Below are 72,089 nucleotides of genomic sequence, written 5' to 3'. Positions count from 1 at the left end.
TTACATCAGGATAGTTCCCTGTATGATTTGTACGGACAAGTACACTATGATATTATGCGCGCTCATTTCCCTCCGTGGCTTCTGAAAGCATGAGCGTATGCTAGTCTGTAGGTAGGCTTAGGGGGCACATATACAAGCCCGCCTTGTGAGTCTATATGTGCGTGCATGGGTCGTGGGTAGAAAAATACTACACATCCAACTCTGTCTGGATTGAAAAATAGAGACCAAAACCATGATGTTTTACAAAAAGATAGGTCTCACCATGATTGCATATGATTACATTTTCCAACCCCAATTGTGAGGCTACTTACTGAGTATTTCTTTAAGTACTCAAGCCCCATGTTATTTCTTTTTCAAGTAAAGGTAAAGCACCCTTGTACGTACAATGACATCGTTGTGAATGCCATATAAGGAATGAAGACACAATGACATCCAACATTTACATTTATCGTCGTAGTCCTTACGTTAGATTGTTGTTTTTCACACGTATTAGACATATCATGCATGTGATAGCGACTTTGAGTATTATAACCAAAATAAAGACACAAAGAGGACTGAAATCTTACACGAGGGGTTATTCAAATACACTCTTAGATCGTGAAGTTGAGATATGATAATTGATATCTGTGCACGATGTGAGGGTGTGACCCGAATAAAAACATAGTGTGGAGGTCCTACCATACACACAATGAGTATTTTTATTAGGAAGATGGCCTTGGGGTGGCCTTGCTTTCATAGAACTATTTTAAACAATGACATGAACTTTACATAGAATGTTCTTGGAGAATTCAAGGCAACGCAATTTATATATTGGTTTGATATCACTTCTTCCAATGAAAGATATTCCATTCCTTCCTATGTCTTATTATATGATACTCATCGTTGCACAATTTAGTGGTAATTAATACGTGATCATATGGAGTCGAGGTTAAACACCCGTATTTTATACCTGACTCCATATCAGGTCGTCTATTTGGAGTCGTGCAAACAAAAATCATAACCTTCAAACACTTCATTTACTTATGAATTTGTTAGATTGCATCAAGTTACATTTAAAATTTTTAATTTCATCGTATAAGTTTCATCATCGATTTAATTTCTACTAATTGTGTATAGATATTCATAAACTCCATTAATTTTTATAAAATAAAGTTTTGTATCAAAATAATATGCAAATTAACCATTGAATACGTTTGTATAAATTTCAACAAAATTCTTTTTGAATTAAAACTCATAAGAGAGTTAAAATTGCAACACTTATCTAAGTTTGAGGTATAATTGGATGAAAATATTAGAAAAATTGAAAGTGAATGAGAGATGCATAAATCCTCCGAATGTCGTTCTAACTTCGCCACCAGAGTTTCTCTTTTCGAAAAATCGGAGCCCATTGTCAGAGTTCTGGATAGTTTTCCTTCCTCGCAGGAGTTAGTTCAACGTGCTCGGAGATTTGCTGATTGGAAGGCAGTGTATTTATCTCCAAGGGTGCTATAGTATCAGACCTAGGTCGGGCTCGATGATACCTATTCTAATACTGCTTGGTAGAGTGCACGCTAAGGATGTATCGGAGGACATGTGATGCGGAGACTCTAGTGATACTGTAACACTACTACTGGGTCTATTAAGCTTTTTTAGTCTTCTTTGTCGTGAAAGTCTACTAGGTTCTTAGGGGCGTCCAGGTGGTTTAAGTCTCATCTTGTGTTTCCATGATGCTTGGAACTAGCTCTTCAAGGCTAATCTAATCTCTAGGTGCACTCGGGTCTAGATCTCTTATCGTCGCTCACGATCTATAGGTTATCAGTCTACTAAAAACGCACTAGCCTAGGTCAACGTGTAAACCGCTCTAGCTCTAGCACCATAAGCTTAACTTCATTCTCTGATGCATGCGTTATTAGTGGTCGATTGATCACCTAAAGCACGAAAAACATAATACAAACATCACCTTGGTCATTATTGGGTGCTGAGGAGGTTTACTCTATCCTAGGGCGACCTAGGTGGCTTAACGTAAAATTTTGAAACTAGAGTATTCTATTCTGGCTCCTCGAGTCTTTCTTAGTCCGGAAGCACTAGGGTCTAGACCCCTTCATTACCATTCACAATCTTCAAGGGCTCAGTCTATTAGAATAGTCTTGACCTAGGTCATTGTCTAGTCGGCCTAACCCTAGCACCTTAGTTCTAGCTTTGTGTAGATGAACACGCTCTAAAGGAGAACACATTAACATTCATCTAGAGCTAAGCGTACTATATGAAGCATTCATACAAGTTGAACGGGGAGATAACTTCTATCAATCGTCCGAAGCATAGATCACAATATTTCATCCTCCATCCTGGCATAGCCGAAAACATTAAAATTGGTATGCATCATAAATTCTTATCATAGGGGCATTTCTGTAATTTTTTACAACATGCATACGATTTTCATCTAAATTGCCCTTTTAGAGTCCTAATCATGCATATTCTCGCCACCTAAGGTAAGGTATGCTCATATGCTAGCACAATGGTTACATATATGGATAGAACGCACCTTCCTGAGCTAGCTTTTCTCCATATTAAGGGCTCTAAATTTTCTAAAATTTCTGTGAGAGGTTCTACTTCATGTCAAAATAAGGTCAATATTAAAATTGAGAAGAAATACTAACAAACAAAAGATCAAACGAGCAAAAAAAAAAAAAAAAAAAAAAGATCCCCACGTGCCCTCACTCGCACAAGCATGCACGAGAAGTTTTCATCTTTGAAACCCAATGAGCGAGGAGATTACCTTTCATCTTTCTAGTGACGATACGTGGCAATTTCTGATTGGTGCAATGTATTGGGTTAGAGCAGAGGTAGGCGGTCTAGGTCAAATACGAGCGGATTGGATCAACTAGTTTGAGTTACCAACTAGCGACGCAATGCATCGTGTGCTCCTTGACCTAACCCGTGTTCTCCCCCGATGGCCAACACACGTCCCTCTCTTTGACTAGCACGTATCCCTCGTGGATTTTTTACTCCCTCGCATTCAAATCTTCATATTTATGTAAGAACACCTCTATTTTTCAATGTAACTTGATTCAGTTCCTTTATGAAATCTTTCTAAAAAAATTTAATTTCATCTCATTCCATGTACTACACAGAGAATCAACCGAGTGCAAAATTTTTCGAAAACAAACTTTTTACCATTTCTTGAAGCTCATCAGAACTCCACCTTCACATTCAAATCGACTCGAGGTTTATTCATAGAAGTTGTGTGAAATCTTCCCTAGAATAACATTCTAAAATTAAGAACATAACTCTTTCAAAATGATCTAATTAAGTGTGAGATCTCACATCGGTTAGGGAGGAAAACTAAACATTCTTTACAAGAGTGTGGAAAGGATAATATCTGCTAGCTAACAGTGGACGTGAGTCGTTATAAAGGGTATTAGAGCTAGATACCGGGCGATGTGTCAGCGTGGAGGCTAGCCCCGCTGTATAATTTAGTTGTATAATTTTTTTAAAATAATTGAGATTAAAAAAGACCTTTTAAAATTAATTAGAAAGATAAATAAAATAAACATAAAAATCTAAAAATCTAAAAAGCTAAAATAGAATAAAGTTTTAATTTAAAATAGAAAAATGGTCCTTTTTGAATAAATAAAATATATTTTTTGATTATCTTTGTTATGGATAAAGAGACTGGCGCCGGCGGACAACACTAATGATTGGGACCGCCGGACAATAAAATAATAATTTCGCTTTCCTTCTTTCTTTTTAATCACTACTTTTTCAATGGAATATTTAATTTAATTATAAACATCGTTTTGATTTAGTTGTCGTTTAAAATATCTAAGATTGATAACAAGGCAAGATTATATCAACGACAACGGGTTGATTTAATGTAATATTTGGTTGAGATTATCTTAATTTAGTTATTATTGTCTCCCAACTCCAACCAAATATTTAATTTATTTAAATATAATACAAGTAGACAACGTCTTTGTCTTTATTCGGTGGTCACGTAAGGTATTTAAGATTGCTAACCATTAATTTACTCAAAATAATGAATGTTTACAAAGTAAGTGCTCGAGATTACAATTTACAAAATACATCAAAGTTAGAATAGGCTAAGAAAAATACAACACGATAAAATAAAGACTTCAGTCTAAATGGTTTTCCATAACTGTACGGCTCTAAATATCACCTGGCTGTGAGAGGTTAATCTTCTTGTTAAAAAATTGACCTTGTACTAATGACACTAGGCTATCTGTGGCTGACTCAACTGAACTGACCATCTCATACCTTGGGACAGTGATCGACACGTAGGAAAATAGTCTTGTATCTCTGAAAGTTGAATTGATTCATGCATCTACAAGTTTTGTTTCTTCACGAAACTTGGCAACCTATGAACCACAAAGCTAAAGACTCATATCTCACGAGTTATAATTATTTGTACTACGAGAAACTGATTGGAGAAGAAGGGTCCCTCATCATGACTTTCAAGTTGAAGTTGAATCGAATCGAAAGTTGGAGTTCTAACGAACCTCACGTACAACAAATTTTCAAGTTTTAGACCGACTTTGCAAGCGTTTATTTCTCGCCATAGTTAACAAGTGGAATAAAAATAATCTTTTTTGGTGGAATGGTCATTAGTCACCTTACCCAAATATTTTCGGACCAAATGTCTTGTTGTCCTATGAGATATGATGAAACTGCACCTTAACCCAACCCAGGATATCACACACTCACTACTAGAGCTATGGAAACGTATGATGCATGAACATAGAAAGTTGGTTTGCTCTAAGATATGATTCATCATCTAGGAGGTCTGCAGAGCTAGAACCTAGTGAACATCTTTTAGACTCGATAGGATCTATGGCATGTAAGAGAACCGTTAAAAAATTCAACACATTCCCAGAAGCTCAAATGGTTATATTATTAGTCTCGAACTTTCTAAAGCCTAGAGAAAAGCATATGGTAACTTAATAGAGATTGGATGCAATAAGAACGTACAAGTAGGTTGCTTAACTGAATATTTTTATACTCACTATTCTTTTAATTTTTTTCAAGTGTTCATAAGCAATCGATCAAGATGGAGAGCGTTCGAGAGCTACGTGATCACAAGGGGTTGTCCCACGACATTAATCTGTCTTTATATATTGAGTCTTAGTAATCTTATTCTCAGTATAAGTCTGGATCGGTGTCGTACATTCCTCGAAAATCAGACTCGTCTTTTCAAATTGCTGTCGAGTTTAAAAGGAAGAGCTCACGTAGGCCCCATAAATGCACAAAAATGGAGTGGCTTCTTTGGATGCATGCGTGGAGTTGGGTGGTTTTGATGGGTAGGGCAACCAAATATTCTGGTGAGGGCTCCATTGAAGCACATGCCAAGTCGCTGTTATTGTGTAATTGAAGCCGCCCCAATGCCAGTACCTAGCCCATGACAAGTGAAACCCATACACACCCTAAACCACCAACCTTAGCCCAACGGCCTAATCACATGATCGACATGCTTAGCATCACTAACAAGTTAAAACTTATTTAGGAGCTTCGATAAGCTACTTACCCGTATTACTTAATTCCTTTCTCATGTAAATGTTCTTAAACTAGATATTTCTTCTTAATTTCTTCCAACACATAATTTTCAATGTCATTGTGGACCAATATCGATAGAATAAATCAAAAGGAGTCGGAGTCAAACGGGACGAAATGAAGCTTGCCATACACCCACATCCAACCTCACCTGCCTACACACGCTCACTATGCACCTTACACCTTTGACAACGCATGGACACATGTCACAGTCATGCTTGTCCAAGGCATGTTGCGTATGGACGCATGACCATGTTATGTCAAACCATTTGTCTACTTTCAAGTTGTATTATATTATTATTATTATTTTGTGTATGACCGTATATTCCTGTCAGACATGATTTGCTCCAAAATGTACTGTGGGGACCAAGTAGTCATCAAAACTTCTCCCTACCAAGTGTTGTAATCTCTCCTGCTCACATGTGTAGTTGACATTTAAAATGCTTTCTTTAGAACAGCCATTCATACAATCACGAGAGGAGAGATGACTGAGATAACCACCAGAGTGAGTTTGTTTAGGTGAGCTGTAGAGAATCAAACCTCAAATCAAACTTATGTTAGGCTAAACAAATTGAAGATCTTGGAACCCAAAACCTTCCAAGGGAACCGAGATGCCAAAGGACTTAAAAACTTCATCTTTTGATGTGGAACAATACTTCAAAGCCACATAAACTTGTTTAAAGGACCTAAATGTTACCCTAGCCACAACGCATCTTGTGGATGAGGCAAAACTCTGTTGGCATACAAAGGTGAATGACATCCAAAATCAAGTATGCACCATCCGTTTATGGGAAGACCTCAAGAAAGGGTTTAGGACTTAGTTCTTCCTCGAGAAATTAATAGCGAGAATTAAGACACACTAGGAGGATAAGAGACTATGTCAAGCAGCTCTCTGTGTTGATGTTGGATATGAGAGAAAAACAAAGTATTATGCTTTATCGACACATTGCAACCATGGACGAGAGCAAAACTATACGAACCAAAGATTCAACATCTGCCAGCACTTTGGTGGTGAAACAAACTTTCAAATGAAATAAACACAACCCTAGAACTCCAGCCACTGCCACAGCCACAGACTTTCAAGCCTAAGGGTCAAAGGAATGAGGGCACGAACAAACCAAACGGAAAGGTTGAGAGACCAAACGGGAGAACAAATAGACGACCTCAGAATACGAATGTTGGCCTATTTAGAGGGCTTTATCCCCAAAGGAACTATCAACAAACGTATTCATAATGTCTCCTATGTAAAGGACCCCACAAAGTTTACCATTGCTTTAATCGAGCCACCCTCAGTGTCCTTCAAACCTTAGTACAAGGTGGCAATGACCCGAGAGCCGAACCAGCAGTAGAGAAAGAAGAGAACCATTACACTCCAACAACGGGAGTGTTGAAAGCTTTATCCACCATACAAAAGAAGATTGATCTGAATTAAGTGTTCGAAAAAGGGGTTGATGTTTATTGATACAATAATCAACTTTCACTTAAGTAAGAGCACCTTTATAGATTTGGGTGCGACTCACAACTTCATCTCCGACCAAAAAGCTCGTAGAATGGAACTCAAAGTAGAAAGGGGCTCTAGCAAAATGAAAGCGATCAACTCCGAGACCCTCTCTTTAAAGCTAAGGGCTTAGTTGAGAGAAATGGATCTTGTTGTGGTTTATATGGACGACTTTGAGGTGGTACTTGGGATGGACTTTCTTTTAGAATGCTAAGTCATCTCAATGCCACTAGCGAAGTGCATAGTAATCACCAATCACAATCCCACAGTTATCTCTGTGAGCATCAAGCAATGAGGGGTATAAGAATAATTTCTAGAAAGGACTTGCATGACAAGTGTCCATGTTCATGGCCATACTGTTCGAGGAAGATGTAACCACTGCATAACATATCCTAAGCCAATTCAAAAATATACTGTATAGTTATGCTGATATAATGTCTGATAGCTTATTTAAGACATCTTTCTCGTCATGACATCTGATCATGAGATTAAGCTCCTACCTGGGGTCAAACCCCCAGTGAAAAATGTCTATTGGATGACTCCACTAAAATTAGCCAATTTGAGGAAATAACTAACAAGTTATTAGCCATAAGATTCATCCGTTTGACAAAGACATCGTATGGGGCCCTTCTGTTATTTCAGGAAAAGAAAGATGGAACATTACGTCTGTGCATCGGTTACAGAGCCCTAAACAAGGTGGCAGTTTGTAACAAGTCCACTGTCGATAATATCAGGTCTGTTTAACTAGCTACATGGAGCTAAATACTTCACGAAACTAGATTTATGATTGGGATAATATCAAGTGCATATTACTAAGAGAAATGAACCCAAGAAAACTTATGAGACGAGATATAGGGCTTTTGAATTTTTTGTGACGTCCTTTGGCTTGAAATTACCTTAATGAACCAAATTTTGAATTTTTTGTGACGTTGTGTATAGCACCACATTGGAGGAACACAAGATACACCAGCGCCTAGTCTTTAAAAAGTCGAGGCAAAATTAGTTGTACATTTAAAAAGAGAATTAGCCAACTAATACAGACAGTTTGTCAAAGGAATTTCAAGGCAAGCCGCCCCATTAACGAAACTACTTAAAAAAGACCGAGACCACCCCTGGTCTAGTAAGATGAATGTCATAAGGCCTTTGAAGACCTGAAGGCAACCATGACAAGGGGTCTTGTCCTCAGCTTGATCAACATTTCAAAACCTTTTGAAGTAGAGAAAAATATATCCGACTTTATCACCCATAAAGGCCATCTAATCCATGAAAGTCGAAAACTCAATAGTGCTGGGAGGAGGTATGTTGTCTCTGAAAAAGAAATGTTAGCTGTCATTGGGATCACACTTTGTAGAGGATGGACAATAGTGCCATTTTTCACTTTTGTTGACCAACAAAATTGACGTAAAAGCAACCTCGGTGGCAAGAATCGTTAGCTGAGTTTGACTGCAAATTCAAACATAAAATAGGAAAAGCAATCAAGTTGTCGTCGCCCTTAGTCAGAAGTGTGAACATGCAATCTTGTGCATGTTAGCCCACATTCATTCCAATAAGATCGACAAGTCGATGCGTGACACACGAGATCACTAGCAAAAAATTCCTTCAGCCAAAGTTGTTGTTGATCTAGCTAGAGTTGGGGAGACTAGATAATTTTGGATTGAAGGGAACGTACTTCTGACCCAAAAAAAAAAAAAAAAACGAAAAAACTAAGGAAGAAACTTATCCACGAATGTTATGATACCCTATGGGTCCGTCACCCAGGGTGGCAATAAACGTATGCATAGTGAAGAAAGAATACTTTTGACCTAATATGCGAGACCACGTAATGTAGTATATCAAGATGTGCCTCATTTGCCAACAACATGAAGTTGTAAAGGCCAAGGTCTTGGGGCTCCTTGAACCTTTGTCAGTGTTGACAAGACTTTGAAAAAGTGTATAGCTAGACTTCATCACACACCTCCTGAAGGTAAATGAACATGAAGCCATCTTGGTTATAGTAGATCGATTCTCAAAATATGCCACCTTTGTTTCAACACCCAAAATATTCTTGGTCAAGTTGATAATCCAGTTCTTCTGTAAACATCCTTGTTGGGCATTCTGTCAACTATCATTAGTGACAGAGACGATAGATCCATCAGAACATTGTGGACAAAATTATTCATGTTCTTGGAGACAACCTTGAATATTTCTTCAAGCTAATATTGGATCGGTATGGCAATCCTAGAGAGGTGAATAGAGTTTTAACAATAAAAGTATTTAAGCTATTACTTCTTTTAATTATGATTTTTTTTTCTAAAGGAGTAGAATATGATAATTAATACAATAAAATAGTTTAAAAAATAACAATCAACAATTAAAAAAAAAAAAAAAAAAAACCCAGAACATGCAATAAACGAGAATAACAATTTCGAAATTAAATAGGAAAAAGTTAGAAAATATGACCGTAGTTTTGTAGTGGTTCGATCAAACTCAACCTACTCTACTCTTCAAGTGCCTCTTGCGAATTTGAACAAACCTTTCTCGACTCTTTCCTTGGATCAGAGCTCAATCGCTACACTGCTCTTTACGAGTTCAAGAGCAAACTCAATCTTTTAGTCAAAAGCTTCAGGATGGAATAGAATCACACAAAAAACTCAACTCAAGCTTACGTAGAAAAAGTTTTCAAACACATAAAAAAGTTGGCGGACAAGAAGTGTCGTACCCTCGAGTTTCAAGTAGGAGATTAAGTCCTCATCAAACGAAAGATAGAGCAAATCTAATGTCGCAGCCTAATGGACCAAAGACTTGTCAGAAAGTATAAAGGATCAGTCGAAGTGTATATGTTGGAAAGTTAGAAAAATTGGAAAACATTCCATACTCGCACATGTGGACCGTGTGCAGGAAAATTAAGTACACACCCAATTGCCACTTAAGATAGCCGCCGTAGGAAAATAAACTATTACGATAGGTTACACTCATGAATTGTATATGTTTGCATTTAACTTTGTACGGGGTCACTTACTGAATATTTCTTAAAATACTCAAGACACGTACTACTTCTATTTCAGGTAAAGCAAGACACCTGTGTATGGCTGACGAGCGCATTACAACTCTAGACCATGCCACATACATAGGATAGTTGCAATTATTTTCTTAGACATAAGTTAGAATAGGATGTATTTAATTTAAATGTTTATTTACTTCATTTAATATTTCGTTGTGTCGTTTTAAAGATGTTTTGAACACGTACGTCCATGACAGTGTTTTAACATGAAGTTTATGTCTTATAAATAAGTTTAAACATTTATTTCTGCATAGAAATGATTACGATATGATGATAATAACGACACTAGATAATTTGAAATCTAGGATCGTTCCAATTTAAGTTTGATCAATAATTGAGTAGCCATGAAATAACCTTAATAAGATTCAAAAATTATAAAAAAAAAAAAAAAAAAAAAAACTCAAATCTTTGAGCATAATAGTATGATATTATCCACATAATTTCTAGTGGCTTTGCTTTCGACTTTTCAAAAGACCTCATTCTAATGGAGATAATATTATTTTATTATAAACCCATAATCATTCCATAGCCTATGTGGACAGTAACAGTTTCATATATATATATATGTAAAGATATTTTAATTTTTTTTTTAAAAAAAAGGTTTTAATTTATAAAAGTTTTGAAATATTATAGTATTTTTCTTAATTTAGGGAAGTATGAGACACGAGGGATGAGAAGTTACTTGTTCAATTGGTCCACGAAATTTCTACGATCGGTTGAATGGGTGATCCATACAGCGAAGTTCATGCGGGAGAGGATGAGATGAGAACGACCTGGTGGCGGCCTCCTAGATTCCATGGAAACTCATAAAACTTACCTAAATATTTTGGATATTTTTGGAGGTCAGAATCTTGAAATCATGGCGGTATGATGTCAACATCCTTTCTGTCTCTTTCTCTTTCTCCTTCTGTGGAATCTTCCACCTGCTTTTTTATGCTTCTCTTCTGCCATGCCATACGACACCGCAGACTTCTTCTTCCAAATTCATATGCGCAGAGGAGAGGGGAGGAGAAGAATGGATTCGGCTGCTGTTTGGGCGGTAGGGATGGACTTCGACCCGGAGATTGATCGTTTGCCGATTGACCTACTCGCTCATATTTTTGCCATGATCACGTCCTTCACCGATTTGGCTCAGTAATTCATGTTAATTTTTTGGTTTTCTTTATGAATCTCTTTTCTTCAATTGCTTTTGTTCTTGTTCCTAATTTTGGGGGTTTCTGCGGAAAATTTTCCGGAAAAACGCAGGGCGTGCGGCGTTTGTCGGAAATGGAAGGAAGGAGTTAAACTCTCTCTTGGTAGGAAGGAGAGTTTGAGCTTTGCTGGTTGGAAGATGGATGATGACTCCACTGCTCGCCTTATTCGCCATGCCTACAGTCTTCGAGACCTCGACATGTAATCCCTCTCTCTCTCTCTCTCTAGAATGATCAAAAGAGTTTTTCAAAATCGCAGGATAATCAATTCAATCGGCTTTCTGTTTCCATTGTCTGTTTATCATTAATCAGGCAATTTGATTATGAACCACATAAACAGAGGTTTCTCTTGAGATTGGAGTCTTCGAAAATGAAATGCTGGAGAAAGTTCTCTAAAATTGTTTTTATAAAGCTTTGTTAGATTCTTGATGGTTATGGTTATGGCTATGGCTGCCTTCGTTGTTGTAGTGTCTAGTCAAGCAAAGTTCTAGCCCATGATTCTGTTGTAATTTGTACTTTTTCAGCTCAAGAAGCCGTTGGGGTTGCCAAATAACAGACCATGGATTGCACCAAATCTCTCTTGCAAGCTGCATTCCCAACCTCACGTCCATTTCGCTATGGGGCATGGCAGGGATCACCGACAAGGGGGTTGTGCAGCTGGTATCATATTATCTTATCTTTACTCCAAACATGCCTGCATAAATAGCCCTTCAAATTGGCCTCAATCTGTGAATCAGAGTATGAGTTTAGGTGGAAATTGAGTAGGATATTTGTTGTTTCTATCTTCATTGATCTTTGCACCAATATGTTTTCAGTATTTCTTACTTATTTTGGATCTTCTAGTGTCTATCTTCGAAAAGTAAACAACAATTTAAGGAAATCATCCTGTCCTGAAGTTATTTCATGTTCTTCAGAGGAATTTAGGAGGCAGTTTTAGACAACATTTTGTATTCTCTCCTTCCTGAACCTTTTTGAAGGTCGAGGTTATTCTTAGGAATCATGGATCTCACAATAATATGATATTGTCCACTTTGAACATAAGCTCTTATAGCTTTACCTTGTGTTTCCCCAAAAGGTTTCATATCAATGGAGATGTATTCCTCACTTATAGACGCCATGATCATTCCCTAAATTAGCCAATGTAGGACTCCCTCTCAACCATCCTCAACCATTATTACCGTGCTAATTGCTTGTGTCTATAGGCTACCTCTCTTATCCGCTTCTCTACAAGGTTGACTTTCTTCTTCCTTCAGATTGGACCAAGTCTTTAGGTTGTTTAAGTAGGTTGGGCTAGGTTGTTAGGTTGATCTTTTGGAGTGATCTTCAATCAGGGTCCTCGCATCCACTTTCCACGTTCTGATGTCGTACATGGTTCATTAACATTTGTGCATTCGGTTGTGTTCCCAGATTTCGAGAGCCAACTCCTTGCAAAACCTGAATGTCGGTGGCACCTTTGTCACAGATGTCTCTATACTTGCAATTGCGGATAACTGTCCAAATTTGAAGGTGAACATTCTAAGAAACTCCTCTTCCATTGCAGTGCCTTTCTCGAGGTTTATGAACCATATAACACCATTCATGACATGCACAATCTTTAATCACTGCATTTCTTCCTTCCTTTCTGCAGAGCATTGTCCTGTGGAGCTGTCGCCATGTAACAGAGAGTGGACTTCTTATTCTTGTAAGTAAATGTCGAAAACTCGAGTCGATAAATGTCTGGGGAATGAGGGTACCTGTAGACTGCTTCATTGGTTTGGTGGCCATAAGTCCATCACTTCAAATAAAATCAAGAAGTCTGCTTCTAAATTCTATGTGGCCAGTCGTATGAAATATATGATCTCTAATATTGTATCCTGTAAAGCTTCCATTTTAAGCATGTCTTCATCCTTGTGTTTTTCCTTATTCTTCCACCCCCAATAAGCTGCCTATGGTTCTTCCAGTTCATCTAAAACTGAACTCTTTTCTCCTCAAGTAAATATAATAAGGGTATGTAAAAACTATGCTGTCTTATTTTGGGGCTAAATGTATTTGTATCCCTATGGTCCCATAAATACATTTCTTTGGTTCCTCAATCTTAAGATTTGCCCATAATTTCTTTAGATCCAACTAATTCTTTTAGTTGTTCAAGGTGTTCATATCAACATTTTACGTTTAGTATCGGTCATTTTCATAAAATTTTAGCCTTGTCTAACCTCTAAGTTGGTAATACATATACCTAAATCAGTTGAACTATACTCAAGTTATCAATTTATTGAACAATAACTTCGTTTCTTGTATATATATAGAAAGAACTATGTAAATGAAACTTTTTCCGTTGACATGGTACCTAAAGTCGGGTCGTTAAGTTGGTAACAGAAGAGGAAAAAAAGCAATTGTTGTGTAATAATAGAGAGACAGAGATGAAACTCCATAATAATAGAGATAGTAAAGAGAAGAAAATATGAAGGACAAATGGATTTCTTTTTAAGAGAATATATTTTATAGATAAGATGACATAATTCGGTTATAATTCAACGGATAAAATATTAATGTTTAATTTGAATAAATAAAGCTTTTTCTGTTCTCCAAAATTCTTGTCGAACCATTCTAAAAAATAAAGATACTTATCTTCTTGTCGAATAAAAATGACTAAGAAACAAATTCCATTTAAGGGAACAAACCATAGTAAACGCAAACCTCAATAAAATTGCTGAGTATCATAGACCAGCTTCAAAGCAAATATGATGTGGGGGAGCATTTTGCATACCTGAACTAGATCGTGTCGTATGCGGAGCCTATTTTGGATTTTGAGAATTGAACAGAGGCGGTAAAGTTACCGCTTATTGGGGCAGTGTTAGGTGTTGGAATACTCTTGCAAGGACTAGGAGGAGCTCCTGTTCTCGAAAAATGAGTATTTTAGAAGAATATCGTTAACTAAAATGACATTGATAGAAACTTTCCAGAATCAGAATTCACTGTACCAAACCATCAAACAAACTAAACACCAAACCATCAAACAAACTAAACATCTTAAGATAATGTTGGTAGCAATAGAGAAATTTGATAGGATTTTTTAAGAGAAAAGAACTTTGTATTATTAGAAATGACACCTGATTAAATTCTACCGTGATTTATATATTAACCTGATGCATGTAACTAAAAATGCATGTACTAATTTATTATCAATTAATGAATCTTTATGTACAAGTATCTACTTGCACACTTACAAGTGACTCTTCGACACCTTCTCTTAAATTGAATTCTATAAAAATATTTTAGACTTCACTGTGTCTTCTTAAACTACATCTTGGATACTGCACATCACCATCTTTCTTCTAAGCTTCTCAAACCATAGTTGTTTCAAGAGTTTTGTGAACTGGTTTTTGTTTCAAGAGTTTTGTGAACTAGTTTGCGATCGACTGATCACTTCTGCAAAATTTGAGGTCTTCTTCACACGAACCACATAAGAAATGAAACCGAACATCAATGTGCTTACTACTTCTATACAACATAAAATTTTGAAACAACTTAATAGTTGACATATTATCACAATAGATAAGAGTAGAACCTGATTGTTTTTTTTATCAAGAATTTCAAGCATATTTTTTAACCAAATTCCTTGGCGAGCATATTGTTGTCACCACAAACTCTGCTTAGGTAGTTAAAAGTGTCACAATAGACTGCTTTTATTGAAGACTAGCAAATAACTCCGAAACTCATCATAAAAAAAAAAAAAAAAAAACTTCCCAAAGTGCTTTTATAATCATCTAGATCACCTGTATAGTCGCTATTTGTATAGTCAACCATCTTCGGGTCATCTCATTTCTCGTAGAATACCCCAAAATCCAAAGTTCCTCACATATCGAAGCATTCTTCTTATTGCATTGAGATGCTTTTTCGTTGGATGCTCCATGTAGAGACTTATCATGCTAACAACATATATGATGCTTGGTCTTGTTGAGGTTAAGTACATCAAACTTTCCACAATCGTACTTATTATCAAACTATCGCCCTTCAACGTCCTTATGCAGCTTCAAACCCAATTTTAATGGAGTTTCAAATGCACTCATCCATTTTTAACCCTTCAAATGCCTTTTGTGGATATTTTTTCTAACAGATAAAGTTGCGAGCTACCGTTCGAGTAACTTCTACTCCAAGAAAATATCTCATGAAACCAAGATTTGTCATTTCAAATTTCTTCATCCGGCTCTTTTCTTTAAAACTTTTTTTTTTTATTATTGCAAGTAAATACTAAATCAGCTAACATGTAGACAGAAAATGAGAATGTTACCTCTCTTTTCAGTCTTCACATACTGCTAATGTTCGTGTAGACATTTAATGAATCCCATCTTTTCCAAATGAGAATCAATGTGACTATACCATGACCTCAAAGCTTGCTTCGAAGCATCTAGAGTTTTCTTCAACCTATACACTTTATCCTAGACCTTTCTATACAAAAGCATTTGGTTGCTCCACGTACACCTCTTCTTGAAGCTCAGTTGCTCCACATATACCTCTTCTTGAAGCTTTCCATGTGAGAAAGTCTACTTTTCACATTAAGTTGATAAATAGGCCATGATTTACGTATTGCAAGTGAGATTACGAGTCTTCTACCATACCCTTTGGGAAGATTAATGAACTCCCAATTTTGATTTTTCATTATCAATTGTTTCTCTCCATTTCTTCTTCTTTACCGCTTCTTGGTAGATAATTGAATCAATATCCATAAATAATGCAAAATAACACTATCAAAACTTAGTCACAGTCCATCTCATAATCAATCATCCAAAATGGCCTCTTTCTTGATCTTGGATTTTTCTTATCGTAATTATGATTTTCTTCTCCTATTGATTCTATATGTGATGAGCGCTCTACATGCACAGGGTGAGATTGAACAAAGGCTTCAACTTGTTTTTCTTCAAGATCCGTAGGAATATTTTCATTCATAGTGACTTTTCTTTCCATTTCCATGTCTTCTTTTCATCAAAGATCATACAGCTTGTATGTCTCTCACTAACTCTAAGGAACACAGACTTCAAACTCTTGTCTTCAAGTTTCTACCTTCTCCCGTCACGAACATGGGCATATGCAATGCACTCAAAGATTCTAAAATAATCCACCGTAGGTTCCTTCCACTCAATACTTCTTGTGAAGTCATATTCCCAACAGACGTAGTAGGGCTTCAGTTGAGAATGTGAACTGACCACATAACTAGAGATGTCCATAGGACGGGGCGGGGACAGAGAAGCCTTCACTCTCCCTATTAATGCCACCTATTTCATTTCTCATTCCCACGAACTTCCCCATATTTCATAAGCGCTCATATATATAATATTTTATCAACATAATTTTTAAAAATTTAAATTTTAATATTATAACATAGTCTATAACAATTACAAAAAAAAAAAAAAAAAAAAAAACATAATTTTTAGTTAAAATATTACAATTAGGATCTCAACATTAACTAATCTATTTTTTTTTTAATTTATATTTTTTTAATATATATTAAAATGTGTTGAAAATATATTTATATTAAACGGGGAGGAGACAGGATGGGGCAGGGATTTGGGTGGGGACGGGGACGGGTAATATAATCACGTCCCCAACCTCATTTATCTAACGAAGAAAGTGTTCCCCACTCCCTCCCCCATTCCCTATCTAAACAGGGAATTCCTTCCCCATTCGGGGCGAGTCTCCGTGTGTAAAACATTGAAATTGATGAGAACATAGCCGAAGAAGGAGAAGTCACGAAGGAAATGACTAAACTGGTTGGTGAAACAATTGAACCCGTTGCTGAAAACAAAAAAGGGAAAATCACGAAAGAACCGACTGAACCGGTTGCTGAAACAATTGAACCAGTTGCTGAAAACAATTTTCCAGTAGTTGTTGCAACAGATTTGACAACAAGGGAGGGGAAAACTCTATCAGTTAGATCTCAAATCACCTTTTTTACATGGCGAGTTAAAAGAAGATATTTTTGTTGAACAACCAAAATGCTATGAGATAAAGGGAAGTGAGGAGATGATGTACAACTCCAAAAGGCTCTCTATAGATTAAAACAAACCCCTAGAACCTGGTTTAGTCAAATAGAATCATATTTCATCAAGGAATGGTTCAAAAGCAGTTCCAGTGATCAGACACTCTTCATCAAGAGGAAGGGAACTAAAAGGGTTTTAAGTGACTATGTCGGAGACATAGAAGATAGCAAAAGTACTTCAGGCTATGTGTTTATGATGAGTGGAGGAGCAATAGCTTGGTCTTCTCGTAAGCAACCTATAGTCACCTTATCAATCACATAAGTTGAATTTGTTGCCGGCTAGTGTCTGTGCATGTCAAGCTATTTGGATGAGGAGGATACTCAAAGAGATTGGTCACTCTCAAACAGAAGGAACAAAGCTAATGTGTGATAATACTTCAACTATTAAGCTATCCAAAAAAACTCTAGTTCTACATAGACGTTCCAAACACATAAGAGTAAGATTTCACTTTCTTAGAGACCTTACAAAAAAAGAAACTGTTAATTTATTATTTTGTGATAGCCGAAATCAACTTTGCTGATTTATTGACAAAACCTCTAAAATGACAAGCATTTCAAAAGTTGCATGTACAGAGTTTTTTTTCTGAATGATCTAATTCTTGACAAGGAAAAAAAAGGGAAGGATGGTAAAAAGAATTTGTTTTTCAAGATTTGTGGTTAGTTTCGGTTATTTGTAAAACTTTAAAAGCAAAGTTATTCTTCCGTCAAAACTAAAACAAGAAAGATTGATCATGTCAAGCTTGAATGATTCTAAACATGCAATCTAAACTACATAGAATTGGAAAGAAACTTAGCCCGGGCTATAAGATAGTCATAGCAAAAATTCTCTTTTACTACATTTTACCTTCCGTGAGGCATTACAAGAGTTTGTAACCTTCATAATGTAACCTAAAAATAAATGAAAAGCCTTAAAACTTAAAATACATTAATGAAACACCATAAATCTAGATTTTAATCATCCATCGTAAATTTGTAACCATCTATTTTGAATGAAGCTTCATTTGAAGTATCTTGAAACCGTTGTTACATAAATGAGACTTGATTCTTTTTAATATGAACTTGATTGCAACTTGAGTTCAGCTTTAATAGAACTAGACTTTATCTTGCGGTAATTTGAACATTATTCACAACTTCTCTCAAGTTTATATTGTATAATTGAGATGCCTTGATCATATCGGGATCTCTTTCATGCTTTGCTACCATGAAATTCTTACAAATCTCCGAGGAAGGTGTGATGTCATACTAGTCACCATATTCTTCGGAGACAACGTAACCCTAAAGTGCAAATGACCATTCCTCAAATGAATATAACCAGTTGATTGATGGTCATCTTCATCTTAGCAATCAATCCTCTTCCGTATGATAAAATCTCAAATTCATTATTTTGAAATATGATCACATATCCTCTTTCTTACAATTGACCGATACTAAGCAAGTTGGCCTTCAGATTAGAAATATAAAATACATTAGAAATTGACCCTACAAAACCATTTATAGTATTGATATCTATTACTCATTTTCCCATTACTTGGATTGTTGTATTATTATCGTGACAAATGGTTGTTGCATCCAAAGTCTACGACCTATAGACCTTGGTCTCCACCTTCATTGCATGGAATGACATCAACAAACTTTCTTTTTCTCTTTTCTCCGCAAAGTTGATCTGATCTACTTTCTCCTTTTTCAGCCTGGTGCAGCATTCATTCTTGTAAGGTTCAAGATGTCCACATTTGTAGATATTCCAATCTTTCTTCTTTGAACGTATTCCACCTTAAACTTGTCAAAATGCCCCTTACATTTGTTGTCATTATTGTCAGATCCAGTCAAAGACAATAATGACAACAAAGACAAGGGACATTTGTTAAATCTAACGTGAACTTGCAAACATCTTTGTTTCTTCCTCGATTGCCTCTTCCACGACCTCTGCTTCTTCCTTGTTCTACCTTTGTAGCTTGATGTTTCGTCTGGTGTGGATATCTTCAGGGTTGTCATCTCCTTTATTACACTTGTATGATTGAGCTTTTACTCATGCACTAACAGAGATATTTAGAGTTCATCAATTTGCATCTCATCAACATTGTTTGATTCTTCCGAAATCAAATGGAACATACAATCAATGAGTGAGTCACCATGCATGCTCATTCTATTTACAAGACCCATGACTTTACCAATATAGTCATTCACTAGAAATGTATGAAGCTATGCACACTTCACTCCCATAGAAACTTGGTACTTCCTCTCCATTAAATCCTAGATCTCCTTGGACATCTTTTTCTAAAGCGTCGTTTCTAACTAAAGCATCGTTTCTAAGATAGTTTGATCAATGGATTGGAACAAGTAGTTCTTGACATTTAGGTCCTTAAACTTCAATGTTGCCAACCGTTACTGTTGAATGGTTGTGAGTACTTCATCTTCCCTTGGCTCCTCATAGCTCGTCTCTACCATATCAAAGAACTCCTTTGATCTTAGGAAATTTTCCATCAACATAATCCCATGATCATAGTGACCATCAAATCTCGAGATAGCGAATTGAACAAAGTTATCAACTTGTCTTTCTCCTGCAAGATTGCTCGGACACCAATTGTTTGGCAGAATTATATTCTACATTTTCCACCACGTGCCAACATATTGTCATCTATTTAAAAACATGCACCTAATTAAACTTCATTTATGTATAAACCTAATACATGTAATTAAGAATGCATTTACTAATTTATTATCCATTAATTAATCTTCATATACATGTATCTAATCATAATCATACATGTACCTACAAGCGACCCTTCCAAGAATAATTCCTCAAAACGAAATCTAAAACTAGTTCAGCTATGGGTTGACACGGATCCACATAAATATATTTGGAAAATGTTATAAAAGAGAATTACCTCATGTTTTTAAACGGAATCTATAGTGTCTTGAAATCATTATAATAATAAATTATAGCATAAAAAGGGAAAGAAGATCACAAATATATTTTCAAATGTTACTCATGTAAGTAATGGAAAACAGTTTTTTTTTTTTTTTTTTTGAAAAAAACGGAAGAATAACTTAAACAGAATATTGTCCACTTTAGGAAGAGATGAACCTTTCGAACTTCTTCTCTTTTAAGTTTTTCCTTTCGAACTTTCTCTCAAAATTTTTAAAACGTGTCTATTAGGGAGAGGTTTCTAGACCCTTATAAAGAATATTTTGTTATCCTCTCTAACCGATGTAGGATCTTGCAATCTACCTCCATTCAAGACCCAACGTCCTTGCTGGCACTCGTTTCCTTCTCCAATCAATCTAGGACCCCTCAATCTACCCCATTTTAGAGCCTAGTGTCCTTGTTGGCACACCACCTCGTGTCCACCCCCCTTCGAGACTTAATCTCCTCGCTGGCACATCGCCCGATGTCTAGCTCTGATACCATTTGTAAGAGCCCAAGTCTACTACTAACAGATATTATCCTCTTTGAGTTTTCCCTTTCTCCTTCCACTCAAGGTTTTTAAAACGTATTTGTTAGGGAGAGGTTTCCACATCTTATAAAGGGTGTTTAGTTCTCCTTCCCAACCGATGTGGGATCTCACACAGGTACAACTCCAGAATCACCAGCTGAAATTCAAAGATTAGGAACTTGTTCATCATCAACACAAAATTCAAAGTCATGAATAATGTTTAACTTGTTAGTGACAATATCCTGCTGATTGTAAAACGTCAATCTATGAACACCAGCCAAAGGCGGTGCCAATTTGGGGACAGCTTTGGATACATTCATTTACTTTGGGTTGAATGTTAAGGTAATGAATGATAAGGTAATGAATGAATGGGTTGAATGGGTTGAATGTTGAACTTGAAATTTGGGGACAGCTTTGAATACATTCATTTACTTTGTGAACTACTTTTTGATTTGGAATCTGCAGAATGTCTTCACGTTGGACAAGAATGCAATGATTTATCAATAATGCCTTAAAAATGAAATTATTGATTTTGAAAAACGATTGCACCACTTACAAACATTTCCCGAGGGTTCATAACTCCTGTTACGTGTCCATGTGTGCTATTAGGAGCCATTTAATGTGGGTGCCCCTCAATAATTCTAGGTGATCGATAGTGAAGTAGTATCATGGAGGAAGTGTGAAAAGAACCTCCATCAAAGAGTGAAATAGAACATGAAACTGTAAGCTTCCAAGCAGTGGGAGCAAACAGGACTCTGACCGCATGCCTCATAGACAGTGGCTTGGTTAAGGGAACCCACCAGAGAGGTAGCGAATGAAATAAGTATGTATAGTCCTAAAAAAACAAATAGTGATGCATGATCAACAATTTGATTCGAATACTTTCATCAACTAAATTGTTAAAAATGCCTTGAAACGACTCGACCTATACCATTTTGTTAAAAAATGACATCTCCACTGGTATATCGAATGAATTCAAGAGCATATAAGACGTATATGTTTAAACTATGTAACATGATAATTTGGCAGACATTCAAGCTGTTCACTAAAAAATTAACCGATGGGTGTCAATCAAATTGTAGATTTGAATTACAAACGCTTGTATCGTCTCCTCAAGCTTTTCATTTCAATGTGTCAAATCAAAAGGGTAAATTCCTATGGAGGTAAGTAAATGATGTTTCCCTACAAATGGATCCAAGAATACACCTATGACTAACAACAACAATGAGGATCGACAATCTTGTCTGTGAAAGAATTACAAAAAAATTTAACTTACCAAGTCCCAAATGAATCGTTAAATTAAGCAAGTTTCTTTGCTTGACCGCTCGATGGAGCACCATCGTCTTTTTTCGACCCTGATGCCTCAGGCTTCCTAGCCCAAGCCGGGGCTCGATCAGGCTCATATCTATAATCATAGAACAGTTCCTCACCAGCACTGATTCTTTCCTTGGCAAAGATGCCAACGCGGTGATCTCCTGCAACCATGATGACCTGAAATAGATGATCAGCGGTTGAATAGAGGCATTATGGAATTATTAGCAGTTTGGATGAAAAGATGCATTGAACGCATATGTACCTTAGCATAGCAGTTTGGAACTGGAGAATGATTGGCAAATTTTAATTTATCACCCTTTCTGTACGCATCAAGAACAAACTAAACAAAGCATACAAAAGGTCAGGTTAGAACTTGCATTAAAAAGTAGATTATCCTCATGTTATACAACTAAGTGTTGGAACAAAAACATGCCTGGTCATTCAAATTGAACAGAAACGACGAGTTTTCACGATCATATATTTTGCCCCGTTTATCGGCCTCCCTATGAGAGATTAACTCCCCAGTATACTCGCCGAGATATTCGTGTTTGCCAACACTATTCTGGAGGTGGCAACACAATTTAGCAAGCAAGCAGCATTAGAAAATAAGTTTATGATAGGTTGAGCTTGAGGTTACCTTCAAAAATGCTCCCCAACCAGATATATCAGATCTTCCAAGTAACACCTACAAAATGGAGTCAAGAAACTATGTCACATTAAACTCTCATCACACAATAACAAACTATACCGAATGGCTACAAGGGTACAAAAGTCCCAGAGTTTAAAGCCATAAACGTCGTGAAAAACTTTCCGAAATAGAATTAACTATAGAGAAGTACAAAGAAAACGCTATTTCCTTATAGAAACCCAAAAAACGATTGAATTTGACATTTTCTAATACCACCACCTCCGATCCAAAGAAACGTCAACAAATAACATATTATTTCTTTTCAATATGATATTCCATAGAAAAGATATTACAACATTAACACAAAGTTTCTTGACTTTTCCTTTGAAATAGGAGTGCTTGTGGGTTGGTTTGGGTTCCCGGGTCGAAACCCACCCAATTGTTTGGAGGCAAATTTTTTCTACCTATACAATCATAACCAGACAATGGACCCAAGGTTCGGGTTAGCTGTTCAATATGAGAAACACATACCTTCCTTGAACCAACTAAAAAACGTTCCAGCAATCCGCTCAATACATTATACGCAATTCCAAAAAGAAACGGAGAAACACGATCCCCTTGTAATTGGGGATTTCGTGTCAACAACTCATCCCTCCATCCATTTCATCCCGCTTTACCAAAATCCCTTTCCTTTCATCATGTATTGCATACACTTCCAGAAAACGTGAATAATGATTTTCACCCAATATCATTTATTGCAATGCCAATGCAATGTGTATCAAGTCTTGCTCGGATATAATTCTGCTAAGTTGGACGCAAAGCCTCAACAAAAAGCCAATGGTGGTTGATTTTTCATCAAGATCACCCCCAAACCAACGCTCGGTGCATCAGATTTGAGGATAAAAGGTTGGATGAAACCAAGGAGAGCTAAATAATAATCCTGGTCAATGAAGTTTCAAATGCTCAAACGTTGTCATGGTGGCTTTGTACCATAATTAACTGTAAGCTTTCGGTAACATTTAGTCATACTGCAGAATACTCGAAACCTATATTTGTCTTATTCTACAGAAGATAGAGTGCAAACTGAGTAAGTGATTACAGACCCATCAGTTTAGTTTCCTAGTACAAAATTACAGCAAGTGTCCTAGCTGAAAGACAAAGAGTGCTCTCTCAAATTATTGATGAAAAGTGGCTTTTATAAAGGGTAGTCAGATTTTTCAAGCCATTTCGAATGTTGCTGAGACCGTGGGAGATATGAAGGCAAGGAAAAGAAGGTACTTCCTACTAAAGTTGAACTGCAAGAAAGCTTACAATAAAGTTGATTGAGCCCTTTTTATGCAATAAAGTTGATTCATGCTTCTAGAGGCTTGAGGCAAGGAGACCTTCTTTCTCCTTTCCTCTTACCTCCGTGAGAGATGCATTCAGTAGATCAGTCGGCCTTCATATCACAAAGGGCTTTGAGGTGAAAAGCAGTCTATGCAAATTTCTCATCTTCAATAATCAAACAATACAGTGATTTTGTGTCTCCATTCTGAAGAGGTGTTTCAAAATTCATGGTGGATGTTAAATCTTTTTCTCAAGGGTTCAAGTCTTCACTTCAATATAGCCAACCGTTCCCTAATTAGGGTGAATGTTGAGAGGAGAAAGCAGAAGTTTTAGCCCCATGCTTGGTTGTAGAATGGAAACTTGGGCTTTTACTTATTTGGGGGTCAGGTAATCATTGGTTTTTGAACTATTGGGAGCCTATAAGGATAATGGTGTTCCACAAGTTCCAACTAAAACCTATTACACAATCAAAAGTCAAGAAGATTCAACGAGTGTTCATTCTTCGTTAACAAAATTAGATGGCTTGGTTCAAACATTCATTTCATGTGTTATAAGCTGATTCAAGTGAGGAAGGACGGAGGTCAACATTTACAAGGTTGAAGTTGAGTATAGAATTGACATTAATGACATTTGAGCTTGGCAAACACTTTAAAGACTTCATCTATTATTTTAGCTTTCATAAACTTAGTGTAATTCAGCTTTTAAATGTCACAACTAAGCATGGGCCTCTCAACTATGTCCATCAGTTCTTGTACCTGCTTAGGAATTTTAAAGGGAGGGCGTTTCTTTTACTGAATAGCTATAAAAAGCCTTGAATTAAGCTTGTAAGGGCTGGCTATGAATGACTAAAACTTGTTATCTCAAGATTGAGATTTTTTCTTAGAAATTCGAGAATAATGTTTTTATCATTTTTAAGTTTCCGAACAATTCTTTTTATAGATTGCATCCGAACCATTCAACCTAGCCTTGATCAAGTTGATGTTCGAGAGTAGACCAGCAATCTCCTTAGTCATTCTTACTCTGTTTCTTGGCTGTAGTGGCCTTTTTCTTCCCGGATGAAATAAATGATTGAATCAAAGTTCTTCAGCAAAGTCCAAAGCCTTTCTTATCCAAGATTGCAACCTTTCACTGATCTTCGACTTTAATTAGTGAAGAATATAAGAATGAAGGATGATTAAAGGATGGCACAGAATGAAACTGACGAATAGAATATTCCAAGCTTTCACTGATCTTCGACTTTGAAGTAAATCCAACCAAATTTGTTCACTAGTCTTCTAACAATTCTGAATTAGAATTTTCAAAAACCTCTACAGCTGATGGCAAATCCTTTTGACCCTTTTCCAAGAATAAAAAAGAGGATATGTCTGATTAAATTTCTTTTTAATCTCTTTCATACTTAATGGCTGGTCACTGGAAACATCAAAAAGCAGAGAATCAAACTCCTCGTGGCTAGCAGCCCGGGGACCCGACGAATGCTCAACTGGCGAGATTAATTGTAGAAGATCAACAAGCGTGAAGGACTCCTTTAAAACAAGGTCAATACCGAGGACGTCACAAACTTCACCTTAGCTAACAATTCATCTACTAGTTCCTCTACTATGGGTATTATTGTTGAGGATTGTTATACTGTTCAAGGCTTTCAAGGCCACATAGAAGTGGCAAATGGCATTCTCTCTTTCCTGCCAAGAAGAATCGAACTAGAGAATGAACCAGTACCATTTGGTCACCTCCGCTAACATTGTCAAGCTATAACTAACCCTCGTTTTCGTCCCTTTGGAATTGGGGAAAAGGCAAGGGGCCACACATCAACCTAGGTGACCCTGCTACAAATGAATGGCACAATCCCTGCTTCTCCGAGGTAGTCGGCTGAGTAAAGGTTCAAAGTTAGATGAAAAGAGCACAAAAATCTACTAGATTCCTTCTAGAATATCCGCCCAATCTTGTCCATTCTTGATCTATGCAGCTCAACAAGTCCCCTAATTACTGTGAATATTTACTTCAAAGTAATCTGAGTTTTAAGAAGGCTCATATTTCCTGACAAAATTGCTATCCAATCCCCATTTTAGATTCCACCGCTAGTTGCACATGATCAACCTTGGAGTCCCCCAGAATTAGGAATCACTAAACCTGGGCCAAGATGACATCTAAGCTACCTGTAGGTAACGGAAGGAGATTCCCAACTAATATCAAGTTAGTTGATAAAATTCACCTACTAGTCATACACGAGCAAGGAAGTACATATTAGAAGTCAAAACTGAGAAGAAAGATTTAAGAGCTCCGCTTAGTCTACGCATTGCTAGCTCGGCACCCACCACAACATTGCTAGCTATATAAATAATGCTGTCTACGCATCATCTTTCTCATCCCTGTAAACTACTTTCAGTTACGACCCACATACTTTCTAAAGAATGAGAGAAAAAAAAATTACTTAGCCAAAAATAAGTTTGATCACCTAGTTCAAATCAATAACATTTATGGCGCCAATAACAGTTCAAAGGCCTAAAGATGTCATCGAGTTAGAATCAACCTAAATAACGAAATAGTTAATGGTTGGAGGGGGGGGGGGGGGTGGTGGGGGGGAAACCCATGCAGAACATGTTATTTATTACGAAGAACAATTCATAATATGTATAGCATTTAAGTTATTGCAGCCATGAACAAGATGTGCTAAAACAGGATGCAATAAAACTGGCAACAAAAACCTTGCACTAAGTTGGATCAAAATTGTGTAAAAGAATTGTAAGAGAAACAGAAAAAATGTGATTACTCTTTGTTGTTGTTTCAGAAGAAGCTTCATGTTCCTGCACTCATAATTATCGCCTCTTTGGTTGGGAACCCCAAGAGTACCATCACCACAGCTACAAAGGAAAGTTGCACAAAAAGTTAATGAGCGCAGGGAAATGCACTTAATCTATGTGAAGCAAGAAGGTAATAATTAATTGATGAATGACAATACACGAAAGCAAAAAGCTGCAACAACTACCTGCAACTAAAGATTTTACTGAGATTGGCAGACACTCATCAGCTTATCATACTCGCATACAAAGTGCCTTACCATTTATTATGCTGTAAACAACATCTTAATAAACGATTGAAAAGAAACTTCGAACTCACCTGACCCAACAATTCCTACAAACATCTGGATCACATTCTCTATCTGCTGCAAAGCAAGGACACTGACGACTACGACATTGACTTTTGGCACAATGACATCCTCGAAAACGGTTCTTGCAACTCTTAGGGCACCTTTAAATGTCAGTTGAAAGATTAAAATATTAAATGGATCATTAATATTTCCTACAAAATGATTCATATATAAAAAATAGCTATAATACAATTAGGATAAACCAAATGAAGATCAAAGCCAATAATTATGGACGAGGACTGAAAATATATAAATAACACTAAGAGAAAAAGGAAAAACCAAATTCAAATGACATCCCCATTCTTGAATGAGGAAACCATTTAATAATTGATTTCTGAATCTGGGCTCACCCACAGTACTTCTCACAACAGGTGCCATTTAAAAGACAGGCACACTGCTTTCCACAGGCAGTTTGGCAACTACATGGATTATACTGTCTACACGGCTGATCTTTCCTTTCAGTTATTCGCTTACGGATTGAATGGTAAGCAGCTGATTTCCAGGTATATTTCAGTCGACGAACTCTACCCCTTCTACGTAAGAATCTTGACCTTCTTCTCACCTCATTATTTCCCTGAAATTTTAAACATTGAATTTGGTACAAGAGAACGAAAAAGAAGACAGGGTGATAAAAATGGAGCATGGGAGAGGCAAACTGGAACCTATTCACCATGTTTCTAAAAACCAACCTTGGCATAACCATCAAGATGAGGATTTAGCCCATCACCCACTTGGCTGCAATTCTTGTTTTCAGAATAATTCATGTGTTGAAAAATTTCCCAACAGGTTTTCATCCCATTTAGTAAATTCCTAGCTATTAAGCAGCTGTATGAAAGATGAAAAGCACATAAATTACAATGAGAAAAACATACATAAAACTCCAATTGTAGTGTAAGAATATATAGATAGCAAACTGTATGTACATAACTGTTGGACTTATCTATATCATACTTCTGGATTCACGTCCAGATTTCAAGATTAACACTTTGTGTTTCAAATTCAAGATGTTAACAAATTTTCCAGGAAAAAATTAGAGGTAATTTTATTATGAACTTATAAGCCTATCCCAAAGACCAGACAAGATATGCATTAGGCAAATGGGAAATAAGAACTGTAGTAATTCCTAGAAGCCTAAAAAATGTAGGGTTAAAATAATTTCTTCACTGTTATTTCACAGGAGAAAAATCCATTGGTAAGAATCAAAATTTCTAAATGACGAACAATGCATATAGAATCGAGCCCACATGGAATAACATCAGTAAGATATGCTAAAGTTCATACAAGAAATCGTAACAGTATGCACAGACCTGTTCCTACCAAAAATCTCAATACCCTTCTCATAGAGACCTTTTTCAATAGCTTTCCAAGATTTATCCTCTGCCAAGTCCTGCTTGTATAAATTTTCATCCACACACTCTTCCATCCTTGAGTTATCATCACAACTGTCGGTCGGTAGATGAGTAATTATCTCATTTGATGAATTATTGAGTGTTTCATTCTGCTCAAATTTGTTGTATTGCTGAGTCAGGGATTCCCTCCTAGGCCTTCCCACAGTAGGAGATCTAATATTCTTACGTGAAGACGAACTAGTATCATCATTCTCTTTATATGAATTAGATTTTATTTTCACATCATTTGGACAATGGCCAACACTGGCAAGAGATTCTGACTCAGAAGCAGCCATTTTCTTCTGCTTCTTCTGCATGCAAATGAGAACACGCTCAGCAACACGCTTGCTGTTCCTTTTTGGAATTCCACCCACTCCTGTTATCTTCGAATTTGGTGGTGGCGACTGATGAATAGTATTCCCATCCTGCCTGGGTTCATTCTCTGACTCACTGCTTTCTGATATGTTCTTTGCATTTGATGAGGCACTTTCACTTTGATAGGATTTTGCCCTTCTTCGAGCAGATTTACGAGAAGATTTCTTTTTTTTGGAGATTTGAGCACCAGTACCATCAGATGACATGGGATGCTTTTCTTCCAAGTCACTGCGATGTGGAGAGCCCCCTGTATAATTTTTGTCTGATTTCAGTACCTGTGAACAAATGTATAGACTATTGATATAGATAATGGAAATATTGTTCAATAATTAAACCAAGTAAATCATAATAGTAAAAAGAACCAACACATACTGATCGATAGCAGAGTGGACCACAAGGTACATTTTCCTCACCTACGGGACCCCATTTAGGTTGTTTCTCAGCCTGAGTTTTTTTGTAGAACAATAACCTCCATCAGTGACAACATAATTCGTAAGATGGATACAATAAAATGTACATTCAACCACGCATATACATGATCTTTTAGCATAAACTTACAGGAAAGACAAGATCGTGGGAACAACCATGTAATCTACAATCAAAGACCTGTAGCAATAAAAAGTTACCAAATGTTGAGTAAAAGACTATAAACACAACTCGGAGAAGAGCAGCTACAGAAAACTTACAAGGCAACGGCGGCAAAATAAATTGTCAAAGGAATCAAGAGCTGCATCTAGATCTTTATCAAGAAAAGTACTTGCAATATGTGAGATCTCCTCATTGATCCTATTATTAAAACACCCTACAGCCTTTTCTCCCTGCGTAAGCACTTCATATCTTGCCTGTATAAGATGTTTGACGGTGTTTCATATCTCTGTAAAGCCAGCACAAAGCAAATGGGAAACAGCTGGACCAAAGCTTACACTATGACCAGTTTTAATCAGATGGAGCAGAGAAAAGAATGCAATGTACAAGTTCACACCTGTATTTCACCAGGACTTCTAGAGAAACAACTTGCAAGTGATTCTAGCACCAGATCAGATGAACCAATTTCTTTAATGGTCATGCTGTCAAGGTAAATAATAGCAAGTTATCTTCAATTTTTATATAGTTTATGCAAACAAATCGAGACTATTTGTGCATCATCCAATTGAAATGTTACATTTCAACGATGATTAGATACATATTTAGTGTATGAAAATAATCAAGAACATTAATTGGAAAATCTGTCTGATATTATTGAACACCTTCATAGAAAGAATACTTTATGATGCCTATACATATTGCAGCGAAATCAGAGACACTGGAGGAGGAAGAAAGAGGGCCTAGTGGAAAAGGAAATAATATAGGCATACAAAAAACAAGCCCAACCAAAAGAAACCAAAACTAATTACAAAAAAAAGACTTTAATCCAAAAGCACAAGATCAATCTCAAAACTAGGCCTAGTGGCAGGAGCTCAAAGGGAGGCGTTGAACCTGGTCACCTTCCAAACCTGCTCACCCGATTTCTCAACCTCTTTAAAAATTCTATTATTCATGTTTAAACAAATACCCCACAAAACAACAAAGGAGTTAGCTTGCCACATAACTTTACATTCTCCCTAGGGTGGATTCGGAAGCACCTCCTGGAACAACAATCAATCACCCCTATCACGAGCCTACCACACACCAAACAAGGTCCTCCAAGGACTCTAGAAAAATTGAGCACACTGGTAGTCTCACACCAAATGAATAAGGTTCTCCTGTCTCCTACATAAAATGCAGGATTGTCGGAACAACATAACGGAAGAGTGTCTTTGGACATGGTCCAAGTTACCAACTCTCCCATGTAAAACCTACCACGCAAAATCTTAAACCTTCCTTGGAATTGTAACCTGCTAAAGAGGGAAAAATAAAGGCAACCAAGAAGGGAGAAGGGATAGACAAAATACAAAAGAAAAAGAAAATGTCAAAAAAAAAAAACTCTCTAGAAAAGTCGGGGGACCAAATTCGAACATCCCTCTCCTCAAAACCACCAGAACATCTTGCAGGATAGAAAGAAGATTTGACGCATCCGTTGTCTCTCTATTAGATAAAGAATATTGAACACCTAGAAGGGTTTTATTCCCCACCTAACAATCATCCCAAAAATAAATTTTTTAGCTTTCCCCAGCAGAGCAATGAACAAACTAGAAAAAGCAAGAAATGCCACAGAAGTAGCTTTCCAAAGGTGAATGTTGAGGCCCTTCGAACCACCACCCTCAAGTCACTTGAAAGAGTAAGGATCATATCTACTCCCAAACACCTTCAGCCACGAAATGAAGAAGCAGCATAACCACTTTGCCACAGAAACCTTGTTACATAGCCTCAAGCTCCTTCTACCGAACAAAGGAAACAAGAGCAATGGGAATGGTGGTTCTCCTAGAACTATTAGCTTCATTGCCACCTCCCACTTGATTAGGTGGGACCTTTCCACCTCATCATCCCCTTCTCAAAAAAAAAAAAAAAAAAAAAAAAACTCCTTATTCTCTCAATTATGATGGCCATCAGTTGATCAATGCCAATTTTCAATACAAACCGGCACCCAATTGGAGATGAATGGTTGTGGAAGGTTGTATAAACCAACCAAAACCAATGCACACCAATAGAAAGCCTATATATTTGAGAGTTCATGTCTAAGAAAGTTGTGATTCTAGCAAAGAACAGGAGGTGACAAATAAAGCTCATTGTGCATGAGAATAAGAACGAGAGACCAATTTGAGGTAAAAGAGAGCTGTGGCCAACGGCTAGGAGTCAAGACCTTCAAAAGCATGACGAAGAGGAGGGGTCAGCCTTCAATAGAGAGGAGAGAAGGAAAGGGGAAGTGATTATGTTTCAATGAGGAAGGAGAGAGAAGGGGAAGAGCAAACCCCATGAGTGCACATTGGTCAACATTGAATGAGGAGAGAAAAGGGTAATAAATTCATGCTCATCAAGGTAGAAATTAAAAGTTAAAAAAGAAATACCAAGAGGTAAAACCGGCGGCTATCACTAGATCTCCTTAAAAATACTACAACATAAGTACGTCATTTCAATTTAAAAATATTTTTTGGGCATACTAATCGATCAACATGTCGGTTTAGCATGACATATACTTGACATGTTGATCGGGTTTGGCAAAATACATTTGACAAAAGTCTTCACATCCAAAATAATGTTTTCTTTACGTTTCTTGCAAAAGATACTTTATAATTGTATAGACAACACTTGACAGTGAAACCTAAATATATCATTTTATTGGCATGTCTGAATACAGTCAATTTGTTTATACCAACCGAAGTATATAATCTTCAGATTCCACAAAATCTCTCTTTTCCTCTTCATCCTCGATTGCTTCTTCCTCACTGTCACTGCAAATGAGGGCTTCTCCTCCACTTTGATCATAATAAATTCTCCTTCGACCAACCACAGATTGATCTTCAGTCATTCTCTGATTTCTGCACCAGTGTCACCAAAAATTGGACTAAATTTTACACACAAGGCAGAAATTATTGGCTCCACAAATATCAAAGATACTGTAATCCAAAAACAATGCATCCCAAATAGGAAGTGAATTAATAATATAGTTTCATTCAACCACCAAACATTGGCCTACTAATTAAAAACGCAAGCACTAAATTAGATATTGTTCAAGTCAGGGTCCAAGCAAGGGTTTCCTAAAACCCAAGATAGAACCTATCGTACAAGCTTCACATAGTTCAATGTACATGTAAATGTTGCCTAGATAGGTGATCACTACGAGTTTTTATTTCATTCCCCTAAAGTCCGTTTTACTTTTTTCACATACCCAAGTGTAAACACCAATGATTATAACAAAAAAAATATTTTAACAAATACATTTCCACTAAATGAGGATAAATAAGATTTTTATACAACCTAAAATCATTTGTCGTAAGAAGAAAAATAAATCAAGACAAAAAAATAAAAAAATATGGTTCATTTGATGTAATCCAAGCCCCATTTATCTCAACTCCTGATTGTTTAGCAAAAAAAAAAAAAAAAAAACAAAACAAAAAACTAGTGACAACATAAGGTGAATGTATTGAGATGTGGTCCCCTATACTCCATCCAAAATTCAAGAAACAATGTACACAGCATAGCTACGTGGACTACATTGGCCTATCCACCATATCTTGGAATTTGTATTGTTTGTAGTTCCTGTGGTTCACAATTTTTTCTCTTATAAGAAGCCAACAAAGGAGCCACTCAAAGCTTATGGTAAGGACTTTCAATCCAAAATAATGACCCAGAGGTTAAGAACGAAACTATCTAGAAGTTGATGCCCAAATAAAAGTGTTACCTAACAAGTGACAAAAACCTCCTCAAAGAACTCTTCAGATCTCTAAAAATTCTATTATTCCTCCCCAACTTGAAACTCCAAAGGACTGTGAAGAGACTAACCTTCCACAAGGTCTAGCCCCATCACTGCAGAGTCCAAAGAACCTCCTCCACCATAGCAACACACTCATTGTTCCAAGCAAGACAAAAATCGAACATCTAATAAGAGTAGTACCAAATGGACCGAGCAAACTGACAACCGTAGAGAATATGGTTCAGGTTCTCAGACACCTTCTAATAAAGAAGTTACCAATTTGGCCCCACCACAAAGGACGAATACCTCAAAAAATGATCTATAGCATTCACCTTCCAAGAGAACAAAGAAGAAACAGTTAGAGGAGACAAAAAGGAAGCAACAAGGCTAGACCTCAAAGAAGATAAGTGACAAAGATGAGACTTTATAAGAGGCTTGCTGTCCAACCAAGTGTCCTTCTAAAAGTAATTATCGCTAATGAGCATTACACAAACAGAGAGAAAAGTGAAAACCAATAAGATATCAACTTTTCAAAGGTTTCTACATGCCTTTAGAACCATCGCTCCAAAGAATTTAAATGAATAAAGGACCATAGTTACTCACCATAACCCTATGCCATAGAGAACCAGCTTCCAAGGGAAAACCACCAATCACTAAACTAACATAGCCTTAAGTTACCAATATTAAAGTCTTCATAGAAACTCATAACTGAAATTGCAGTAACAAATATATCTAAAGAAACAATGAAGAGACTTAACAAACCTGTCCAAAAATATCCATGTAGTATAAGGAGGCAATGTTTTAGCTTCAGGAAGCTTAATAGGTCGAACAGCATTTCTAACTGCAACATTAGATCCAAGAAGAACTGCAGAAGGTTCATGGCCATCTTCTTGAGATCGGTCATTTTCCCCATCACTTACATTGATACCATTCTGCATATCAAGTGCATCTTTCTGCCTCTTCGTCAATAGATCCACCCCCTTATCTGAATCACTTGCCCTTCTTATCCTTCTTTCTGTTGATGATTTCAACAAGTGAGTGGTGATGCCAACCAATTTCTGCTTGTTTTCTTCCATTCTTTTCTGAAAATTAAGAAAGATCCAATAGAAACCAATAATTGATACCATATGTGCAAAACTCAACTTTAAGTTAGCTAAAGGATGAGAAATTTGGGCAACCATAATGAAAGCACCTGTACAGAGTTACAACGTTCACCAGCAACTTGCTTCTTTAGAAAATCAATGACTGATAATATCTCCTTAGGAATAGGATCTTGTTCTTGTGGTTCCATTATCTGTGGAGAACAGCAGAACGTTAGACAAGTTTTCAATTAAAGTTTACGGAGTATTTGTTCCTATAGAATGGAAATGATGATCATGTCTAACTTTTTTCTTTTTCAGTCATATTAATAGGCTTCACCCTGCATCATAGGGATCGAAAAAATATTGGAGATAGTATAAGGTAAACAATCCAAAAAGAAAGCGAATCTTAGATATCAACGAAAGAGGTCATGACGAGACCAAATTTACATGGCTTATTTTGTTGTGCGTAATAACGTACAAACGCCAAGATTTTATACATAAACTTCCGGATGATCAAAAGCCAACCATTTCAGATAATGCTGTCATAAAAATTGACGAGTCTAATCACAAAACTATACTCTGGAATGAAAAAAAAAAAAAAAAAAAAAAAAAAAAACAGATTCTCGCCCGCAATTACATTTCAAATTCTGGTAACAGAGAAGAAAGAAAGAGATCAGAAGCTCATTACCTGGGTGTCATCGAGCAGATCCGACCCGTCGACCGAAGGCGAAGGCAAAGAAGCCTTCGACGCCATAGACTTCGACGACGCTGCCGATGAAAACTTAAACCCGAATCAACAATGGGGGTTCGGATCGGGATCCAATTCATACAGCAGGAAACCAAAATCCAAGGAAAATACGAAGCAAGAAACCCTAAAGTCAGCAAAATCAGGCACCTTCAATACAAGAAGGGAGCGGGTTCTTCCAAATTTCGGGTGCGGCCATGATGAAAATTTCCATTTGAACTATTGAGAAATCAAAAGGGGAAAAAGGAACATAAATTGGGGATAGAAACGTGTTGGTTTGGGGCAGCGATGGAGGGAGTGTGTAAGAAAAAAATTGGGGGGAAAAGGAAAAGGAAAAGGCAAAGGAAAGTGGCGTTTTGAATTATATAGTGTAACACAGACTACAACCTGTCAGCAGCAGAGCTCTGCGCCTCTCGTCCAATGGTGGAATATCTCGCCACTGGACCAAAAAGCTGAGATTTTTCAGAGATGATGTGAAAGAAGGAGAAAAACATTAGCGTATTGGCCAATCAAGCTTTTGGATTCACAAGCGATCATCATCACTAAACGATAATACAAGTTCGTTTCGGTTTATCAAACTAAACTAATGTGGATAGGGTTTAATTATTTGAATTATTAATTTTTTTTTAATATAAATAATCCTATTTAAATAATAAACCCAATTAATTATTAATTTTTTGTTTATTTATTTCTAAATATTTAATTAAAATTTGCAATTGGTTGATAGAATAAATAATAATAATAAAATTATAAAATTAAATAAATATAGGTAATATAATTGTATTTAGCTAAAAATAAATATTTTAAAATTAATAATAAATTTGAGTACAGTCAACCCAATTTGAGTTGAATTTGGTTAAGGTTTTTACATGTCCAAACTTACTCGACAAGGAATTTCGCTACCTTAAAACCGTTATAGTTACGGCTTCCATTTACCAGGGCTTCCGTTGCCGGCTCCCCTGTTATCAGGTCACCAATTTCCTTGACCTTCCGGCATTAGGCAGGCATCAACCCCCATACATGGTCTTACAACTTTGCGGAGACCTGTGTTTTTGGTAAACAGTCGCGTAGGCCTGGTCTTTGAGACACCCCTTCTCCTAGAGTTGTAGGGCTATTTTTACTAAGTTTCTAAGAGAGAGTTGTCTCAAGTATTTTTTTTTTTTTTAACACTCTAATAACTAAAAAAATCAAATCACACATGATTACATTTTATATTATAGAGTAATAATTTATACGTCTCCAAATTAACATAAAAATTATGAATCCAATTAGATTTTATGAGGGGTAATTGAGTTCCAAGCTAATTTGTTCCACCAGTGATTGTATACCAAAGAATATAAAAATGAAGTTGAATCTGAAGTGAACGATCTCAACACATTTTTGTAGCTTAGAAGGTAAAAATCTTTTCACGTTTATGATAAACAATAACCGATAAAAATGGTTAGGAGTTGATTCTTGACGATGAAATTGTTTGAGAGCTTCATAAGCCTCGGGAGAGGCTTATAGTGTACTTTGTTCGAGGGGAGGATTGTTGAGGATTATTGAGAGCGAGTCCTACGTTGACTAATTTAGGGAATGATCAAGGGTTTATAGGTAAGGAATACATCTTCATTGGTATGAGACCTTTTAGGAAACCCAAAGTAAAGTCATGAAAGCTTATGCTCAACATGGACAATATCGCAATGAAACAATGGGAATAGCTTCCTAACAAACTATGCAATAATAAACCAAGTTAACCTAGGTCAGTACGTTTTCAGTAGATCAAGTACCCTAGGATCGTGAGTGATAATTTTGGAACATCGGATCTCTAATCGAAGAAGATTGGATCTCATGATCAAGGGTAATCGAAGAAATCATTATCATATTTGTTTTAAGTAAGATCGGGGTAATCCAAAATACAGCCCCTACATAGTACATACATCTTTTGGATAAAACCAATCCAATTAGCTTCATAGAGATGAGAGGAAAAGAGTTTATGAAGATATTGGGGCCTGAGGAGGTCCCCATTGTGCTGTCCAATAAAGGTTGATTTTGCGTGAAAATTAAGCAAGAGGATGAGAGTTTTGATTCCAAAATTTGAGACACCCACATAAATTCTTTCTTCCAAAATGAACTTAAACTTTGAAGAAATCAACGCTTGATAGTGTCTAGAATCAATAATGAATTTGGACTTTAGCTTCGACCAAGTTTGGAAGCTTATAATTTTGGCTACCGTCCACGATGAGGTGAGTTCTTGGTCTCTAGCTCTTCCTTGCAACATGATCTTCAAGTGTCATGATCTTTAAGTGTAACAACCCAAGCTCACTGCTAGTAGATATTTTGTACGGTTACATATCTAAAAATGGGTTTTTTAGGGAAAGATTTTCACACCTTTATAAGGAATGTTTAGTTCCTCTCTCAAATCGATATGGGATCTCACCATTCACCCCCTTGGTGACCCAGTGTCCTTGCTGACACATTGTATGGTGTCTTGCTCTGATACCAAAATATTCATGACTCATTAATCGAGGGGCAAAAATTCGGATTGGGATGTAATGGACCATGCAATGCAAAATAAGTAGAAATAGAAAACAAGGGATGAATCACTAAAATTTTGCATAGTTTAAAATTCATAGTAAAAGATACTCATATATGCAATTTCGACAACGGTAAGTAGCTATCTTGAAGTTTTCTTAAAAAATACTTATAGCAATTACTTGAATTTTTGTATGATCCCTAAACTAAGTATAGATCAAGGATATATGAAAGGTAAACACCAAGAACCATGAGTTAAGGTTATGAACCGATCGATTTACTCGACATTTAAGTAACGCTAAAATGACTCACTAAATGAACTTTGCTGTCCATGAAATTTTAATTCTGAGCATATTATGACATGTTAAGATTATATATCAAGCTTGGTGGTCATTAGATAAGGTTAAGTAGTTAAACCAAGTAACAGTGTAAAATGACCATAATGCCCTTAAGGTAACTTATCTTTGTGTAACGACCCTAAATTTCTACATATCTAGAGTCGCCACTAACATCTCATGCTCATCTCTAATGCAGAATATAAATCTAAGAATGCTCATCTTTATTAGCGAAAAAATTTAAAACTTCATAATACGTTAAAACATTAGAAAACACTGCTGGACTTATGTGTTTCAAACATCATACTGGAGTTCAAAATGAGATAAAACAATTACAAATTAAATAATTCAAATAAATGAAATGCAAACACTCTATCCTAACCAAGACTAGGAATTTTAAATATGCACATGCACGCACCACAGTCTCTGATCGCGATGCCGCCGTCAACCGTACATGGGCGCCTTGCCTTTACCTAAAAAACAATATGGCATACGGCCTAGAAATACTCAATAAGTGACCCCACCATAGGGGCTATGCTAATGCAAACACATGCAATCATGAATTAGGGACCTATCTCTAATCATCTTAAGGGTGACCTCCAGTCTCAGACAAATTGGATGTGTAGTACTTCCCTACACACGACACACACGTGCGAGTGTGAATCCCTAGGGCGCTCGCACACCCCCTGGACCCTCTAGTCAAGCTAATCTGTAGCGACGTCCGGAGGTCAATGAAACCCCATAGTGTCATACGCCTCATGAACACCTCACCTGTGTGCATTCGCACCTATGCGCATTCGCGTTCATCATACGGTGCGCGTCCGCACTCATCATCTCTAGAGAAAGTAGTCCTATGCTTATAAACAGACAGTATGCATGAGGTCCCTCTAAGTTCAATTATACATCTCTTCTGACACAACCCTCTAGTCTCATCTCTTGGTTACACTATGTAACACGTGCTCATGGATATTTACATTAATATCATTTTCATACTCTTAGGGTTGTGTCCTATGTCGATCTAAGAACATGATGCAATATGGCAAACAACATCATAAGGCATGTTCAACATGGAAAACATCATCATTTTAATAACATCGTCATGCATACACCATACTCATCATAGAAGCCGTTAAGTGCATCAGATAGAACATGTACATCATGCATCGAAACATAAATATCGTACACTTAACATACATCACAACACAACGTCATACTCATACATCATCATAATTCAAACAATCTTTAGTCTATCCTATAGTAAGGCCACTTACTTAGTTGGCCTTAGCCGAAGTATTCCCTGATTAGCTAAACGTAAGCTCCCGTTCCGTGAGAGTTGCTTTCTACGTTGCCGGGGTTTGTTTTCTATCACACCATTCGCCACCTTCCGTTAGTATTTCACAATTAATTTACCAATAATTCAATAAATGTGAAATACGACTCTAAAATGGCCTTGGATACCTTAACCGGGGCCGAAAACAGGTCTAGGAGGGTCAAAACAGTGGAAACCAGGCCCAAAACAGATGAGTCGAGCCGAACAGCCGCTAGGAGTCGCTGGAGCATCACCGGAGGGAGCCCGAGTCGTTTGCACCGAGCCGAGTTGAGGGACCACCTGCGTTGCTGTGTGACACATGGCAGCAGCAGAACGAGCCACATCGTGCGGTAGCATCGGGTCGAGTCGCGGGTCGCGATTTGGGTTGCGAGCTGAAGAAGGCTACTGGGCCAGACTAATCATTGGTCCTCGGCTTACTAGGCTAGGTCGCAAGTGTTTTGGGTTGCAGGCCGGTTCGATTGGACCGTGGGTCTGGTCTCGGGTTGGTTTAGCTTAACCGTAGCTTCTGGGCTGGTTTGAGGTTTGGGCCGCTGTAGTTGGGCTAGGCCGAAGGCAGAGGCCGAGGGAAAGAAGTCGGGCTGGCTCTCTCGAGTTTTGGGTTCGGGTTGACCCGGATCCGTGGATCTCGTCCTCCTTACCCGACTTCGGCCAATTTTTCGGCCCATTTTCTCTCTCCTTCCTGCGACGTTTTCGTTGCCGATTTCAGTCCTCTTTCTTCCTTTTCCTCTTTGTTTGTTCCTAAAACCACAAATCTAAGAACGTTTAGGAAAACCCAATTTTCTGACCTCAGTTACCGACGACGCACTTACGAAAAGGCACAAAACGTACCTTGAGTTATTGTGCTTACGTTAGGGATCCTTCTCGTGGTGGTAACTGAGTGTTTGGCGTCGGTGTTAGGGTGGTTTGGGGCTCGTCGAAAGAATTGAAAACTCGTCGACGTTATTCGAAATCTCTCTCTCTCTCTCTCTCATATTTTCGTCCTTTTCTCTGTTTGTAGGTACTCTGATCGATTCTGGGTCGTGGGCTGAAGGCTGAGCGACTTGTGGCTGTCGTTTCGCGTGCGGTCCGTAAAACTCGATTGTCGCCAGAAAACTCGCGAGTTTTCCGGCGATTGAGTTTTTTTTTTCTTTTTCTTTTTTTTTTCTTTTTCTTTTTCCCGGGTCGTTACACTTTGGTTCATGATCTAAATGACCTACAAAGCTATGAAACTTTGTAATAGGCCTTATTTTATGATGATTGATAACATGTAAAGTTTGAAAGCTATTAGAATATGTTTAAAGGTTAAACCAAGAATTATGAGTAAAATGAAAATAATGCCCCTAGGACGTTATAAAGTATTTCAAGGTCTAAACACCCTTCAAATGAATTACTACTTTTTATAAGGCCTATTCCTAGGTCAATTACAACAAGTTTGGAACCTAAACCAAGATAAGGACCAAGAAATGCTAAAAGAAAATACCTCAAGTAACTCTTAACCAAGATTCGAGACTCTTCTAGAATTGTGTAAAGACTACACTAAAAATGACTCATGCATGTTACTATAAGTTATGTGGAGCTTATGAATGCATGTTAAATTAGGAACCCTAGAAATTATAGAATAAGAACCAAGAACAATACCACACAAAGCTCTACATCTATTACGATAAGGATAATACTAGGCACCACTCAAGAATTAAGGACCATGGTCCTCAGACAGACAACTCAAGAAACTTTTTGACCTCACATAGTACAACTATTGGGATTTATGTACTATTGGGATTTATGTCTTAAAGTCTCGTAATTAATTATTTAGTTTTTAACAATAATTTTTATTATTTTATTTGTAACTTAATTGTTATCATGAAAATCCAAAATTATTAATATAATCTTGAACAGTATCTGGTTTACATGCAAGAGGATCGTGTTAAAGTAATAACTTAAAGGGTCTATAATATATGGATAAGGTTGGGTGCCTTGTCCTGGTAACACTATTGATACGACCCACTTTGTAATCGTTACAAATGATTTGATCCAAATCGTTCATGTGGAGACATGTAACTGGAGGTATCCTATACAATGAGTTTGTATAAAACTAGACCAAGAAATATCTAATCACTCTTTATAAATCCGTTAATGAGAAGATTAGTATTTCACATGATGATCATATGCGACTCGATCTTTAATCCTGAGTGAGTTATGAACTCCTACCTGTGAGGGTTTGTCCTTTAATTTACATGGGTGAGAATGTTTCTGTTCGCCGATTCAATATGCCTACCATTTTGGGGACTTGACCAAATAGGGAGTTGGGAACATAATATCATGAGATGAAATTCACTTCTTTCCCTCTCATTGGCCTTTGTGCTAAGTCAGGGAGCATGAGTACTCCTGACCGTTGGTATATGAGATAAACAGGCCGCCAGAGAAATTAGTAGACGGGCCGTATTTGACCGAGAGCGAGTCTCACATACGAGTCTGAAAATTCTAGATAAGCATATCAAAAGAGAGTCAGTAACCTAAGCTGGAGGTAGTTGAGATACCTCATTAATGAACAGATGACCATAATAAGAGAAACTAGGAGTCAATGACGAATAAAACTTAAAAACACCTGTAAAGATTAGTTATGAATTCATGAAAGATAAAGTTGGCTACTTACTGGGTAATTTAATTACTCATCAAAATTATTTTTAACTTTTCTTCCTAGTTGATGCAGGCCAACCGAGGACGAGGACGAGACCAGCGGGCTAGAGACTATTTGGGAATCCGTGTCTGTGTCTGTTTTGTGTACTTATGTTTTCGCTGTCAAGAATTTACTTTGGTCGTTTTAAGTTTTAAATAGTACTGGTTTTAAATGTTTTACCGGATGTTTTTGGAAATATTTTGAAATTTATGATTGATTGTCGGAGTTTATTATCGATGTCGATGGTAGCTCCTGTGAATCGTGTTGACGATGAGCGGGTGTTACACTACTTGACATAAAAAGAAATAGCTCTAATAGCAATCAATTACGCCTCCAAATTTCAAGGCATCAAAAGACAAGATGTGACTAACAGACTACACAATGCAAAACGAATCATGTCTAGATTACAATGAGAAAACTACCAAACAAATTCGTGCGAATTTAAAACAATTTAACATCATTTGCAATATCAAGGTAAAATTGAAAACATGTACATCCGTATGTTTTGTTCATTATAGAGGGAATGGGAATGAGATACAAAAGATGTGAATGAAATGGCAACTACAATCATGTAGACAAGACAGACGCCCCAGGTCCACATTCCTCTATGACTACTAAGCTCCTGAGCACCCCTCGCCTCGACCAACATCGTCAAACACCTAAAAAAGAAAATGTAGAAAGGGATGAGTATATAAATATATCTAGTAAGCAACTCACTTGCAGACTCTCATCGCTTCTTTGACCTAGCAGAATACCACGAGATTTCTTTAGGATCTAGATATTTCATTCTTGCTATGAATATACTTGGGTATCTAGCTTAGCCTACGTAGCGATAATCTGGTGTCTGGTGTTGTAATGACTCAAGCCCACTGCTAGCAGATATTGTCTTCTTTGGGCTTTCCCTTTCGAGCTTCCCCTCAAGATTTTTAAAACGTGTTTGCTAGGGAAAGGTTTCCACACCCTTATAAAGGGTGTTTCGTTCTCCTCCTCAACCAATGTGGGATTCTCACAATCCACCTCCTTTCCGGGTCCAGCGTCCTCGCTGACACTCATTACTTTCTCAAATCGATGTGGGACCCCTACCAAATCGACCCTCCTTCGAGGCCCAGCATCCTAACTGGCAGACCGCCTCGTGCCTACCCCTTCGGAAAATAGACTCCTCGTTTGCACATCGCCCGGTGTCTAACTCTGATACCAAAATTTTACTACGAGTCGTAACTTACAACGACACATGAATGCAACAAAAAAATTGAAAATGCAATAGAGAAAAATCATTTATTTCCATTAAAATTTTGAAAAGACTGGACTGACGCCCTGGGATAACGCATTCCTCTAAGACAATCCCCATCTCTATCACGCCCACCCCAGACCGACGCCTCGTGCTCCTGAAAAAGGAAAACATAGCAAGGATGAGTATAAAAATTATACCCAGTAAGCCACCTACTTGTAGCCTCTCATCGCATCCTAACTTGTTCCCACAGGCTTCTAATTGGCTCTAGGACATCTGGTTCTAGTCTTAGTCCCTTAGGGCTTGCCCCTTGGAACCTAGCCATTGGAGCTTGCTCCTTGCAGCTTCACTGGTTCACCGACCTTTCATTTGATACCTAAGGGTTCCTTATGCCAAGCTGAAATGGTCGGTATCTCTCTATGAGGCGCTACCTCTGCTTGGCTATTTGAGACTACATGGTATCTAGCCTAGGGGTGTGCTGAGTACTTCCTAAGCCCATATAGTCTGCCTATGGGGGGCACGACCCAACCCGTTCCCATGCAGCTAATGGGTTGTACGACATGGAGACACATTTCCCATGTGAAATGGATAGGAGTAGTAAGAACTGATCAAGAACCCCTAGTCCTCCCACGAAGCTATATGTACCGTTCACACAACTAGCAGCCTAAGAACACTCCTAAGATACCTCGTCATCTTGGTATCTGTTAGGTTCCTAGGGGAAGGTTAAGTATAGCTTGAGTGACTTGTCACTTCTAACTGCAAATCCCTAGGCTTATTATAGTAATGGGTCATAGAAAATGAGAGAGTATGCATACAACCATCATCTAACATCATAATACATAATTCATGCAAATTAGACATGCAGGCTCAATGGGGCGATGACCTCCATCAAGCACCCGAAACCCGGAGTTCACGCTCAATAGGGCGAAGTCATCCATCAAGCACCCAGAACGCGGAGTACACAATTCCAACATGAATTAGACATATGCATACGTATAGTGGAAATTAAAAGCATGATGGACACAGTCAGATAATTCACCCAATACAATTAATCAACTGGCCTAATTTCAATCATAGAAACCTACAACCTAAGGCAAATAACTAGCATGCATGCAATCCAAGCGAATCCAACAAGTATTTCTTCCTAAATACCGGGTGGTAACTTGGTTGAAGCGTGCCCTTTCGCTAGTGTTTCTATGCCCATAAGGTGTCCAAAAATACTGATTTTCCTCGATTATGTCCCTATTCACATAAAAACGTTATTAAAATTGTAATCGAGACAAAAATCAAGCAAACAGAACACAAACAAACGAAAATGGGCCTCTCACGCGGTCTCACGCACGGGAAAGGACGCCAGTCGCAGGCCGCACGCACGACTGCCACGTGCGGACTGCTTCATATAGTGATAATAAGAGGAGGATTCTTCAAAGTAAATAAAAGTTTTTTAGTTAAGGAAAAAAAAGAAAGAAAGTGGCATTTACGGTCCCAAAAAAAACAAAAAAGTATTGGACAAATCGGATAAGAACAAATGTCGGACTCTCAATTTTATAAAAATGTCAATTAAAATATTGATGAAATGTAGATATTAATGGATGCCTCTTTTAAAGATATTTAAATTAATAAATAAACATTTTATTGCTCTCTATTAATATTTCATTGACTTTCTTTTTTTTTTATTTTTTATACAATATAATGAAAATGTCGATTCACTTCTACGATGAAGTCAAATCCATGGACATTTGAGACGTTTTTAAAACCCTTCTTTTCCGTTCACAAAATTCTTTTAAATTTCTTAAAACATTCACCAAATTTCAAAAACCAAAATTAATTTTCAAAACCGTTGCAACGAGCTTATTGGAATATATTTTATACAACCGTAGTCCGTGAAGATTTTTTACTTATTTTCAAGATTTCGTTAATAGTTATATTTGACATATTTTCTCTTAGGAATTACTTTTGTTTCTCATTCTTACCATGATATTAGACCATCAGACCATCATCACAGACGACGTATATACGAAAAATGCATACGCACACAATGAAATAACATAAAATTTGCAGTCGGTAGACGTATATTACACCATCCATGTCACATCAGTATCCTATCCTTCTTATAGATTTACAAAGTGTCAGCAACTCAGCATATAAGGTTATATGTTCATCAAATGGATACAATGTGCAATGCAGTTTATGAAAGGGTAGGTTTACACATTATATGTACAACACAAATCATTCAACCATTACAAAACAAACAACAATCACCACACAAAACAAAACCAAACCAAAAAAACCACTAACCCCGCTTTCATGCTGCAAGTAGAAGGCTCTTTTTCTGGCTCCTCACTTTCTTCTTTCTCCATAACAGCTTCCTCCACAGCCCAACGTCTCCCCGTTTTCTGCTCGGTACGATAGCCAAATTACCAACTCTATCCTTGTCGATGCCATTTTTATGCCCATTCCATATCAGAATTGCTTTCTGTGGATCTGCAACTTCTATTGGCTTTGGAATTTTATGATCTCTAGGGAACGTGTCGTCTTCTGCAAGCATTTGATCTAATAGAGAGAACCGATTGTTTGTCATCTTCGTATCGGAAACAGTTGGGATCAATGTCGTGTCAGTCACCGGGTTGGTGGTTGGGGTGTCGGAGATGCTAAGTGTTTGCGTTTCGTTGTTTGGAGTGGGGATGACCTTGTCTAAAATTGCAGCTTCTTTGGGTGTAGCTAAAGCCTTCAACTGCTTCCCAAGGTTAAGAATTGTCTCTTGGCATTCTGCTAGTTTTTCAGAAGCAGTTGTTATCTCCCATTCCTGCAAAATTGTTGAACAAATTTTGAAATTTAGCGGTAGAATATACTTCTATGGTTGCTTTGTTCGAGAGAAGGATTGTTGGGGTAGAGCTTATGTTCGAAGTGGACAATATCGTACCACCGTAATTCCTAAATGGTATCAAAGTCGTGCCCTTAAATTAGCAATGTCAATAGAATTCTCAAATGTCGAACATAGAAGTTGTGAGTCTCGAAGGTATAGTAAAAAGTGACTCAAGTGTCGAACAAAGGGTGTACTTTGTTCGAGGACTCCAGAGATGGAGTCGAGCCTCGATTAAGGGGAGGTTGTTCAAGGGCTCCATAGGCCTCAGGGGAGGCTCTATAGTGTACTTTGTTCGAGGGAAGGATTGTCGAGAGGGAGTCCACTTTGGCTAATTTAGGGATGATCATGGGGAGCCCAAAGCAAAGCTGTGAGAGTTTATGCTCAATGGGGACAATATTACCATTGTGGAGATCCCTGATTCCTAACAGGTATCAGAGTCCTACCCTTAAATTAGCAATGTCAATAGAATTCTCAGAAGTTGTGAGCCTCGAAAGTGTAATCAAAAGCGACTCAAGTGTCGAACAAAGGGTGTACTTTGTTCGAGAACTCCAGAGAAGGAGTTGAGCTTCGATTAGGGGAGGCTGTTTGAGGGCTCCATAGGCCTCAGGGGAGGGTCTATAGTGTACTTTGTTCGAGAACTCCAGAGGAGTCGAGCTTGGATTAAGGGGAGGTTGTTCGAGGGCTCCATAGGCCTCAGGGGAGGCTTTATGGTATACTTTGTTCGAGGGGAGGATTGTTGGGAGGGAGTCCCACATTGGCTAATACATCTCCATGGTACGAGCCTTTTGGGGAAGTCCAAAGCAAAACCATAAGAGTTTATGCTCAAAGTGGACAATATCGTACCATTGTGGAGATCCGTGATTCCTAACACATCCAAACTACACATCCCCACAGGAATGAAAACATTATAATATGAAATGAACGTACCGTGCGTAGTTGCTTCTCTTCCTGATCGAGATCCGTGCTCGGGTTTTGTCTCCGTGTGCTGAATCAAAAACATATCAGATTGAAAGAAACAGATTTTAAGATCACTAATGATGTTCAATAAAAGACAATCATAGAGAATTCAAAACCTTTCTAACTGAAGTTGCAGTTCAAGGCATGTGGCCTCCAGTTCTTCAAAGCAATTGTTCTTATTGTCCAATTCAACTTCTAGAGCTGCAAACTTTCTACGACTCTCATTGAGTTCATTTCGAGCAGCCGTAAGCTCTTCATCCAGATCTCGATTCACCGAGCCCTGATCGACAGTTTGACTTTCCTCCTGCAAGTTGACAATGTTCTTCTCAGATTCTTGAAGTTGATTCGGTAATGTTTCGTGACCTTTCTTCGCAGTTTCTACACTTGTTAGCTCTTCTTTCGGTTCTTTATTTTCTTCTGACAATGTCGATTGCAGCTCTCCCGTTGGGGCGTTATGGTCATTTGAAACGGTATCCTTTTTCAAACATGAAATCTGTTCTGTAGGAACACATGATTTATCGACTTCTGAAACATGAACGTTCATCCCGATTTCCAGATCACCGTCGCTACGCGAATCCTCACAATTGAAATGCTTCTTTATGGAGTCTCTCATGCTTGAAACATCTTGAAGTGAAAAACAATAGTTCATAATCCAATCCAAAGTGGAATTTAGTGATTGAAGAAAGTTGTCAATATTTGCCTTTCCATTCAACATATCATAACAGATCTGTATAAACTCCTTCAAAATAGTGTTGAGTTCAGACGTTTTCCATTGGAGAACTCGAACCGTATAGCCTGTAGGTGTTTCAGAATAGAAACTACCATCCATTCTCGAGGACGAGTTGTTATCATCTGAAGATGTCACACTAATCCCTTCTACGAGCTCAATCAATCTCGATACCGAACCACATAGACCCTCTTGCTGGTCATGCTTCAACATGCTACCTTTTGTATCAGTAGAATTTTCTGGATTATCGTATTTCATCGCTGCTCGAATATCCTCCAGTATCAGTTCAGGGGCTCTTTTCGAGAAACTACTTTGGTCGAAGACCATTTTCAAGATACTTTGACGCCAATCGGGGCATGTTAAACAGGAGCCGGGATTACTATTAGACCTCTGGACATTCTCCTTCGACATTGGTTCAGGGTGATATCCGTTTAGCTCGGTTTCCAATGACTCGGGTTTTCCATCGACTTCATTTGAAATAATTCGAGAATTTGCAGAAGACTTTTCGACAGAGACAATAGCCAATTTTTCCATTTCAACAAAGTCATCCATTAGATCCAAATCAGAAGATCCAACTACTTTACATGTTGTTGTTGATGACCCTTTCTGCTTACCATTTTTGAAGTGATCCAATTCTGAAATCACTGCAGAAGCCCATGATTCGGCACAGCTGACCTTATCGTCGCTCCCGGTGTCAGACATCGAAGCATGAGGGAGCTCGGGTACTGTTAGACTACTCTTTCCTGATTCCATGAGTTTATAGCCATTTGATAATTCGTGTGGTGATTCAACGTGCAACGGTTTTGGAGACGTACGAGCGTGCATGATTTTCGCAACTTGAAGTTCATTATTCTTTTTGTTGAGAGCTTCCTTGAGAGCACTGTTTTCATCTTCCAATGCTGACACTCTGGAGGTTAGAACGTTAATACGTCTGCTCGGAGTCTCCGGGGAGTTCTCGAGCGAAGAGTCCAAGGAACCTGTTGGATTCTTCGGCCGTCTTCTGATCTCAAATGAATCCCGTCCAAGCATTTCAACTTCATTTTTCATCTTAACCAAGGCTGCAGGACCTGGCAACCTTTTCCGTACGAGAAGGCGCAGCCTTTGACACTCTGATTCGAGTTTCGCAATCTTTTTCACACTCTCCAAATGTTGCTTATGCGATGCATCAGCCGTTCGTCTATTAAATTCCCTCTCCTCATTCCGAATCTCGACCTCCTTCTCGAGCACTCTAACTTCATATTTTAGTGTACCGTTTTGTTTCTCTGTGGATTCTAATCGAGATACTAACGCATTAAGATCCGTCTCCAAGCCACCCAACTGTCTATTTAGATCTTCAATCATCTTTTCCTTCACCAACAAAGCCTTGCTAAGTTGCGTGTTCTCGCCGCTCAACTTCGATAGCCTTTTACCAGTATCGTCTAACTTATCCTCCAAAATCTTTTGGGATCTTTCAAATTCATTCGACGTCTTTGAGACGGCATCATGAATCCTTTTCTCTTGCTCTTCTCGAACAAAACGTAGCTGCTGCATGCATTCTTTTAACGCTGCATCGAGATGAATCACTCTCTCTTCACCAGCAAGCCTCTTTTGTACAGCATCATTGAGTTCTTGTTTTAAGTCTGCTGCTTCAGATTTTGATTTTTCCCATCCTATATTGAAGCATTTACAAAAGTGGTGAATTAGCTGTTGGAACTATGAATGGATGGCAGAACAAGAAAGAAGAAAGAATTACTTGCAATGGCTTCTTGTTCCATGTTTGTAAGTTTCTTCACAAGTTCATCTTTTGTCTTGCATTCAGAGAGAGCTACAGAAAGCTTATCGTTTGCAAGCTCGAGATCTTTCTCCAACCGTGCCTTGTCGATAAGAAGTGTCTGCAAAAGAGTATCAAATAAGTAAATATGGAATTTTATGCTCAAACGTCAAAGGAATACAGTCCACCGCTAGAAGATATTGTCCTCTTTCGGCTTTTCCCTTCGGGCTTCCCCTCAAGGTTTTTAAAACTGTCTACTAGGGAGAGGTTTCCACATCCTTATAAAGAATGTTTCGTTCTCCTCCCCAACCGATGTGCGATCTCACAATCCACCCCCCCTTCGATGCCCAGTGTTCTCGCTAGCACTCGCTCCTTTCTCCAATCAATGTGGGGACCTCCCAATCCACCTTTTTGAAGCCTAACGTCCTTGCTAGCACACCGCCTCGTGTCCACCTCTTTCGGGGCTCAGCCTCCTCATTATCACATCGTCCGGTGTCTACCTCTGATATCATTTGTAACAACCAAAGTCCACCGCTAGAAGATATTGTTCTCTTTGGGCTTTTCCTTTCAGGCTTCCCCTCAAGGTTTTTAAAACGGTTTGCTAGGGAGAGGTTTCCACACCCTTATGAAGAATGTTTCGTTTTCCTCCCCAACCGATATGGGATCTCACAATCCACCCCCATTCGGAGCCCAGCGTCCTCGCTAGCACTCGTTCCCTTCTCCAATCAATGTGGGACCCCCCCAATCCAGCCCCCTTCAGAACCAAGCATCCTTGGTGGCACACCGCCTCGTGTCCACCCCCTTCAGGTCTCAGCCTCCTCGCTAGCACATCGCCCAGTGTCTGACTCTGATACCATTTGTAACAGCCCAAGTCCACCGCTAGCAGATATTATCCTCTTTGGGCTTTCCCTTTCGAGCTTCCGAAAGAGGTTTCCACACCCTGTAAGGAATACTTCGTTCTCCTCCCAAACCGACGTGGGATCTCACATACAAACAACAGTCCATCATGAATTTTCAGCCTAAATATATCTAACTCGAACAGTCGATGTTCATTATGTAAGCAAACAGAAAAGACCCAAAAAGAAAAATCACATAATAAGGTGTTCTTCTTCAGAGATCTCCTCAAAAGTACTAAACTAGTAAGCAACTACGCAAAGCAGATTACCTCTTCTTCATTTTTATTCACAGAGAGATTCAGTTTATCACTAGAAACAGTGATCTTCTCAGACGATTTCTTCCTCCAAAGCCAAGTCTTCTGGTCCATCACTACGTTTCAAATCCCAAAACAACTATCTGCACTCACCAATTAAGCAAAATCTTCAGCTTCTAAAAGAACAAACTCATGGTGTTTATCCATCAGCAAGTGACAATGCACAAAAACAGACAAACCCACAAAACCCTTTTCGACAACAAACAAGAGAAACACTTCCCATTTGGTAAAGAAACTAAATATCAAAGAATCAAAGGTGTAGAACCTCAATAGGCAGTCAAATAAGTCTAGACAACCTGCAACAATCCAGTGTGTTCCCTTTTCTTCACTGAAAACAAAGAACAGCACAAAGAAGGGGCAAAAAAAGGGGGAAATATACCTCAAAAAAGAAACCCAAAAAGAAGAAAAAAAAAACAACCTAGAACAAGAATCAACACAAAACCCGTCTTCCCCTGCCTCTTAAATTAAAAACCCAGATTCAGAAAACAGAGCTGCTGCATGTAAAGAAGAATCGGTTCAGGTTCATGAAACTCACCACATTCCAATGTGAGCAAGTCCCAACACCGGAAGAATGGCAGTGATTGTGCCGACAGAAAAGCCCTCTTCAGGGCAAAAGAGAAAAAAGAACCACCAGAAATGGACACAGAGCAGAGGAGAACGAAAAAAGTGAAAATAAAAAAGAAGAGAGAGAAAGTCTAGAGAGAGATGGTTAGGCAAAGTGTCGGCTGTGATCTGACAGAGAGGAGGAGGAGAAGGAGAAGGGGAGAGTCGTTTGAAGGACGATTAGTGGTCGTTGATGGGATTGGTTGAGGAATTTTGGCGGGTCGCTTTTGCTTTCATCCAACGGACCGAAAGAGCGGAGGTCGTAATCCTGACCGTCTATTGTTTTTTATTTTACGCTATAAATATAAATAATTATATATGATTATGATCTCAATGTGCTAACTCAACTATCAATGTCAATTGTGTTACATTATGTGATATTATTACATTATCTTATATTTTTTTATTACTTACTTCCAAATTTATAATATCAAAATTTCATAATTTCAAGAATATTCATACACACGTGCGTATATTTATAAGGATTAGCATTTAATAGCCTTTGTTGTTGATTTATTACTCACTATTTCCACCAAAAGTTAGCAGTACTAATTAGAGAGATTATGGTTTCGAATCTAGCAAGCTAAAGTGGGGTACCCTACCTCCTAGCTTAAAATAAGAGCGGTAACAACTAAAAAAAGAAATTGGAAACAGGGAGGTAGGGGTATACACGGGTTGAGTTGGTTTTGGGTTGAGTTGAGAAAATCTTTTGGATTAACCCAAAATTTTCGGTTGGTTAGGTTGGTGACCCGAACAACCTGAATAGAACTATACAGTTACATTAATAGCTAAAATTTCATAAAACTCAAATATCAAACATTCACACGTCACAGTGTGTCATTAACATTGATTACAAACGTTAAATATTCTCAATTTTCATAATAATCTTAGAGGTAGAGTTTGACTGTAATTTTATTTTCGAATAGGACCAAAAAAATGTCAGCAAATCAATCTGAATTTTTTACTTTTACGTTCAGTTGAAGTGAGAGTCAACTATCGAGGGTAGACATTTTGAGGCTCAATTTTTATGATTTGGATGGAGTAATTTAAATCGGTTGAATTCTTGGGTCCCGTGAACACGGTTCTATTAAACCTCTCTGATCACACACAAATAATATATATTTTTTATAATTTTAAATAAATTACGAATAATTACTTAATATTTAGATTTCAATAATGGATGATATTGGTGTAATAATCTCAGTAATTTATTGCATTTGGTCACTAATTATTGAATAAAATCAATCATTTATGTTTTTATTTTAATTTGTGAATAAAATATTGAATATTTTTATGTGAATGTTCAATAATATATAAGTTTAAAATTGTGAATAATGGACTTTATTTAATTTAAATTATTACTTTTATTTTCAATAAAATTATTCTATTCAACTCTATTATTTTTTATTATTTATTTTTTAATGATAAAATTGCACTATTTGAGACAAATCTGTTTTGGACATAAAGAAAACGATATTTTGGATGAGACAAAAGATGGGACGTTTTCTCCATTCTTATGTTAGGCATTGTCCCATACTTCATTCTACAATATCACAATCAAAATTCTCGTTTTAAACCCTTCTCGGAATGAATAATTCTACTACGGTTAAAGGCTTATGTATAGAGGACTTCAAGTAGTTACATAGAAAGAATGAGCGTAGAGCCTTGACCCGACCTGTGGGTCCGCTAACGTAAAGCGAGGAGTTGAGAATGAACTGGCAAAACGAAGTCAATTTCAGAACCATACTTCGCTGGACACGCGCAGCACAACCGAACGTGAGCTGCTATACCGAATCCCATGTTGCCCATCGGGGACCGAGTGGTAAAGCCATCCGTAGGGGAATTTTTAAAAACTACAAAGTAAAATATAGTTGTGTTATACCTCCTTAAATTTTTTAACTCTCACATAAACTTAACCTACACGTAAACATCAGGGTCCACAATGTAACAATTGTAACTGTCTAACCTCACCGCTAGCAGATATTGTCTTTTTTGGGTTTTTTCTTTCGGGCTTCCCCTCAAGGTTTTTAAAACTGGTTTTCTAAGTAGAGGTTTACACACCCTTATAAAGAATGCTTTGTTCCCCTCTCCAACCGATGTGGGATCTCACAATCCTCCTCCCTTCGGGACCCAAATGTGGGATCTCACAATCCTCCTCCCTTCAGGACTCGATGTGGGATCTCACAATCCTCCTCCCTTCGAGACCCAGATGTGGGATCTCACAATCCTTCTCCCTTCGAAACTCAGATGTGGGATCTCACAATCCTTCTCCCTTCGGGACCCAGATGTGGGATCTCACAATCCTCCTCCCTTCGAGACCCAGATGTGGGATCTCACAATCCTTCTCCCTTCGGGACCCAAATGTGGGATCTCACAATCCTCCTCCCTTCAAGACTCAGATGTGAGATCTCACAATCCTCCTCCCTTCGGGATCCAGCATTCTCGCTAACACTCATTCCCCTCTCCAATCGACGTGAGATCTCACAACAATAATCGAAAAGAAAGAAAAACCGTCCCGTTACATTCATTAAAAAAAAAAAAACGAAAAGAAAAGAGAAAGGAGAGGACTTTAATTAAAGTGAGAAAAAGGAAGAAAGGATTTGGTGAGTAGTGATTGGTTAATATTTTGGCATCAATGTATTGAGCTTTCCTTATAGTGATGATAATGAGAATAAGAATATGATTAAGAAAATTAAGGTTTAATTAGAGCGTTGGACCCTCATATTCCTTGTTGTTTAGCTTAAAGTGTCACCTAAATCCCCATTACCTTCCCATTCTTCTCTTTCTTTATACTCTTTCTCTATGCTTTTCTTTAATTAATCTCTCTTTTTCTCATTGGATGCCTTGTTTTATTATTTTTATTTGGTATGAAACTAAAGTTGATGCTTATAGTATGAAGTAATCTACGTTGGCCCCCCGACTTCGAAACTTCAAAACTCGAGTACCATTTTCAAACACAGAGTAACGAAACTTAACTGTATACTTACTCGATACAATAGTGTTTGAGCCTGTGAGTGTAACATAGCCACTCGAGGCATTGAGATTTCTCGAGCTTGGAGGCATCAAGAATAATGCCTCTCCATCACCTCTAGTCATTTACACGACATGTAACGACACAAGCCCACCGCTAGTCGATATTGCCTTTTTTGGGCTTTTCCTTTCGAGCTTCCCCTAAAAAAATGTGTCTGCTAGAGAGAGGTTTCTACGCTTTTATAAAGGGTGTTTCGTTCTCCTCTCCAACCAATGTGGGATCTCACACGACACAACTAGTTTATGATATGTCTTTTATAATACAACTAAGAACATACTTGAGAGTGATTTTGAAACAACTAAAATCATTTCCAAACATGTTTTTAGTCATTTATTATCAATTATAAAATTTCGTAAAATCAAACAACATTGATTTTGAATGATTAAAAAACACGTTTTCAAAAATGATTTTTGGTATTTTCCAAATCGAATAACATTTTTAGTCTCAATAACATCTTTTCTCCGAAAATTTAAAAGTCGAAACAAAATCTAAAAAATTAAGGTCTTATTTGATAATTATTTTATTTTTAAAATTAACCCATGCAACGGTTAGTTTTGTGTTTAAAACTAAAATTTGAAAAAAAAAAAAAAAATTTAAAAACTTTTGATTTTAGAATTTGGCCCACTAAAAATAAAATAATTATGGAGTGGGACCTTAATTTTTTGTTTTTATTTTTAAAATAAATTTGTAGAATATTTTCTCTTTATTTTTAGAATTTAGTTAGTAATTTGTATTTTATTTAATTAATAATAATAAAAATCGGGCTTTAATCCCGCTAGGACTTTTGATCTCACTTATGTTTCTCGGATGTTCGATCCCACTTATGTTTTAACATGATATCAGAGTTTTTCATTCTTAACCGTGAAATGGTTTTGAAAATTTGGGTATTATTTATAATATCTAAACCCGACCTAAAGGGAAAAAAGAGGAGAAAAAGAAAAGAATATAAATGGGAAGAATCTAAATATTTAAAAGAAAAGGAACATAAAGGGATATTTATAATAATATAATAGCTATAGGATCCCTAAATTCGGGGTCCCATTGGAGGGAAGGTGGTTGGTAGGCTATAAAAAGCAAAGCCCCATGCGGTGTTATTTATAGCAATTGGACAATGATTGATTTGACTCTGTGTGCGTCCACTTCAATTCAATACCAATATACTATCTTCAATGCGCCCACCAACGCTTGCCTAGCCACTTCTTGCATAGTGGTTGGCTACCACTCAACTTTGTTCATCATTTATTTATCCTTTTCATTACAATTAATTAACTTTTTTTTTTTTTAATTTCACATTTTCAATCTTTTTGGAAGTGGGTTTGTTGATGTTGTTTAGGGTTTGAATGTCTACTCGAAATAGCTAATGTGAAGATATATGAGAGGTTGTTTTGGTGTGTTAGGTGTGATATTAGATCAAGATTTGGGTTCTGATAGTCTAGCAATTTTCATTCATGCATGTCCTATGACATGACTATGTTACCTATTTGTCTTAAATTATTTTTTGAAGTGTCACGACCTAAAAATTTTAACAACGGGCCATGGCCAAAAGACAATGTAGGTGCGATATGGAGGCAGAAAATAGTTAACATCAACACAAAAATTTTGGATTTCAAAGGAGAAAGTTTCAATTCAATGTAACAAATTGTTTACAAGTTTTAATATCGAAGAATCATGAAAGTCGAACTACAAAGGAAAATAGGACTAGATAGATGCCCTAGGATTGCTCCCCTCTGTGACCCCCACGCTTTCCAAACACGCTATTTCCTCGTGTAGTAGCATCACACACCTGAAAAACAAAGTGTGCAAATTTTTGTATTCATTTTGAAAGTACGAACAAGTAAGCAGGTCAACTAAAAAGTCAAGTTGATATTCGGATCATCATTGGGACAATGCTGACATTAAGCAAGGGAGAATGTCACAATTGACAATACAATTGTGCCCCCGAGAAATTTATCAAGGATGGTAACTAGGTTAAATGGGGAAGAATATCACAAGCTCACTAAGAGAAAGTACGCTGTGACCCCGACACGTAGGACAGACAAGGGTCGACTCTCAAGTGGCGTCCATCTGACAAGAAGTGTCATGATGCGATCGAGGAGGACAGCGTATCATCCAACACACAAAGAGTGTGGATTGAAGCTAAGTTGAGGAATATGCAAGGTTTGAGAGAACGAGGTGACACGAATGTCGAAGACAAGCTCGAAGAGGTTTAAGTAGGACCCCGAGCCATAGCCGAGGTTTTGATATGAGTTTTGACATGCAACTCTAGAATTAAGTCCGTCTGTACGAAAGATGAAAGCTCACCAAATTTTTTGTCAATCAGATACTTGACGGACTATGCACGAGGCCGTATGTTCGCTTGCGAAAATGACGTCTACTCAAGAAGGATTGAAAATACCTCAAAATGTACTATAGGTCGAGACATGTTGTCAACTCTCCACCACCCTTGGGGCCTGTGGCACGTATGTGTGACACAACGTGGGCAGCGTCACGAGACGGAAGTGTTGGGCCTCTTCCTTTGAAAAGGGTCTTTCAAAGTCAGTATCGGATGACATGGGTGTGCTAGTATTGTGCCCCATCCCATGTGTCGTAGATTATGCACCTACTATCTGGAACGTATGTCGTAAATGGTTTAGCATGGACATGGGAGAATTCAATGCTCAAGAAAACACAGATGGATGGATGTTAGGGATGTCTCGATTAGATAGTCGACATATGGGTCAATTTCTAACGGATGTGTCCGAGCAAGCCAAGATGGTCTAACTCTCCCAAGACATAGGATGACATCACTATACATTGGTCGAGTTGTTGGGAACCGAGATGATGAGCTTTGACATTGTTGTATCGCAGATGATTGAACATGTAAGCGCAGGCACCATGTGTGACCGAACAAGCTTGGATTCTGCACAAGTGATGTTTGGTTGGTGAAAATAAACCTCGCCTAAGGTCTGACGAAGCCACAAAGCCAGGAGAAAAATATGAATGAAGCTTAATTCCCCTTAAGGTGTGTCGTGAGCGTGTCAAGATCAGGACACCACACAGTTCAAAAGTGCAACTGTGACAATAGGAAAGTGGGAAACTCATGTGTTTATTATTTGATCTTGTTGCAACTTCGTTTCACTGTGCCGCCCACTGATGCTCTCTTCTCGATCGGATTTTAGTCTTGACACTCTTGTGAAGCCATCCTCCTTAGAAACTAGGTGATGGCTCAAGGAATACACGTGTGCTCGCTACTTGGAGCACTTCTTCGGAGTGAGTTAATGCACTCTCTTGGGCTCTCCCCCACTTAGCTTCAATTACCTCTCTTGTAGCAACGTCATCCACCAATATGGACTAGCGTTGTCTCATCCAACCCCCAGTTTATTTGCTTACAACCATTAACATTACTCCTCTAATGCGAATGGATCTTTCGAAGGCACCAACCTGGTACATCTTCTAGTTCACTGTCTGTCCATTTGAACTCCTAAGTCCTCGAAAAATTAGCTTTGTTCGTGCTTCACTGACGGGTAAGACTCCCCCTCAGGGAGTCTGGCTCTTGACCCACAAAACAATTCTATATTCTGACACACATTTGTTCTGCCCAATCTGGTATTCGTGACACACTAGCAAAGTTTTAATTCAACCTTCGACTTCTTTTTCTTGTCCGAATTAGACACATAAACTGTGGCTCTGGTACTAATTTTCACGGCGTACTTCTTAAACCCGTGCGGTGTTGTAATCTTGACACTCACAACAAACCTTAAGGTGGACTCAAACCCCATTCATATTTTCACCTAAGTTTGTGGCATTGTCAAAACTTGGGCGAGGTTCGCTTTGGTAACCGAACATCACTTGTGCTGAATCCAAGCTTGTCCAGACCACACATTGCCTGCACGCACATGTTCAATCGTCTGCAACATAAGAACGTTGCATCTCATCGTCATCTCAATTCTCAACAACACACCCATGCATCATGATGTCATCTCATGTCTTGGTAAAACTCAACCATCTTGGCTTTGCTTGGACACATCCGTTGGAAATTGACTCATGTGTCAATAATCTCATTGGAACATCCTAAACATCCATCCATCTGGGTTCCCTAGAGCATTGGACTCTTCCGTGTCCATGCTAAACCGTTTATGACATACGTTTCAAATAGCAGATGCATAATCCAATCTCTGACATATGGACTAAGGTGCAATACTGCACATCCGTACTGTTCGTTTCTGTCCTTGAAAAACCCATTCAAAAGAAATCGTCCGAGACACTTGTCTCGGAACGCCTGCCCTTACTATGACACATACACATGCCACAGGGTAGCTCTCTTAGGCCGCAAGGCCTCAGGGTGGTGGAGAGCTGACACCATGTCTCTCCTTATAGTACATTTTGAGGCATTTTCCATCTTTCTCTTGTAGACGACATTTTGGCCAGCGGATATACGATATTGTGCATAGTTCGTCGGATATCTAATTGACATTAAATTTGGTGAGCTTTCATCTTTCATATAGACGGACTTAATTCTTGAGTAGCATGCTAAAACTCATATCGAAACTCCGACTTCTAAGGTTATGGCCTGGGGCCCTACCTGGCCCTCTTTGAGCTTGTCTTTAACACTCGTGTTGCCTCGTTCTCTCGAACTTTACATATGTCTCAACTTAGCTTGAATGCACACTCTTGGTGTGTTGGATAATGCATCATCCTCCTTAATCACATCACGACACTTCTCAATCTTGGCCCTCACGTGGTCGAATGGGCGCCAGTTAAGGGTTGCCCCTTATCTCAGTGAGGTTGTGACACTCTCCCCCACTTAACCTAGTCATCATCCTCATTGACTATCTCGAGGGTACAATCGTATCATTGATTGTGACACCAAGCATGAACCAGTCACCTTTCAAGCATAATCTCTTCAATGCAATAGAAACCACTTCCTTCAATGTGCAGTGTGGTACTTCCAACGTCGGATCCAAGCAACTTAGTAGCTTCATATGGTTTCAATTGGCTCAATTGACCTATTTTTGGCTAATTGTGTTTGTTGTGGACTATACCATAAGCGTTTTTTGTTAGAATCTCACAACAATGCACACACTCGATCAAGATGAACACAAAGAACAGGAGAGAGAAATTCAAGGAGGAATATTGGCTAAAGGTTTATTGATGACTTCAAGGATGTATAACAGAAGAGAATATAGAGAATGAAGAAAGTACATTTTGAAAGCACTGTCTAATGGGGTATGTATATGGTTTTCGTTTACGGATAGCTTTAACAGATTTAACCACCTACGAGATATAATCTACCAAATCTTTACAGAATATCTACCATATATATATATCTACCAGACCTTTCCGAAATATCATATATATCTCTACCATATCTTTTACTATAAATAGGCATCAGGCTCCATATCCCAACAATCTCCAACTTGAAGACTGATCTAGTCAACCAAGAATTTCCTTCTCTGCACCATACCAATTGAGGCTTCGCACAACGTCAATGTTCCACATTTTTTCAACATGTTTACTGGATTCATTGCACCCTCTATCTTCTCCAAATACATCACCATCTTCCACTAACCTCCGAGTGAAATGTTATCGCCTTCTATTTTTTGTCTTTGAATGATAGATTGGGTTCCTCACTAACTACATGACACTCTAACTATCTACCTAAAGAATCTTCTCACGCTGCTTCTTGCCTAATTCTTCTAGATTGTCTGTCATCCATATCATCTCCTTTCCAGCTTCAGCTATTACCAGGTACTCAACCTCAACCGATGAAAGAGCAACACATTTCTGAAGCCTAGACATCTCATCATCCATGACTCGCTCCCATTTGGTTGTATCCTTCAACTGTAGGGCCTCATCAAGGGGTTCTTGTTCCCCTTCATCAGTCACCAACCGATAGTGTAAAGAAGGTACATACCTATCTGGTACTCTGATAACTCTGGATGATCTTTTCAACACCCACTCTGGTGTCACTTACTTCGCTTCTGGTTCCTCAGCAATAGTCTCAGGAGTTTCTTAACGTTACAACATTAATAGGTGAATCTTTCAGCAAGTCAACCTCAACTCCCACTTGCTTCACCTCTAATTCCTCAGCAACAGTCTCAAGAGTTTCATGAGTATCTACTACAACATCACTAGGTGAATCTTTCAGCAACTCAACCTCAATTCCCACTAGCTTTGTTGTCTCGGAACCTTTCTTCAATTCTCTAGCAGTCTTTGTGAAGCTAACTCATTTTTTGTTTGCTCATAATGTAATTTTCACAAGGACTCATATCAATAGATTTCAGACCTTCCAAACCTCCTTTCGCAGCTAGCATCTTCATTTCTTTAATGCTCATATGTCCAAGTCTATTATGTCATAGACTTGAATTTGAAGCACTCTTAGCAACAGTAGCTATGTTCATACACCCTGCAGTGGTATATAAGTTTCCAGATTTTGTGCCACATGCTACCACCATAGCATTATTCACAATCTTCCATAAACTCTTCCAAACTCTGTTGCATAACCTGTACTATCCAACTGACTAATAGATATCAGGTTCTTCTTGAGACCAGGAATATATTTGAGATCCTTTAATGTCCATTGATTTCCTGCCGGAGTTTTTATGCAGACATCCCCTCTTCCTTCATCTTCAAATCTTTGTTGTCGGCGAGATACACCTTCTCGATATTTCCAGACTTGAAATTTCGAAACAACTCTTTATTTGGAGACGAATGAAAAGATGCACCTGAATCCAAAACCCAGGATTTAGTCGAATTGTCCACGCTGAGGATTAAAGCATCCCCAATGTCTTTTGCTGAATTTATAGAATCATCGTCATCCTCTAATTTGTGATTATGCTTCCTCCTTAGTCCTGTACAATTTGTCCGAAAATGACATTTTCTCCACAACTCCAACACTTTACATTTGGTTTGTTTGGAGATTTTCCCCAGTTCTTTGATTTTGATCGTCCATTGTTTGGTTCCTTCAATTTACTTCTTCCCCTTCAATCAACACTGAGAGCACCACCAGATGAATCTCCAATTTCTCGTTTGCTAATACTTTCGATGAGAACTATATCTCGAATTTCATCAAACTTCAGTTTCTCAGATCCTCGGGAACTCCTGATCGCGGCAACAATAACATCCTTCGACTCGAGTAAAGATGACATCAAAATTAGTGCCTTAGTTTCACCTTCAAAATTAATTTCCACCGAACTCAATTGACTTACAATCATATTGAATTCATTTATATGATCAGCAACAGATCCACCTTTAGACATTTGTAAATTGAACAATCTCCGTATCAAATACACCTTGTTCATAGCCGACAGTTTCTAGTACATATTCGACAGCGCCTGCAATAGATCTGACGTTGTCTTCTTCTTGATGATGTTAAATGTCATGTTTCTGGACAGCGTCAATCGGATCAACCCTAAGTCTTTTCGATCCTTGAGCTTCCATCGCTCCATGGTTATGGTATCCGACTTTACCCCCAACAAGAGTTCGTGAAGATCTTTATGGTATAGATAATCTTCAAGCTGCATCTTCCAGAAACTGAAATTTGATCCATCAAACTTTTCAATTCAATCTTTGAACTTTCCATCTTCACTAATCGTGGTGAATTTCGCCTAGCTCTGATACCAGTTGTTAGGATCGCATAACAACGCGCACACTTGATCAAGATAAACACAAAGAACAGGAGAGGAAAATTCAAGGAGGAATATTGGCTAAAGATTTATTGATGATTTCAGGTATGTACAACAATATTGAATACAGAGAATGAAGAAAGTACATCCTGAAAGCACGACTTAATGGGTATATATATAGTTTCCATTTACTAAATATAGGTTTAACAAATTTAACCTAATGTACCAAATATATTTCTACCAAATCTTTATGAAATATCTGCGTTATGTATCCTTACCAAATCTTGCAAAATATCATATATATATATATATATATATATATATATATATATATATATATATATATATATATATATATATATATATATATAACTAACATTGTTTAGGATGGTTTATGATTGAATTTATGTAATTAAGTTATATTAGTCCATGGATAATCTCTAAGATCGATATCTTGAATGCATGGAATTACATAGGCGATATTGACAGTGTTAAAGCTAAGCATCGAGACAGTTAACTTACAGAGGCTTAAGAACATTCAAAATATCAATATGAAACTCTTAGGAATTAGATCTAACAATTTTGTTGAATAACAAGATCTTTATATCTAAAATATCTCGAAATCCCAAAACAATAAAGAATTAACCTAAAAGAAAATTTTGGAATGGATTTACATTGATGATTAATACCAAGAGCAAAGAAATCTTATTTCTAACTCAATAAAGAATTAACATAAAATATGATGATGTTTGAGGAACTTATCCTGTTTTCATAAGGTGCCAATTAACAATGAACCCAACAAAAAGATGGCAGTGACATCATCATATCTCAAACTAGACCATACCTTTAATGTTTGGTTTATGTATTTATATATAAATTTATTGTCTTAATGGTTGAATTGAATCTTTTAAAGAGATTGAAGAATAAGAATAATAAATAAAAGCATGCATGCATATAAGAATGAGAGCTATATTCTTTGGTATTAATTTATTGCACATTGCAATTCTAGAAAAAAATGTTTATTTTGTTTTAGGGAGTTAACATGCTATAAATGCTTACCTTAATTCGATGGTATCCTCTCATCTCGTGTGTTTTAAGGAAAGAGTTTAAGTGAGAACACGGATCAAAGTTTTGTCGTATTCGTGTAGTTTTAGGTTAGCAGCTCTAACTAAAATATTAGTCATTAGTCGTTATATTTTGTTGAGATAAATGTTGTGATATGCTAGCAACTTGTCTAGAACGAATAATTGTCTATAAATAAAAGTTTTGTAAGTGTCTTAGAGATTGGATTTCAAGATGATATAGGAAGAGAAAAATATTTATAAAATTTTTAGAAACTCAAGACAAATGTAAAAGAAAATAGTGAAAAAAAACAATGGTCAAAGTCAACTTTATAGGGATATTTTGGTCATTTCACACCTAGAAAGAAATGAAAACCGCCATGAGTACTCTAATCCAACCACGAGGAGGTATTTTTTAGCCATGGTTCCTTCAAAAAGTTGCTTCGAGAATACAAGTCTAGACTCTTGAAATATCCAAATTTACCGAGAAACAAGAAAAATCGAGAGGTAAGAGTTTCATTTTTTAGTATCAGAAGAGATTTTTTTGGAGTTAGATTATGAAACTTTTGATATGTTGTGTTTGAAAGGATTTCAGATAAGTTTTATTAAGGAAGCTAGAGGAGAATCAAATCGAAAGTCAGAGTTCCAACGAGCCTCAAGACGGTAAGTTTTCTAGTTTATGACCGTTTTTGTATGAGTTTATTTCTCTCCACGATTAATAAAATAGAATGAAAATAATTTTGTTGGAATGAATTAATACTCTACAACTTTGATGTAGAAAAAAATAAAATATTAAAAGAAATATGCATGATTATGAGGAGGGAAATTTGGATGAGGATGTCATGTATGTTATGAAAATTTACCTAAATGCCCCTAGGACGAGATTTTAAGTTGCTTGCTTATTTTAATTGTAACGGTTACGAAAAAATAAAATATTAAAAAAAATTCAAAAAATAACTATTAGCCGTAACCCCGAGAATTATGACAACTCGTCGGAATTCTCGTACAAACTCTCCAAAGGACACACTCGTCTCCCTCTCACTAAGTCCAACTACCTCGTTCCACCAGCAATACATAAAGAACACAGAAACATCGAAAAATAGAGGGAAGGAAAGAGAGAGGGAGACGAATGGTCGCGAAACCCTGTGACACAGTCATATAGTGTAGATAACGCCATGAAAGAGAGGACTTTTTCTCTCCAAGTGGGGATAAACTCTTTGTCTGACCTTCTGTATTTGCGTCACGGTGTTCTTTTAGTGGCTACGAGGTTTCTATTTGGGTTGGCTCACTCGAGCTCCCCTCTTCAACTATGACAATGACATCAAGCGTAGGTTCATCATGGCTAAGATCGTTTATCAACTATAGTGCCGACATCATTTTATCCCCTCTTGGTTGATGGGTGCTTATCTGAATGATCATCAGGTTGGACCCCGTTACTTTTAAGCATTTTGGTAGGGGCATGGGAATGACCATGTTATAGTACGTCTATCTCTAACACGATGTTAAAGTCATCCATCTTGACTATTACAAAGTCAGTTTGTCCAGTCCAAGTCTCTATCTTGATTAGAGTTATCTTTGTAACTCTTAAGATAGGTAAAGTTGTCGAATTGAAAACTTTCATATTTTCGGTGATTCGATACCAAAGGATGTTTTAACATTTTGTTTTGGTCTCCTTCATAAATTTATGGGTGGCTCTCGAGTCCACAAGGTGTTCTTGGCCGCTCTGTGATTAACCCAGACCTCGACATATAAAAGATCAGGTTCCACTGGATCCTCTATTTCTTCCACTCTCTTCTGGAGAGCAACAAGTATTTTAATGTCTCCATGCATGAGTGTTCCACATTCTCAACAAACGACATTTCTGTTTCTACTGTCTTTCACTCTAAGTTTTGTTTCGAAGGCGTATAGGGTCATGTTTTGTGGACATCAGATTCTCGAAGGGCCTCCTTGCATATAGCAGGACAAAGAGCCTTGACCATGACTATTTGGCTATGAGGTTTCTACCATTGAGTTCTACTTCTCTATTGGGAGGACTCGTTTTCCCCTCCTCTGCCTTCAAGTTTGTCACCTCCCCCACCCTTGGCCCTTGGGGGAGTTGGGTCGGTAATTTCTATTACCCCCATTTACAAAAGTCTGGTTTCATCTTTCGTCTTAGGATTGATCATTGCTAAGGTAAAATAGTCGTTTGACTGTAGCATAGGTCATGAAAAGGTTTTGGACTCTTTGTTCATAAAGACCTTCGCCCACGACTTCAACCACTCAACAAAACTAAAGACCTTGTCTTTCTTGAATATGTCACAAATATCTAACATCAGCCCAAAAAATGCTTACCATATTCTCGAATATTTTCAGTATGCCTCAACTCCCTTAACTTCCTCCTTGCGATTATCTCGACATTCTCCAGGAAGAACTGAGAGCAGAGTTCTTATTTTAAGCTCTCCCAAGTGTCCACAGTACATCGACCATCTTGAATGTCTATGTACTTGGATCTCCACCACAACTTTGCATCGTTAAAAATAAAGTTCTTTAGAGCCTAGCTTGTTGAATTGGACTACACCCCTAGCTTGAGTTTGGTTCCCCACCGCTCAAATGGTGAGGTTTAGTCTGACGCTCAAATTTGCAACTTCAACCTTGACCACTCCAAGAGTTGCTCTCAAATCCTCAAACATTTTTTAGACGATCTGAACGATCGCTTGTTAGACATTGTCTAAGGCCTCTATGAGTTCCTCCATACAGGCAATTTATCTCGTCGAGCTATCCTTATGCTCGAAGCCACTTGCAGTTGTGGCCTTGTCTTCTAGGGTCTCGACCCTAATCATTAATTCTCGGACATGCATTACCTCAAGGCGGACTGCCATCTCGTTGATCTTGTCGGTTTTAATAGCAATCTCATTCATATGAGACTCTAAAAGCCATATTCCATCAGGAACTTCACTCGGTTATTGTAATTGATCTTCAATCTCTACAAATCGACCAACTTGGGACTTGTCCAGTTTTTTTTGCAGTGGACATGTTTAGATATCGCGATTCAAGGAGTCGACTAGGCTCTCATACCACTTGTCACAATCGCATTCTTGCGGTAGTGAGACAAAAATTGTGCAACACTTGTTCTAACCTAGCAAACAAGTCACGTGTGTGAAATTCAGATTTTGCGGACAATATTGGCATATACTCGAGTCTCGATTCACATTTGAGATAAATTTTTTAGAAGATGTGAGCGAGAAAATACGTTGAAAATAATTGTAAAGAAAACAATTTTATAGTCTAAAAGCAAATAAGCAACGATGACTTTGATAGCATATAACCTAGATAGGAAGAATTGACAACTAGTCACATCTCCTATAGTACATTTTCGAGCATTTTTGTCCTGGCGGGTGTAGACGTGATTTTGGTGACCGGTCATACACTGTCGTATTGTCACAACAAGAATAGTAAAAGGTTATCTAACATGAAAGCAAGTAAAAGTGGTTTTAAACGGGCATGCGGACATGGACAATACGTCTTGAACAACCATAACTGAGACATCCGACATACGGCCATAGACAACATGCTTTGAAAAGGCATGATTGGTTACAAATGCGGGATGTGAGTCTTTTGTCCATAGGTTCATTCTTCGTGAGCCATGCAAGTGGAAAGGCTGCATACAAAGCAGAGCTAGTCTATGGAGTGGGCCAATGATGCATCTATGGTCCTCATTGCAATGTGGGCGATTGGTTGGTGCTCGCATGAGGTGACCCACATCTACAAAGCAAGCTCCATGAGCTTCTTGAAACTAGGCCGAGGTCGAGAGGTGTAGTTTGGCATCAAAGCTGAGGCTCGGTTTGTAGTTTGGTTTCAAACCTAAACCGAAAGTGTTTCAATTAAAATGCTCGCTCTCAATTATAAATCTCGTTCATATACTTGATTTAACTATATATTTCGACATTTAACATGTCAGTTCAAGTGAACAAATTTGAAGCTAATCATTTTGTTTGATAAGGCATAACTTAAGATTGACTTAGCTTAAACATGGTAGCATAAAATAAACGTATCTTTCAAAGGTTTAATGTTGAACGGTAAAATTGATATCCATGGGCAAACCATTCAAACTATAAGTAACTTAGTCAAAGAAAAAGGACAAAATTTCTCTGTTTTCAATGGAAGTTTATTAAGTTTGGTTGGTGAGAAGGGACATTGGATTCCATAGCAATTGAATTACTTTTGGCGACAACATTGTCTGTGTTTTTGGAGAAAGTGTTTGAAAGAATTGGAACATTTGAAGCCCCCACAAACACCCCTTGGAAACACTCCAATCTATCATTTCCAAACCAAAAAAAAAAAAAAAAAAAAAACATTATTATTCATATAATTTATAGTCTATGATGGCCACTTTCAATTGGTCTTTTCAAAATAATATTTTGACGTTTGTGTGAATGAGAACAAAAAAAAATCAAATCAACTAAGTAATAAGTTATAGGTTTGGGACGGGATGTTTAATATCGTCTTTTTTCTTATAGTCAACTATTTTCTTTTACAAATGTGAAAGTTTCCCGGAGTTATGAAAGTTCCTTTCCACATTTTTCTCTCTCAATTTTCGTTTTCAACCCCTACATCGAGAGTAATCAACGTTGAAAAAAAATGAAGATCATTATTGTCATTAAAAGTTCTTTTCGTTTATGAGTTTGACTTCATTCTCCTTTAATTTCTCGATTCCTTCGTTGTCCAATGTGATTGTCTAAAATTTAGAGGCCTTACTGTTGGAATTAGCTTCCATAATGCAACCATGGGTCATCGTTGAACTCTCGAGCAATGAAGGAAGGTTCCAGATGAATCGAGTTAGGTCAGATACATATGCAGAACCAAATCACTCCCGTAATCCATGTCCACAAGCTCCAACACCTCAACCCAACCTCCCTTCAGTTAGCTTCGCCCATACGTATGCCCTCGGCCTAGCGCACAGCCCAAGCCCACGAATCATTGCAAGCCCACATGCATTCAACATTCTCTATGTCCAAGTTTACACTGTAACGACCCTAGATTTTTGTTAGGCTAAAGCTGTTACTATATACATAACATATTCATTTGTGCGGAAATAATCATTTGAAACTTCAACATAAAACACTGTCATAGACTTACCTGTTCTAAATAAAATAAATAAACATTGAAGATAAGAACACCCTATTCTAACTTAAGTCTTAAAAATTAAATACAGTTATCCAATGCATATGTCATGGTCTCGACTTGTGATGTCGTCGTCAGTTGTACAGGAGTGTCCTGCCTTTACTTGAATAGAAGTAGCACGTGGCTTGAGTATTTTAAGAAATACTCAGTAAGTGACCCCACTATTGGGGTTATACACATAATCCACATGGCGAGTATAGACTCACCAGTCGGTTTGCACACCTCCTGGACTCCTTTCTTGGTCGGGCGAACATTCTCCGGAGTTTTTGTTGACAAACACTTATTGGAATAGCGACCTTCATAGCATTATGATAAACATAATGATCGTTTTCCTGCCTCGTAACATACTCATCTGTACCATCATAATAAGAGGATATTTTCCGATGCATGAACACACAATGATGCATGAGGTCCCAACATTTTCATTCATTATCATGTAAAATAACCCCCTCCGTTTTTCTTCATATCATATCATTTTCAACATAGCCTTTAAGACATATATCGGGGTTGAATCTCGTATCATTCATAACATACCTAGTTGATCTCATATCATGCATATAACATATCCTTCGATATATCATATCCTATCATATCATAAAACACGTCACAACATATATCTTAGTTATATCATAACACATGCCATAACATTAACATAACATATCAACGACATTTCATAGTCATATCATTCCATAACATATCTTAGTCATGTCATTTCATGAACATATCATAGTCGTATCATTTTATAACATATCATAGTCGTATCATTTCATAATCATATCATAGTCATATCATTTTCACAAACATATCATAGTCAGATCGTTTCATAAATATATCACACATATCAAGCATATGACGGGTGCAGAACCACGGAGCACGTTTCATCTTACAAACATCAATATCTAACTATACTAATAGTAAGACCACTTACTTGGTATGCCTTGATCGAAGCTACTACGACCACTTGATGTTGGCTTAACGCTGCTCTCTGAAATTTAATTCTACTTAAGGAGTTTCACAATTATAAATTAGCATTCTAGTATGGGAATTGACTCACCTAATTTGGCATAAAATAATTTAAACTTACTCCTAATCATTTAAACTAACTAAACCTAATCTTGCATAAAATAATTTAAACTAGTTAAAAGGTAGTCATACTAACTTTAAACGATTTTGAAGAGTTGAAACTAGTAGAAAAAGACTCGAGTGTCTCAGACCCAAGTAGGATTAGCCAAAATGTTGACCTTGTGCCGTCGAAAACTTATTCTCTGACTGACTCAAACCGTTCAAGTGGGATGATAAAATGAAGTGAGGGACCTCCCTTTTATAGTTGAGGCCAACTCCTCACTTCTCACGGCAACTTCTTTTTCTTTTCTTCTTTTTTTCTTCCTATTTTTGGTTATTACACACACCTTGTTCCAACACAATAGATGTGACACTAGGCCGAACTTCGAGCCCACCTCACATAAAGTGGGCGCAACCCAAAATCATCATGTCGTATAAAATGTTTGTATGACTTAACCGATAACACTAGAGCTCTAGAAAGAACTAAATTCTTAACTTTTCTTTTTATTGAGGGTCTTAGAAATTGAATTTCAAGATGAGTAGAGAATGTTTATGAAACTACAAGAACCTAAAAAAAATATAAGAAAATAGTGAAAATAGAAAAAATGGTCAAAGTCAAATCTGGAGGGTAATTTGGTCCTTTCTACCCCTCGTTAATTAAGTTATCTATAATTACCTTAATACTAACTAATTGGGAAAGAAAAGAAAAAAAAATAAGAAAAAGAAAAGAAAGGAGAGAGAAAATGAATAATTTTGTCCCCTCTGATTCCGCCATTTGAAATTCCGAATAGTTGGAACATTTAATTTTGTTGAAAAGCTCTTCAATTTTGACGAAGGAACCGAGTTGAATCGAGATATGTAGAAAATATACAAAAATTAAAAAATATTAGGAAACATCAAGAAATTACTAAGTATTTTAGAAAAGATTCATAAAACTCGAAATGCAATTGACACGTATCATGCATTAAGAGGAGAAATATGGCCGGAAAGGATGAGGACGCATGTCAACGTGGTATTTGCAATCGATTAATGCATAAGATTGAGTCACATGTTAGCAAAGTAGAAACTAAAGGAAAATATCATCCGACTCAAACACATGTCGTCTAAGCCAACAACGTGAATCATAACCTACCACGGGTCGTATAGTGAGTGCACCTAACCCTCCTAGATGCACGCCTCTACTCGTGTGTGGGCTGCGCACATGGACTGCCTTCCATTCGCATGTCAGGCAAGTAAGAAGTGGAATATTTCACCCATTTTGACTCCGACCTTATTTTAACTTGAATTAGGACCTATAAGAGAAATTTTAAAAAATTTAGAACACATAGTAAGCTAAAAAAGAAAAAGAAAAAAAAAAAAAAAAACGAGCTTGAGAAGGCACACTTCATCCAAGTAAGAAACTAATTGGAGTTTCTTCAAGAAACATATGAAGGGATCATTCGGACATGTTAGCCTTTGAGAATATCTTGTCTTAAGTAGTTACAATATGCATGATTAGGAATTAAAAGTAGTTTTGGACGAGAATATAATGTACGTTATGGAAAATTACTGATATACCCCTATGAGGAGGATTTGAGGTGAATATTGTTTTAAATATTTTCCGTTGTGCTAGAAAAGAAGATGAGGTATTGTGATTTGTGCTCTAGGTGATTGATGGATACAATCTCCCTGTTGAGCTTGCATGAATGTATTCGATGCTTTAGGGAGATAACTAATAAAATATGCACGAGCGTACTAAGATAAGATTAGGATGCTAGAGCTAGAACAGTTTCACTTGACCTAGGTCAGTACGTTTTTAGTAGACTGAGTACACTAAGATCATGAGTAGCGATCAGTGGTCAAGACCATAGTACTCCCGTAAGTTAGATTAGCCCCAATGAACCAATCCCTAGTGTCCTAGAAATGTGAGATTGAAATTTAAATCACTTAGATGCCCTAGGAACCTAATAAACCTCCCCGACATTTATGGATGACTACGAAAGCTAGCCCAACTTACTATTAGTGTGAATGGTATCATTAGAGCAAAAATCCCTTCCTATTCCCTCCCATGCCTCATAACACTAATTGGCAACCAAGGTTGGACCAAGCAGTTCCTCTTTCAAGCAATGGGTAATCAGGGAGATTGTAGAAACGACAATGTGACAAGACTAATTGAGTTACTATTGAGTGTAGCAATGGGTTGATGGCTGAAGACTCAATTTCATAAATCAATCTTGAGAAGGGGTTCGGGACTACACTAGTAGTTAGCTTCGATAAGTGCCCTTAGTAGTGTAGAAACGACACGGGGCCACCTGAACTAAATTTGTCCGAGGGGGATGAGAAACCACACAACTAAACTTAGTAGTCGGTTAACACATTAGGTGGCTCACCCAGATTTAGTTTGACTTTACAGTGCTATGTTAAGAGTCTCCAACTAACCTTACACAGATGATATTAAGAAGAGATAATGTCATACTGTCCAAATAGATATGATAAGGTCACACCTCAATCCAAGGTACCCGTCAATCCCTTGTAACTATGCAAGCTTATTAAGTATGAGAATCATAAAGATACATCATCCAATAGATTCGTGGCGCTAGAATTCGATGAACAACTTCCAAACCTCGATTGGATCTATGACATGTGAGAAAATCGCTCGAAACTTGGAGACCTTCTTAGAAGCTTAGATAACTATAGAATTAGGCCCGAACTTTCTAGAACTAGAGAAAAGCTTATAGAAACTTTAAAAAAAAAAAAAAAAAAAATATTGATGCAACGAGAACCTATAAGTTACTTACTAAGTTGTTTTTGACTTAGCTGGTGTGGTGGCTCACCAACTCCAATACGTTTCAATCATACTTATGGATATGATCTCACTTAACCATGATTTTATATGCGAGATATCGTACATGTTGTATGCTCATATGATTATGAATTACTTCTATAATTTTGTAATGTACA

At 37.6% G+C, this 72,089-nt stretch overlaps 3 protein-coding genes across 6 annotated transcripts; 1 reads left to right on the top strand and 2 right to left on the bottom strand.

Annotated features, from left to right (window-relative positions):
- The first annotated feature begins 10,768 nt into the window (after window positions 1-10,768).
- Window positions 10,769-13,344, top strand: LOC111777351 (F-box protein At5g67140). 2 transcript variants are annotated; one of them, XM_023656902.2, is made up of 6 exons: window positions 10,769-10,947; window positions 11,051-11,216; window positions 11,328-11,474; window positions 11,797-11,932; window positions 12,680-12,778; window positions 12,900-13,344. In XM_023656902.2, the coding sequence occupies exons 2-6, from the start codon at window positions 11,071-11,073 to the stop codon at window positions 13,098-13,100; spliced, it is 729 nt and encodes a 242-aa protein (XP_023512670.2). In that variant the 5' UTR covers window positions 10,769-10,947; window positions 11,051-11,070; the 3' UTR covers window positions 13,101-13,344. The 2 variants fall into 2 exon arrangements, with proteins under 2 accessions (XP_023512670.2, XP_023512668.2); XM_023656900.2 differs by having other exon boundaries at window positions 10,770-11,216.
- An 8,424-nt stretch (window positions 13,345-21,768) lies between these two features.
- Window positions 21,769-35,572, bottom strand: LOC111777341 (histone-lysine N-methyltransferase CLF). Of its 2 annotated transcripts, XM_023656887.2 has the most exons (17): window positions 34,999-35,572; window positions 34,421-34,522; window positions 33,991-34,310; window positions 32,192-32,353; window positions 29,881-29,965; window positions 29,585-29,740; window positions 29,457-29,504; window positions 29,271-29,342; window positions 28,443-29,173; window positions 27,825-27,960; window positions 27,486-27,709; window positions 27,105-27,236; window positions 26,758-26,848; window positions 22,674-22,721; window positions 22,470-22,598; window positions 22,299-22,376; window positions 21,769-22,213 (listed from the first exon to the last, which is right to left on the bottom strand). In XM_023656887.2, exons 1-17 carry the CDS (start codon window positions 35,062-35,064, stop codon window positions 22,022-22,024), a joined length of 2,772 nt encoding a protein of 923 aa, XP_023512655.2. In that variant the 5' UTR covers window positions 35,065-35,572; the 3' UTR covers window positions 21,769-22,021. The 2 variants fall into 2 exon arrangements, with proteins under 2 accessions (XP_023512655.2, XP_023512656.2); XM_023656888.2 differs by lacking the exons at window positions 33,991-34,310; window positions 34,421-34,522; window positions 34,999-35,572 and adding an exon at window positions 33,318-33,509.
- A 9,590-nt stretch (window positions 35,573-45,162) lies between these two features.
- On the bottom strand, window positions 45,163-51,361 carry LOC111777340 (filament-like plant protein 7). 2 transcript variants are annotated; one of them, XM_023656886.2, is made up of 7 exons: window positions 51,164-51,361; window positions 50,894-50,956; window positions 50,584-50,711; window positions 49,401-49,539; window positions 47,058-49,317; window positions 46,912-46,969; window positions 45,163-45,924 (listed from the first exon to the last, which is right to left on the bottom strand). In XM_023656886.2, exons 3-7 carry the CDS (start codon window positions 50,680-50,682, stop codon window positions 45,424-45,426), a joined length of 3,057 nt encoding a protein of 1,018 aa, XP_023512654.2. In that variant the 5' UTR covers window positions 50,683-50,711; window positions 50,894-50,956; window positions 51,164-51,361; the 3' UTR covers window positions 45,163-45,423. The 2 variants fall into 2 exon arrangements, with proteins under 2 accessions (XP_023512654.2, XP_023512653.2); XM_023656885.2 differs by lacking the exon at window positions 50,894-50,956.
- Between the last annotated feature and the right edge of the window lie 20,728 nt (window positions 51,362-72,089).

The sequence above is a fragment of the Cucurbita pepo genome, chromosome 16 (genome assembly GCF_057944985.1).
Source record: "Cucurbita pepo subsp. pepo isolate OVF chromosome 16, ASM5794498v1, whole genome shotgun sequence".
In the NCBI taxonomy this organism is placed as follows: Eukaryota; Viridiplantae; Streptophyta; class Magnoliopsida; order Cucurbitales; family Cucurbitaceae; genus Cucurbita; species Cucurbita pepo.
This window is presented reverse-complemented; position numbering and strand designations above follow the sequence as displayed.

What these genes read in the sequence shown, in the direction of transcription:
- LOC111777341 (XM_023656887.2), bottom strand. Translation starts at nt 35,064, where the DNA reads ATGGCGTCGAAGGCTTCTTTGCCTTCGCCTTCGGTCGACGGGTCGGAT. An exon ending in GTCCACTCTGCTATCGATCA is followed by an intron (nt 29,174 to 29,270) that starts GTATGTGTTGGT and finishes ATTTGTTCACAG; the next exon opens with GTACTGAAATCAGACAAAAA. An exon ending in TTCCAAACTGCTATGCTAAG is followed by an intron (nt 22,214 to 22,298) that starts GTACATATGCGT and finishes CATCTATTTCAG; the next exon opens with GTCATCATGGTTGCAGGAGA.
- LOC111777340 (XM_023656886.2), bottom strand. Translation starts at nt 50,682, where the DNA reads ATGGACCAGAAGACTTGGCTTTGGAGGAAGAAATCGTCTGAGAAGATC. An exon ending in GGAACAAGAAGCCATTGCAA is followed by an intron (nt 49,318 to 49,400) that starts GTAATTCTTTCT and finishes GCTTCAATATAG; the next exon opens with GATGGGAAAAATCAAAATCT. An exon ending in CTGCAACTTCAGTTAGAAAG is followed by an intron (nt 46,970 to 47,057) that starts GTTTTGAATTCT and finishes TTTTTGATTCAG; the next exon opens with CACACGGAGACAAAACCCGA.
- LOC111777351 (XM_023656900.2), top strand. Translation starts at nt 11,032, where the DNA reads ATGCCATACGACACCGCAGACTTCTTCTTCCAAATTCATATGCGCAGA. An exon ending in TCCTTCACCGATTTGGCTCA is followed by an intron (nt 11,217 to 11,327) that starts GTAATTCATGTT and finishes GGAAAAACGCAG; the next exon opens with GGCGTGCGGCGTTTGTCGGA. An exon ending in ACAAGGGGGTTGTGCAGCTG is followed by an intron (nt 11,933 to 12,679) that starts GTATCATATTAT and finishes TTGTGTTCCCAG; the next exon opens with ATTTCGAGAGCCAACTCCTT.